The following is a 63,982-nucleotide window of genomic DNA, read 5'->3' as shown; positions in this document are numbered from 1 at the left end:
CTGGAGGATGGCATGGCAACCCACTCCAGTAGTCTTGCCTGGAGAATCCCCATAGACAGAGGAGCCTCCGGGCTACAGTCCATGGGGTTGCAAAGACTTGGATACGACTGAAAAAGACTAAGCAGAGCAGAGCAGAAGAAAGGAATTAAACGGATGGTACAGCAAGGTCTGATCCCTAGGAAGATAGAACTTCTTACTGTGTCTTCTTTATATAGGGTGTTGCTTTATTAGTAAATTCCATTTGGTATATTTTCTTTTCCAATACAAGGGATGTGCTTGGGACATAGAGTGGCTTTGTAACTTGCTGCTGCTGCTGCTAAGTGGCTTCAGTCGTGTCCGACCCTGTGCGATCCCATAGACAGCAGCCCACCAGGCTGCCCCGTCCTGGGGATACTCCAGGCAAGAACACTGGAGGGGGTTGCCATTTCTTTCTCCAATGCACGAAAGTGAAAAGTGAAAGTGAAGTCGCTCAGTTGTGTCCAACTCTTCACAACCCCATGGACTGTAGCCTACCAGGCTCCTCTGTCCATGGGATTTTCCAGGCAAGAACACTGGAGTGGGTTGCCACTTCCTGCTCCTGTAACTTGCTTAGTTGCATAATTTTTTACAGGTTTCTTTACCTTTCTGAGATAAAGTACCCTCATTTTTTTGTTGTTGTTGTTTTTGTTTTTTTTTTATTTTTTCCCCCTCATTTTTAAAATGAAAAAATACTGAATTCACTTTTATTTTTGAGGATTGAATTAGGGAATAATAAGCCTTTTCATTATGAAATTTTGTTTTTTCATTACAAAAATACTTGTTATAGAAAATATACAGAACACTGAAAGCTGTAGAGAAAAAAGAAGTGAATCATGTATAAGCAACATTTATGGACATCCACTGTTAATCTTGGCAAAATTCCTCTTAACATAGAACAGAGTGAGGGAGGGAGGATGATAAGAACAAAAAGAAGAAAAATAAAAATTCTCATTTCTTTTTTCAAAAGTGTTTTTCCATTTTATCCAAAGTTCTTTATAAGCATTTCAGTGGGCTACATAACATCATACAAATGGATCACGACTTTTTTAACATTCCCTTGCAACATTCATTCTGTTTCCAAATGTCCCTGATAACAGATAATGAAGACACAAAAATCTTTGTCAACATTTTTTCCTTTTTTTTTTTTTTTTGAGACAGAGACCTGGAAATGGGATTACAGCCAAGGTTTAGAACATTTCAAGGCTTCTGAGAGCAAGATTTATATTGAGGAGCTTTACATGGGAATGTTACACAACTTCGCTTTCATCAAGTGTTAGGAATTAAAAAGTTAGACTATCCTGGTGGTCCAGTGGTTAAGAGTTTGCCTGCCAATGCAGGGGATTCAGGTTCAATTCCTAGTCTGGGAGGATCCCACATGCCACGCTCAGAGCAACTAAGCCCATGCCTCACAATTACTGAGCTTGTGCCCTAAAGCCTGTGCTTCACAACAGAAGCCACTGCAGCTGGAGAACAGCCCCCTCTTGCTGCAACTAGAGAAAGCACATGAGCAGCAAGGAAGACCCAGTGCAGTCAAAAATAGAAATAGTTATGTAACAATCAATTACAATTGTAAATCATTGCAGTGTTGTTAGGGAAATTAAAATGGAGGAAGTTTTGTTCAGGCTTCAGAAGAGCAGGCCTCTGACCTGCTTCTGATCTGCCTGGACACTGCCCAGATTCTGTGCCTGCCTGCAAGCACAGTATGTGAGGCAGCACTTTAGATAAAAAAAGGAGTGGGTCTTGGAATTCTTGAGCCCCCGGAGGTCTGGCCAACCCCTCAGGGTCTAACAAAATCCTATGGCTCACAAGGTGAAACATTGTAAAAAGGTGAAAGTAAAAACAGAGCTGCATTTCTGCATGCAAACTATTAATGATACCAGTCTGCAGTCTAGGATTATAAGCAAGAGCCCCTGAAACTGCAATATGAAGTCTCACCCTTGGGGTGGGTGTACAGCCCAGGACCCTTTCCCAGTAGGGACTCCAGATTGCTGTTAACAAGGGACTTCCAGCCTGTTCAAGTCTAGATGTAGGTTGGCCCAATTTGGTGGTGTATGTGTTGTTAATTCTCTCTATTGTTTCTATTTCTCTTCTTTTAATTATTGTATGTTGAAACTGTCAATCTTCCATAAAAATGTGAAATTGTTTATGTATGTAATACCATGTGGTTTCTTGTGTTAATGAGTCCTTCCAACCTGAAAGGAAAGTAAAACTTTCAGCAAAAAAGTGCGTTAAATTTTAAAACAATTAGCAACATTATTCTACAATAGCAGTCTATCTTAAATATTTTATAGTGATGGATAAAAGATATATAATCCAAGAATGTAAAGTAGAAAATGAAAGTCACCTCACAATTTCAACTCTAGAGTTACCATTATTAAACATGCCTCCACACATGCACAGCCTCCCGACCAGTGATTTATTACAATTAATGAGTCTACCCTGACAGACAGGATACAGACTCAAAAGTATGAAATATGTTGCTAAATCTACTCATTCAACCTTCCCCTCAAGAAACAGTTTGCACCAATTTCCTGGGGACTCCGATGGTAAAGAATCTGCCTGCAGTGCAGGAGACTCAAATTGGATCCCTGGGTGGGGAAGATCCCCTGGAGAAGTGAATCCCTACCCACTCCACTATTCTCGCCTGGAGAATTCTATGGAGAGAGGAGTCTGGCACACTACAGCCCATGGGGGTCACAAAGCGTCCCGCACGACTGAGGTACTAACACAAGCTCTAACAGTAAAGGGGAAATAAGGATAGCAATAATAAATGTTCTTTGTAGAAAATCTAAAAATAGAGAAAAGGAGTAGGAGGAAATTTAGTTTGTCAACCCCAGTACCTAGAGTCAACACTATTTGCACGTGGTGAATTGAATTTCAGACTGTAATTTCTACTATTTTAAAGAGCCTACAGATAGAAATTTCCTGTATTGGCAAAGCACAAAATACAGTGGCTTTGCCGGTAAACAATTCCCTCATGGTCCTTTTCCTCAGGAATTGAAGTGAGTAATCTTTCACCTGTTTGGATTTTTGAAAGAGCCAGTTAGCATTCTCATCTCCATGGCAACTCTTTACGTAGTGATTGATAGCGACTGCATCCACTAGAGTCTTTTCATTTGACACTTCCAACCAATCGGGTGGAAGCTTGGGACTAGGGGCGTTTCCACCAGTGCGCGAGGCAGCCGCATCTGCCTTACGTCAGCCGTGCGTCATCAAGTCTGCGCCAAGGACACGGTTGGCCCGCTCCGTTCAAAGAGTAGTAGTGCTGCTTCCGCGGCAATGAGTTGTGTGCGGGCGGCGGCGGCTAGCTGCCTGTGGCGCCTGCGCACAGGCGCCCTGCAGCCCCTCTCAGGTAAAGGGGAGGCCTGAACGCGATCGCGCGTGGGACTGAGGAGCCCGGGAATTTTCTCCTTAGGCTTAGGTCGGAGAGGTCACGGGGCGGGTAGACGTTCACACGTCACAGGGCTGCGACGGAGGGCGACTGCGCGGCTGGAAAAGCGGCGCGAGGCGTGTAATCGGCCGCGGGCCCCGCCGGACCGAAAGGGGGTGGGTTTTCCGCTGTGACGTTCTGGCGAGCCCATTGGGCGTCCGCGCATTGCGGGCAATGACGTAATTTCACGCCTGTTCTGTGACGTCACGGCAGGTGTGGTAGGGGTTCCGGACTGAGGAGAGTTGGCAGTCTTGAAAGTTTAGTGTACTGGTGAGGGAGTGGGTGGTCCTTGTAGCTTTCGCTTATGGCCTTGTAGGTGGCCCTACGACCGGCAGCGTGGGCTTCCTCCCATACGCCCGCCCCACTCCGGAGCTTGTTAGAAACGCAGATTCTCAGATCGCTCTCCTAACCTACCGGATCTTAACAAGCCCTTGGAATGACTCGTGTGCATTTGCAAGTTAGAGAAGCACCGGAATGTTGGAAGGAGCATCGAATTGGAGTAGGGAGGATTGGGCTTAGATTCTGACTCGTCTTTTCCTCATTTATCCGAGCTGCCTCAGAAAATTGTGAGGTCATTTTCTCAAAGTTAAACCATTCGTGTACCACCGTCAGGATTTTTGCTTTATAACAATACCACTGATATTACTAGAGTTTTTTTTTTTTTTTAATATCCCTAAACCGTATTCCTTTTTTAAGTTAGAACATTGGAATCTAGATCCCTAGGTAAAAGGAAAACCAGTATCTCTTGTCCCAAAAAGAAAATCATAAAAGTACGCTGAAAACAAGTTATTGTATTAGATACTCTTGGCTACCAAGGTTTGAACTCAAGACCATCTTTTTTCTCGTAAGAAAGGAAAATTAACAAGTGTTAGGAAGATTTTAAGATACGCCAGCTGTAAACTGAGACAGTTTCCTTGATAAAATCAAAAGAGTTGGAAGAGAATCAGTTAAGTTGCTCAGTCCTGTGTGTGACTCTTTGCAACCCCATGGACTGCTGCACACCAGGCTTCCCCTGTCCATCACCAACTCTGGGAGCTTGCTCAGACTCATGTCCGTTGAGTCAGTGATGCCATCCAACCATCTCATCCTCTGTCTTCCCCTTGTCCTCCTGCCTTCAGTCTTTCCTAGCGTCAGGGTCTTTTCCAGTGAGTCAGTTCTTCACATCACATTGCCAAAGAATTGGAGTTTCAGCTTCAGCATCTGTCCTTCCGGTGAATATTCAGGACTGATTTCCTTTAGGATTGACTGGTTGGATCTCCTTGAAATCCAAGAGACTCTCAAGGGTCTTCTCCAACACCACAGTTCAAAAGCATTGATTCTTCCGTGCTCTGCATTCTTTATAGTCCAACTCTCACATGACCACTGGAAAAACCATAGCTTGGACTAGACAGACCTTTGTTGGCAGAATAACTGCTCTGCTTTTTAATATGTTATCTAGGTTGGTCATAGCTTTCCTTCCAAGGAGCAAGTGTCTTTTTATTTCAGGGCTGCAGTCACCATCTGCAGTGATTTTGGAGCCCAAGAAAATAAGATCTCTCTTCTGTTTGCCATGAAGTGACGGGACTGGATGCCATGATCTTAGTTTTCTGAATGTTGAGTTTTAAGCCAGCTTTTTCACTCTTCTCTTTCACTTTCGTCAAGAGGCTCTTTAGTTCTTCGATTTCTGCCATAAGGGTGGTGTCATCTGCATATATGAGTTTATTGATAATTCTCCTGGCAATCTTGATTCCAGCTTGTGCTTCATCCAGCCCGGCATTTCACATGATGTACTCTGCATTTAAGTTAAATGAGCAGGGTGACAATATACAGCTTTGACATACTCCTTTCCCAATTTGGAAGCTGTCTGTTATTCCATGTCCAGTTCTAACTGTTGCTTCTTGACTTGCATACAGGTTTCTTTATGCGTGTATGGAAGAGAATAACTGTTAACTAAAAAACATCATAGCCACTTAAGATCTTTTCATATACGACTTGAAATATCCTAGGTACCATCACTGGTATATGTTTCACATTTTAGGAAATCACGAATATAAAATGATGCACTTGAGAGCTTTTAGCAATGGGCCTCAATTTTATTATTTCTCAGTTTTAAGGTGTGTGACAGTGCAGGCAAAACTCAGGATTGTTGGAGATGAATTTTAATGCTCCTTCATTCTTTTTCATTTATAGTTACTCTGCGTCCTCTGTATCTTTTTATTGTCGTGATAGTAAGAAAGGTTTTATTATTGTGTTTCTCCAAAAAAAGAAATAACCAGATTGTTCCCCCAATTTTGTATGTAATAAATGGCAATTCGGAATTGTTAAAAGTCTGTGTTAGAGACAAGATAGGTATTTTATGATTCTAGTTCTGTGCTCTGTCTATGGTCCATCTCATACTTTTTTTCTTTTCCATTATGGCTTATTACTAGATATTGAATATAGTTTCCTGTGCTATATAGTAGGACCTTGTTTATCTATTCTTTTAAAAATCATTTTTGATGTGGATCTTTTTTATATCTTTATTGAATTTGTTGCAATATTGTTTCTGTCTTATGTTTTGGTTTTTGGCTGTGAGGAAAGTGGGATCCTAGCTCCCTGAGCAGAGTTCAAACCCATGCCACCTGCAGTTGAAAGCACAGTTTTAACCACTGGACTGCCTTATCTATTTTACATATAGTTTGTATCTGTTCATTCCAAACTCTTAATTTATCCCTCCCCCACCTCATTTTCCTTTTAGTAACCAAAAACTTGTTTTCTATGTCTGTGAATCTGTTTCTTAAATAAGTTCTTTTGTAAACTTCTTAGTTCTCATTTTAGATTCCACACATAAGTGGTATCACCTGGTATTTGTGTTTCTCTGCCTTCATTTAGTATGATAATCTCTAGATCCATGCATGTTGCAAATGGCATTATTTCTGTGTGTGTGTGTGTGTGTGTGTGTGTGTGTGTAGATAGACCACATCTTCTTTGTCCATTCATCTGTCAGTGGATATTTAGGTTGCTTCCATCTCTTGGCTGTTGTAGTCTGCTATGAACATTGGGGTGCATATGTCTTTTCCAGTTATAGTTTTGTCCAGGTATATGCCCAGGAGTGGTATTACTGGATCATATGGCAACTCTGTTTTTAGTTTTTTGAGGAACCTGCATACTGTTCTCCATGGTGGCTGCACCAGTTTACATTCCCACCAACAGTGTATGAGGGCTCCATTTTCTCTCCAACACCCTCTCCAGCATTTGTTATTTGTAGACTTTTTATTTTTTTAATTTATTATTTATTTATTTATTTTTATTTGTAGACTTTTTAATGATGGCCATTATGACTGACTGCTGTGAGCTAGTACCTCCTTGTAGTTTTGATTTGTATTTTTCTAATTAGAAATGTTGAGCATCTTTTCATGTGTCTGTCGGCCATTTGTATAGCTTTGGAGAAATGTCTGTTTAGATCTTCTGCCTGTTTTTTTTTTGGTAGATTGGTTGTTGGTTTTTTTTTGAGCTGTATGAGTTGTTGGTATAATTTGTAAATTAAGCCTTTGTTGGCTGCATTGTTTGCAAGTATTTTCTGTCTGCAGGTTGTCTTGGCATTTTCCTTTGCTGTGCAAAAGCTTGTAAGTTTGTTTAGGTAAGTCCTATTTTATTTTTGCTTTTTTTTCTATTGCCTTGGGAGACTGACCTAAGGAAACATTGGTACTGTTTATGTCAGAGAATGTTTTGCCTATTTTCTCTTTTAGGAGTTTTGTGGTGTCATGTCTTATTTATTTATGTCATAACTTACATTTTGAGTTATCTTTGTGCATGCTATGAGAGCATGTTGTAACTTCATTAATTTACATGTGGTTGTCCAGCTTTCCCAGCACCACTTGCTGAAGAGACTGTTTTTTCCTCATTGTATAGTCTTGTCTCCTTTATCAAAGATTAACTGGCTAGGTGTGTGGGTTTATTTCTGGGCTTTATTCTGTTCTATTGATCCATTTGTCTGTTTTTGTGCCAGTGCTGCTGTTTTGATTACTGTAGCTTTGGAGTATTGTCTGAAATCAGGGAGGGTTATTCTTCCAGCTTTGTTCTTTTTTCTCAAGCTTGCTTTGGCAATTCTGAGCTTCATGGTTCCATACAGATTTCAGGATTATTTGTTCTAGTTCTGTGAAAAATGTCATGTGTAATTTGATAGGGGTTACATTAAATCTGTAGATTACTCTGGATAGTATGACCGTTTAAACAATATTTTTGCAATCTACAAAGCATCCATCTGATACTTTTTAAAGCCACCTCGCAGAGATTGTGACAAGATAGAGATGGCGAATATTAGGTTACCTCACCCTCCACACATACCTCAAAAAGTGTTTATAAGGTGCCTGAATCTGGAAAAGTGTTGCAGTGCTAGGGAAAAGTCAAATATGTTTTTAATAGAATTATAACTCTACCCGTCAAAAATCAGCTGTGTGTTTGAACTCAGGCTCATCTTATGCACTCAACCCCTTGCTATTTCTCAGTAAATGATTTCTTAAAAATTAATATTGAGGAATTTCCTGATGATCCAATGGTTAGAACTTGGCACTTTCACTGCTGAGGGCCCAGTTCAATGGTTCAGTCCCTGGTCTGGGAATTAAGATCCCACAAGCCACTCAGCTTGGCCAAAAAAAAGAAAGGAGTATTGAGTTATTTTAATAGTTCTTTCTTATTAACACATTTTGTCGTGGGAGTAACAAAATGAAAGAACAAGCAAACAAGATTATTTTAAGAAATAGAGTCATCTCGTTACTTATTTATTTATGGCTGCCCTGGGTTTCTTGCTTTGCACTGGCTTCCTCTAACTGCAGCGAGGCGGGGCTGCTCTCCGTTGCGGTTTGAAGGCTTCTCATTGCAGTGGCTTCTCTTGTTATAGAACATAAACTGTAGGCGGGTGGGCTTCAGTCGTTGTGACTTGGCTCTAGAGCCCAGGCTCAGTAGTTGTGATACACAGGCTTAGTTGCCCTGGGGTGTATGGGATTTTTCGGAACCAAAAATCGAACCCATGTCCCCTGCGTTCGCAGACGGATTCCTAACCACTGGACCAACAGGGAAAGTCCCATCTCATCATTTTTAATTTTAACTTTTGGACCTGATCTTTCTACAAGGAGGCTAGGCCTTGGACTTGGAGGAAAAACTTGGCACAGGTTACCTTGACTTTGTCCAGTGTCTCCAGTTGTTCTCCACATAGAAACATGGTCATGGAGGGACTTCCCTGGCAGTCCTGCAGTTAAGACTGCACTTCCACTGCAGGGGGCGCAGGTTCAATGCCTAGTAGGGGAACTAAGATCCTGCACGCAGCATGGCCAAAACAAAACAAAAGGCCATGGACCACAGTGACCTGCTGTCTGATGACAGATCTGAGTGGTACCTTACACCTGGCAGAATGTAGAATCCAGCCAGTTAAGTCAGGCATGCTCAGTGAGATGAAGCAGGTTCTGTGGAAGAATGGATCAAAGTTGGGACACCATGCTTCAGACCCCCATATCCACTGTTCCTTTGTCTAGAGTGAGGCATTTAAAATTCTCAGCCTGAAAAGTTCAAACACAGAACTATCTCAGATTTTATCAGGCCTACCCCATCACTTTGTGTCCAAAGCACTCAAGCCTTTTTTAATGGGGGAAAAAAAAAAGGCTATAGATGTATCAGAGTGAAACTTTTCTACACATTTAGTGGGTGTTCCTTAGCCTAAATGGAAGGTATCTACTAAACAGGTGGTAGTCATACATAAGAGCCTTGAAGCATATCTCAAGATGATATCAATACAGCCAGAGTTCACATTACCAACTAAAAGGTCTAAGTCTTTACTTCCATATCTGCAAAATAAGTTAACACCTTATACATCTAAACATGTTATAAAACTGTTCTCTTAGGGGAGAGGACTTTGGGAATGCTCTAATACAAGCCTCAGAGATTATAGTCAAGGTGTTAACTATTTGGAGATATTTTTAAAAGACAAAATCTAATCTATCCTGAAGAATTTACGTTTTGAAAGCAAGAAGAGTTCAGTTGAATCAAGTACCAGAATGAGATGAAACGTAAGCGCTAGGCCAAATTCTTAAAGTCAGATGCTCACTGGCACAGATACTTTTATAAGGGAAATTAAATCTACAGTTCTTAACCTTGGCTGCAGAGAACATTTGTGCACAGAACTTTTTAAAAGCATCATCTCCCAGGGATCAACTGGGGAGGAGCATCCATGATTCTGAGAGTCCCCTAGGGATTGTGTGCAGCCAGAGTTGGAAAAGAAGCAGGTGTGTGAACTGGGGAACCATGCCCATCCATAGACAGCGGCCGTGTTAGCTGCCTGGTGAGAAGATGCCATCAGTGTTTCTAGATCGTCATACACTTCAAGTGAAGTCAGGCTCCAGATCTTCAGTTAAATCTTCTCTCCTTTAAATACTGGTAATTAAGTTACTTTACAAAACAAAACTGCACACTGCTGTATTTAAAATGGATAACCAACAAGGACCTACTGGATAGCACATGGAACTCTGCTCAATGTTATGTGGCAGCCTGGATGGGAGGGCCGTTTGGGGGAGAATGGATACGTGTATATGTATGGCTGAGTCCCTTCCCTGTTCGCCTGAAACTATCGCATTTTTTGATAATCGGCTGTACCCCAATACAAAATAAGAAATTTAAAAAACAAAGCCACAAATCGCTACAGGTTAAATAGAGTACATTTGTAGGCATCCCCAACCTATGGGGAGCTTATTTGTGACCTCTGCTGTAAGATGCCTCTTTCTTCTATGAAAGGAAACGTCTCAATTTTACCCAAGAGTAATGGAGAATAAACACTTGCATTGCAGCTTACGGAAGAAGAATCAGTGTCAGATTTTGCAGTTCGAAAATGACCTTAGACAACATCGATAGGGAAGCTGTGGATCGAATAATCCGGGTGGATCATGCAGGTGAATATGGAGCGAACCGCATCTATGCAGGGCAGATGGCCATCCTGGGTCGGACGAGCGTCGGGCCGGTCATTCAGGTGGGCACCTCTTGATCTTTCAGTAATGAATCACACTGGGTCATGCATTGTCAAGGGAGGTACTGTTGTCCCCAAGAGAGGGAAAATTGGTTATGGGGGGGGGGGGTGGAGGAGTAAAAAGCATATTATTCTTTTTTATAAAGTGCAGACAGACATAAACAGATTTATAGTACATAAACAAATATATTGTCTACCTGTAGTATTAAAATTTCATTGGGGGGGCAATAAAAAAGATTAAGAGTCATTACATTCACTCAAAGCACCAGTTGTAAGACCCTGTGGTCCCACCCCTGGTAGACCCCAGTGGAGATATTTTATATTATAGGCTGAGAGGCAGATTGGACAGGCCTGGGCTTCATAGTCACACAGACCGAAGTTCACATTCCAGCTCTCTCCCACCTCCTACCTGTGTGAGCTTGAGGAAGTCACATGACGTGCTCTGTGTGTGCAAAATGAGCTGACACAACGTCATTTTGGTGAAGAATAAATGAGCTGGTGTAGAGCAGCTACTACCATGCCTGGCATGTGTTAGACACTTAGGACAAGTTAAATTGCCTGCTCTGAGTACTTGGGCAAGTTACTTAACCTCTCTGTGCCTCACTTCCTGCATCTGTATAGTGAGGATAATAATAGTTTGTCTTTCACAAAGCAGTTGTGCAGATGAAGTCAAGTATGTATGTAAGCTATTTGACAGTACCTGGCTATGGGACATACTCTTTTAAGTGTTAGCTCTTATGATCATTCTTCCTTTTTCCTTTGATGTAAATGATATATTTCTGGCTGTCTGAAAGGACATCATATAAAAGGTAATATTTTGCCTTCCTAAGTTTGAAATGGGCTATACATCTCACGTCTTTGGGGGTGCGCTGTGGATCTGAGCAACTTCGGCCGGCTCTGCGGTTTGAAGTCTGCTTGTCTGGAATGGAGATGACAGACACTTCCCTTGGTTTGCTGTCTCTCTTCCCCGTAATCTGATGTTTAGGGCTTTTCCTTCGATGATTCCAGGGGGCTGGGGGAGGTAGCAGTTCTCATCATTCTCCCCATTGTGCTTCCTTTACCCACATGAACAGGGCATGTGGCTTCCTTATTATGTAGCAGGTGGTCTCTCTGAAATGTCTTTGTTTTTATGCTTCTTACAGAAAATGTGGGATCAAGAAAAAGACCACTTGAAAAAGTTCAATGAGTTGATGGTTGCATTCAGGGTGCGGCCGACCATTCTGATGCCCTTTTGGAATGTGGTGGGGTTTGCACTGGGTACGTGTCTATCTGGGAGAGCCTGTGTGAGCCTAGGGATCTGGGAGGATTAAATCAGTAAATAACCCCTCTACAGTTCTTGTTATGTCCTCTTACAACCTTATAATTCATATTCTAAAGTTAAATTGATTTTTTTTTTTGCTTAAATTAAGATAAAATCTTAAAATCAGTACTTTTATAAATAGAAGATACATTGAAAATAACTACAACAGAGAGGAAAAAGGCTAGAGTAATTTGACTGTGGCCAGATGAAGTTCCCTAATGAAGGTTCTAAACTTGGGATCTGCTCACTCTTAAAAGAGTCAGGGAATTCCCTGGCAGTTTAGTGGTTAGGACTCAGCGCTTTCATTGCTGAGGGCCCAGGTTCCAGCCTAGTTGGGGAACGAAGATCCCACAAGCCCTGAGGTACAACCAAAAGAAAAAGGGAGAGTCAGTGATACAGAAGAACCAAGAAACCCCAGTGAAGACTTGCTCCTGCCATAATCAGAAGGTTAGAAAAAGCACTGAGAGAAGAACATTCTTACTGTGTGATTCAGTTTGAATCACCACACTGTCATCTGGTACCATGGTTTTCAAGGATGGCAGGTTGCTCCTGAGGACACTTGGCAACATCTAAAGACAGTTTTGGTTGTAGCAACTGGGGATGCCACGGGCACCTAGTGGGTAAAGGTCAGGGATCCAGCTGAACATCCTACCACGTTCAGGACACTCCCCCACAAGGAATTACCAGCCCCAGGGTGCCAGGTGACAAACCCTGACCTGGTCTCCATCCCCAGTGGTGTCAACCCCACCCTTTACCTTCTGGATCTGACCATTCCAGGCGCTGGAACTGCCCTGCTTGGGAAGGAAGGCGCCATGGCCTGCACGGTGGCCGTGGAAGAGTCCATCGCACACCACTACAACAACCAGATCAGGACGCTGATGGAGAAGGAGCCTGAAAAATACGAGGAGCTTCTGCAGGTATCTGACCATGCTCTGGAAGGGTCTGCTGGGGGCAGGGGGAAGGGCAGATATGCAGTTTGATAAGAGGGCCAAAGTGGGGTGTTGGGGACTAGCACTACCTTGGAAACCTAGGGCAGCACCTCGTTTGAAAGGCGTGCAAACTGAGGCAGCTGTGGACCATGTCACGTCTCGGGCGGAGCTGGGACTGAAACCCGCGTTCCCTGAGCCCACACCTCTATCCTCTCTGCCTCTGGATCATTGCTAGATCCTGAGCAGAGACCATGAGCACAGATCCTTCATGTTAAGTAAATGAGTATCCTCAGAATAATAAATAAATATCCTCAGAAATTTTGTACAGAAAATAGGGGAACTGTTTAATTTTTTTTTTTAAGTCAGTGGCCAGCCACCTGTCTCTGTAAATAAGTTTTTCTGGAACACAGCTGCACTCATTTGTCTGCATGTCCATGGCTGTTGTCCCCTCTAGGGTGGCAGAGTTGAGTCATCGTGACAGGGACCTTATAGCCCGAGAAACCTGAAGTGCTGCCTCTGGGCCTTTGCAGGAAAAGTCTGCCTACCTGTGTCTTAGTTGGTAATATGAGGCTTTGGCCACCAAAGTAAGTCAGAACAGTGGGGAGTTGGAAAGCTGACTTGTTTCAATTTCTTTTTATTTAACCAGGTGATCAGGAAATTTCGAGATGAAGAGCTTGAGCACCATGACATAGGCCTCGAACATGACGCAGAACTGGTGGGGACCCATCTTTACTCTTTGCTTGTGGTGGTACTTTATTTGAAAGGTTGAGGGACAGGAACATTTCTGTTTCCAGAAAGTTATAAAACGACCGTCAGAGAAACAGGACCCATATCCATCAGTTCAGTTCAGTCACTCAGTTGTGTCCAATTCTTTGCATCCCCATGGACTACAGCACACCAGGCTTCCCTGTGCAACACCAACTCCCAGAGATTGCTCAACTCAAGTCTGTTGAGTCGGTGATGCCATCCAGCCATCTCATCCTCTGTCTTCCCTTTCTCGACTCCTGCCTTCAATCTTTCCCAGCATCAGGGTCTTTTCCAAGGAGCCGTTCTTCACACCACCTGGCCAAAGCATTGGGAGTTTCAGCTTCAGCGTCAGTCCTTCCAGTGAATGTTTAGGACTGATTTCTTTAGCATTGACTGGTTGGATCTCTTTACAGTCCAAGGGACTCTCGAGAGTCTTCTCCAACACCACAGTTGAAAAGCATCAATTCTTTGGTGCTCAGCTTTCTTTATAGTCCAACTCTCACATCCATACATGACTACTGGAAAAACCAGTCCATCTTTGACTAGACGGACCTTTGTTGGCAAAGTAATGTCTCTGCTTTTTAATATGCTCTGTAGGTTGGTCATAGCTTTTCTTCCAAGGAGCAAGCATCTTTTAATATCATGGCTGCACTTGCCATCTGCAGTGATTTTGGAGCCCCCCAAAAATAAAGTCTGTTATTGTTTCCCCATCTATTTGCCATGAAGTGATGGAACCAGATGCTGTGATCTTAGTTTTCTGAATGTTGAGTTTTAAGCCAGCTTTTTCACTTTCCTCTTTCACTTTCATCAAGAGGCTCTTTAGTTCTTCTTCACTTTCTGCCATAGGGTGGTGTCATCTTTGTATCTGAGGTTTTTGATGTTTCTCCCAGCAATCTTGATTTCAGCTTGTTCTTCATCCAGTCCCGCATTTCACATGATGTACTCTGCATTTAAGTTAAATAATCAGGGTGACAATATACAGCCTTGACGTACTCCTTTCCCATATTGGAACCAGTCCGTGTTCCATGTCTGGTTCTAACTGTTTCTTCCTGACCTGCATACAGATTTCTTAGGAGGCAGGTAAAGTGGTCTGGTATTCCTAACTCTTGAAAAATCTTCCACATTTTGTTGTGATCCACATAGCCAAAGGCTTTGGCGTAAGTCAGTAAAGCAGGCATATATGTTTTTCTGGAACTCTCTTGCTTTTTCTATGAACCAAAGGATGTTGGCAATTTGATCTCTGGTTCCTCTGCCATTTCTTAATCCAGCTTGAACATCTGGAAGTTCTTGGTTCATGTACTGTTGAAGCCTGGTTTGGTGAATTTTGAGCATTACTTTGCTAGTGTGTGAGATAAGTGCAATTGTGTGGTAGTTTGAACATTCTTTGGCATTGTGTTCCTTTGAGATTGGAATGAAAACTGAGCTTTTCCAGTTCTGTGGCCACTGCTGAGTTTTTCAAATTTGCTGGCATATTGAGTAGAGCACTTTAGTCGCATCATCTTTTAGGATTTGAAATAGCTCAACTGGAATTCCATCATCTCCACTAGCTTTGTTCCTAGTGATGCTTCCTAAGGCCCACTTGACTTCACGTTCCAGGATGTCTGGCTCTAGGTGGGTGATCACACCATCGTGATTATCTGGGTTGTGAAGATCTTTTTTGTACAGTTCTTATGTGTATTCTTACCACCTCTTCTTAACCTCTTCTGCTTCTGTTAGGTCCATATCATCTCTGTCCTTTATTGTGTCCATCTTTGCATGAAATGTTCCCTTAGTATCTCTAATTTTCTTGAAGAGATCTCTAGACTTTCCCATTCTATTGTTTTCTTCTATTTCTTTGCACTGATTTAGGTCATACCTGAATGGTCTAGTGGTTTTCCGTACTTTCTTCAGTTTAAGTCTGAAATCTGCAATAAGGAGTTCATAATCTGAGCCACAGTCAGCTCCTAGTCTTGTTTTTGCTGACTGTGTAGAGCTTCTCCATCCTCAACTGCAAAAAATATAATCAGTCTGATTTTGGTATTGAGCATCTGGTGATGTCCATGTGTAGAGTCTTCTCTTGTGTTGGAAGAGAGTGTTTGCTATGACCAGTGCGTTCTCTTGGAAAAACTCTGTTAGCCTTTGCCCTATTTCATTTTGTACTCCCAGGCCAAATTTGCCTGTTACCCTAGGTATCTCTTGACTTCCTGCTTTTGCATTCCAGTCTCCTGTGATGAAAAGGACATCTTTTTTGGTTTAGTTCTACAAGGTCTTGTAGGTCTTCATAGAACCATTAAACTTCAGCTTTTTCAGCATTAGTGATTGGGCATAGCCTTGGATTACTGTGATACTGAATGGTTTACCTTGGAAATGAAGAGAGATCATTCTGTTGTTTTTGAGATTGCACCCAAGTACTACATTTCAGACTATTTTATTGACTATGAGGGCTACTCCATTTCTTCTAAGGGATTCTTGCCCACAGTAGTAGATATAATGGTCATCTGAGTTAAATTCACCCATTCCAGTCCATTTTAGTTCACTGATTCCTAAAATGTCAATATTCACTCTTGCTATCTCCTGTTTAACCACTTCTAATTTACCTTGATTCATGGACCTAACATTCCAGGTTCCTATGAAATATTGTTCTTTACAGCATTGGACATTAGTTCCATCACCAGTCACATTCACAATTGGGCGTTAACAGAACTGCTTGACAGAAAGCAAGTAAATGCCTTGCTCCAACTGGGAATCATTTCTTGCTTGCTTATCCTATTCCCAGCACATTCCCTCTTTCTGGTGAGAAGCTGGTTGGGTCATATGTTTTGGCTGTAGCAAAGGTATTCCAGTCTTTTGAAAAGGATTTTTCCCCCCCTGTTAAAATAATTTCTTAGATCTTATTACTTATCCAGAGAAGTCCCAACCCTGCCATGCTAGACTTGTACCTTACAATGGAAGGTGAACATAGAATGGATTTCTTTGGTTTGCTTACTGTTGTTTTTTTTTAACAGGCTCCAGCATATGCTGTTCTGAAGAGCGTTATCCAGGCTGGATGCAGAGTGGCGATATATTTATCAGAAAGACTTTAAGTATGTCCACTTTTCCTTGTGTATAAGAATAATAGTAATTTAACAGGTGACAGTGGCAGAAAAGGAAATGTACAGCTATTGTTCTGTGAATTTGTTAATAAATTATGACAGGTTTTTTCATTAATAAAACTCTCCAGTTTTGGTTGTTCTCTGTGCTGCTTCATGGCCATAAGGCTGACAGTTTACCAGATGTGTTCAGATTACAGCAAATGAAGCTGGTTCTCATTTGGTCTATAAATTTTGTTCTAAAGCAACAAGTATGAATCATTAAGAAAATAACATATCTTCGAGAGAAAAAAAAATGAGTTTACTGGTAACATAAAGTAATTTAAAACAGTGATGTTTAAAATTAACAAAGCATGACTGTCTAGCCCATCAGGTAAGCAGAAGACTGACGTTTTTATTGTGAAATGTGGGTTGAGCGCAGGTTACTCCCAGCAGAGAATATACAAAATTGTGGGTTATTTGTGAAGTTGAATTACAATCATTTCCCTAAAAAATGGAATAAAATGAACTATAATTTTCATACTTTGTTGAAATCCTTTATGATTTACAAATTTTAAATAATTTGTGGGAAAAAACCTAAATCAGTGGTTCTCTTCTCTGGCTGCACATTAGGGTTCCTGAAGAGCATTTTAGAATTTTTCACAAAATTTTTCACAAATTTTCACAAAAATTCTGACTTCATTAGTGGGGAGCCCAGGATCACAATGGTTTCGAAAGTGCCCAGGTGATTCTAGGCTGAGTCAGAGCTGGGAACCCCTGGACTAGATTGTCAGCTTCTTGTGGTGAAGAATCATGTCTTTGGGTCTCCGCCTCCTGCCTAGCACCCTGTGTTTAATCACTGCCTTGCTTCAGGGCGTCCTGTTTTGAAGGACAGCAACACTGGGATCAGTTTGGACTAGTCCTCTATAACCTCTCTGTTTTCCTAAACCAAACATGCATTTAATCTTATGTGAGCAAGTGAATCAGTCTTCTGGTACTAATTGCAATAAATTAAACATGGGAGAGAAGGGTTGAGGACAACTGAATTCTAAATTCTTGCCCTAGGTTACAAACAGATGTCTGGTGAAAGGCCAAGTTTCTACTCAGTTGTTGCCTATCTCCATTATTTTATTTTATTTTATTTATTTTTTTCATTTATTTTTATTAGTTGGAGGCTAATTACTTTACAATATTGTAGTGGTTTTTGCCATACATTGACATGAATCAGTCATGGATTTACTTGTATTCTCCATCCTGAACCCTCCTCCCACCTCCCTCCCCATCCCATCCCTCTGGGTCATCCCAGTGCACCAGCCCTGTTATTTTATAAATATGCATTTTATGTCTTTCCTATAAACACAATGAGTTTATTGAGGGCTAAACATCTTTTCTAGTTCCTAGTACACAGTACGTGCCCTTTAAAAAGGAGGGGAGGAAAGGAGAAAAGGGAGGGACAAAATGTACTGAAGTGAAAGTCACTCAGTCGTGTCCAACTCTTTGCGACCCCATGGGCTACACAGCCCATGGAATTCTCCAGGCCAGAACACTGGAGTGGGTAGCCTTTCCCTTCTCCAGGGGATCTTCCCAACCCAGGTATCGAACCCAGGTCTCCCGCATCAAGTAGCTACCAAACTGCTGGGAAAACGGCCAGGCCCTTCTCTGTGTTTCTTGCTGATGAGTTAAAAAAATACAGACGAGTTTTGCATCTGAATCCATGTGCAAAAGAATGAATTTAGATCTGTACTTAACAGCACATGAAAAAATTAACTCAAAACACACTGCTAAATTTCTAAAGCTCTTAGAAGAAAACATAAGAGTAAATCTGTGTGACTTGGATTAGGCAATAGTTGTCTAGATATGACACCAAAAGCACAAGCAATGAAAGAAAAAAATAGATAAACTGAACTTCATCAAAATAAAAACTTTCTGTTCTTGGAAGAACACTATCATGAAAGTGAGAAGACAACCAACAGAACAGGAGAAAATCTTTGCAAATCGTGTATCTGATAAGGGATTTGTATCTAGAATATGAAGAACTCTAACAACAGTAAGACAAATTAATTAAAAATAGGCAAACATACCTCCAAAGAAGATATACAAATGGCCAATAAGCATTTGGGAAAAAGAAATGCCCCACATCATTCGTCATTACAGAAAACCACAACAAGATACCCCTTCACACCCACTAGAATGGCTACAGTCAAAAGATGGAGAATAAGAAGTGTTGGTGAAGGTGTGGAGAAATCGTAACCCTCTTACACTGCTGGTGGGACTGTAAAATGGTGCAGCCCCTTTGGAAAACAGTCTGACATTTCCTCAGATAGTTATACATAGAATTACTGTGCTACAGTAACTCCTCTCCTGTATAAACCTAAAAGAAGTGAAAATGTATTCAAATAAGTAATTGGATATGAATATTCATAGTATTAATAACCTTGTATTCATAGTAGTAATAACATTGTTTGTGATAGCCAGAAATTAGAAATGACCCAAATGTCCATCAGCCAGTGAATGGATAAACTAAATGTGGTATCTATACAATGGAATGTTACTCACCTGTAAAAAGGAAGGAAGTACTGATGCATGTTGTAGCATTGAGGAACCTTAAAAACACGATGTTTGGTTACAGAGTTTCAGTATGGGAAGATGAAAATAGGTCTGGAGAGCGATGGTAGCAATAGTTGCACAACAATATGAAAGTGCTTAATATCGCTGAACTCTGCTCATGGAAATGGTTAAGATGGTAAATGGTTACATATATTTTACAGCAATAATTTTTGAGCCCACTTATATGAAATGTGCAGAACAGGCAAATCCAGAGACAAAGAATAGACTGCTAGTTGCCTAGGACTGCAAGAGACAGAGGGAATGGGGAGTTAATGCTAATGGATTTAGGGTTTCTTTTTGGGGTGATGAATGTTTTAGAATTAGATGGTGGTGATGGTTGCATAACCTATGAACATACTAAAAACCACTGAAATGTAGGCTTTAAAAAGGTGAATTTTATGGTATGAATCATAGCAATTAAAAAAAAACACAGGATTTGTAGTTTTATTCTATAAGTGTATGTTAGTTGCTCAGTCGTGTCCTATTTGTGACCCCATGGACTGTAGCCCACCAGGCTCCTCTGTCCATGGAATTCTCCAGGCAAACATACTGGAGTGGGTAGCCATTCCCTTCTCCAGGGGATCTTCCTGACCCAGGGATCGAACCCAAATCTTCTGTTTTGCAGGCAGATTCTTTACATCTGAGTCACATAGCAATTTTATGCTATATTTGAAAGCAAATTTCAGTCCAGGCAATTGAATGGGAAATTATTTATTTAAAGTATAAGCCTTCAAGCCAGCAGAGCATGTGGAAGTCTTGATCTTCTGAGATGCTGATGCTGTTTCTTGCCTTCCTGTATCAAAGTGAATTTTGTAAGTATTGCAGTCAGTAGTCTCAGTCCTATGAAGGCATTTTGTACAATCCTTATTGGAAGCCCAGATGTGCTACTGTTTGTTTAGCATCCCCTTCAGAATTGATGGCTGAGGTTTTGTGCTTTCTGAGAGCTGCTTGGATATAAGGCTAGAAAGCTTTTCTGAATCCCCCTTTGATTGTTTTAATTCCATTACAGCTTGTCCTCTGTATTAATAAGGTAATCTTGTCTTTCTCTTACTTTACTGCTCTGACCTTTCAGGGGAAATGTGATTTTAGATTTGGACACCATCCAAAGATGATGCCAGGATGACGAAGGATATTATTCTTGCAAGCAGTCCAGGTCCAAAGATGTGATCTGAGCTATAGTTATTTGCATGTTTTTGATTCCTTCTCTACTCAGAAGTGGTCCACAGACCAGTAGCAGTGGTATCACCTGGGAACATGTTAGAAATGCAGAATTTGGGGAATCCTCCCAGGACCTACCTAATCACAATCTGCATTTTAACAAGGTTTGGTGGTTTTAAAGTATGTCTGCAGATTCCTTGAAATTTCTCTGTTTTGTTGTTGGCAGTTGTTTTAGTCGCTAAGTTGTATCCAACTCTTTGCAACCCCTCGAACTGTAGCCCACCAGGCTCCTGTCCATGGGATTTTCCAGGCAAGAACCCTGGAGTGGGTTGCCATTTCCCTCTCCAGGGGATCTTCCTGACCCTGAGGATTAAACCCTCAGCTCCTCCATTGGCAGGCGGATTCTTTACCACTGAGCCGCCTGGCAAGTCCAAGTGTTCATTTGAAAAGTGAAAGTGAAAGTCACTCAGTCCTGTCCGACTCTTTGCAACCCCATGGACTATATACAGTCCGTGGAATTCTCCAGGCAAGACTGCTGGAGTGGGTAGCTGTTCCTTTCTCCAGGAGACCTTCCCAAACCAGAGATTAAACCCAGGTCTCCTGCATTGCAGGTGGGTTCTTTACCAGCTGAGCCATCAGGGAAGCCCAAGAATACTGGAGTGGGTATCTGTAGGATAAGGGAGTTAGAGAAGGCGAGGTTCAGAAAAAGAAGACCAGCACTTTACAGGAACAGATCACCTTTAATGAGGCGAGAAGGGGCAGCAGTCATTTTAGCAAGCTGCTGCATTAACCTAAGGAAAGAGTAAGTATGTATAGGTGTGTATGTGGAAGGTTACTGTCCTAAGGGGGCCTGCTCTTCTCCAAGGTTGTTCAGAGATAGGTAACTATCTCTTAAGCAGCTGGGCAAGGAATTTTGGAGATTGGCCAGAGGCTGGACCAGCTGGGAGCTGGGCATAATCAACCTAATGTCCATTTTTTCTTTGGGTGAGAGTTCTTTGTTTTGCATAGAATGGTGGGGAGGACCTGGAGGGGAGTTTTAACTCCAGGCTATCTGGAGCCTTGCAACTTTCCTTCCGTATCCCTTCACCAGCGGATCGTCCCAACCTAGGAATCAAACCAGGGTCTCCTGCATTGCAGGAGGATTCTTTACCAGCTGAACCACCAGGGAAGCCCCTTTCTCTGGTGGAGCCTAATTCTCCTTGTCTTGAGCATGGGCTGTCCTTAGTGACTTGTTTACAACAACAGTGTGGCAGAAATGGTGGAGTGTGACCTGCAAGGCTGCTAAGTCATAAAAGACCTTGCAGGCTCCACATTTCTCTCTAGGATCTCTCTCCCCCTCTCCAGGAAGCCAGTTGCCTTGTGGTGAGAACAGTTAACCTGTGGAGTGGGTCACGTGGCCAAGAACTGAGGACCCCTGCCAACAGTCATGTTGTGAAACATCTCTAAAGGGAATCCTCAGCCTCAGTCAAGCCAACATCCTGACTGCAACCTCATGAGAGGCTGAGAGCCAGAACCACGAGGCTGAGTCACTCCTGACTCTCAGCAACTATTAAGGATAATAACGTGCTCAGTCATGTCCAAATCTCTGCAACCCCATGGCCTATATAGCCTACCAGTCTCATCTGTCCATGGAGTTCTTCAGGCAAGAATCCTGGAGTGGGAAGCACCTCCTTCTCCAGGAAGGTGATGGTCCTGAGGCAGGGATCGAACCCACGTGTCCTGTGTTGCAGGCAGATTCTTTACCGTCTGAACCACCAAGAAAGCACCCCATTATCTAAAAGTAACCACTGTTAGTAGTTCATTGCCTTTATTTCCAGACTCAAAAAATCTTCTATCCATATTTGTACAGCTTGGGGTTTGTGTTGTTCCTCAAACGGAATGATAAACTGTGCTTCCTGATCTGATGTGTACATTTTTTACTTCGTGAGGGATGTCGGCCACTTCCAATCTGTGGATCCAGCCTGTGGGTCCACCGCATCCCTCCAGCTGGCTGCTAGTTCCGAGCAGAGCCACCGCCACCACGAGCCCCGCATCCCGGCTCAGCAGAGCAGGAAACGCAGGGGAGGCTGGAACTTAACCACTTGGCTCTCTTGTCTTCCTTCCCCAGGCCTCTTAGGTCCTCTCTTCCGCCAGCGGGGGGCATCTGGGTTATTAATTAACATGGGGGACTTGCTTCAGGGACCACCCTTGAACACAGTCTCTATAGAATTTCCAGAGGAGGGACCCCCTTGGGGTCCTTAACCCTTCTGGAGACCCCAGCCTTCTTTGCCAATATGATAAAAGCTCTGGACCTTCACCCCCGGGCCTCCTTTAGGCCTGTCAATCTGGGTGATTTGAGAAGAAAACGTGACCTTTCCCCACCGCGAGGAACAAAAGAAACCTTCCCTCAAAAATGGTTCTTTCCGGCTCTGCGGGAACACAAAGCCCTTTTCTACTGAATATGTCTCCAAAGGTTTAAAAGGCTCCTTTTGCCTTCGAGGACGTGCTCCCTCCCACTCCGGTTCCCGAAATGGCAGCCCTGCAGGCCTGTACCTGAGCCGCGGGGCCTTTGATCCGGATCGCGGAGGACGATCCGCGGGGCGCGCCAAGGGCGAGCAAGGGCGCGCGCCGCCCGCCGCCGCCAGAGGGCGCGCCCGCCCCGGCGATCCGAGGCCGCCGGCCGCAGCCAGCCCGCGGGCCCTGCCTGACGTCTAGGGCACACGCCCGGCGGGCAAGGCCAGGTCGTAGCTGCGGTTCCGTTCAGTCGCTCAGGCGTGTCCGACTCTTTGCGACCCCATGGACTGCAGCACGCCAGGCCTCCCTGTCCATCACTAACTCCCGGAGTTTACTCAAACTCATGTCCATTGAGTCGGTGATGCCATCCAGCCATCTCATCCTCTGTCGTCCCCTTCTCCTGCCCTCAGTCTTTCCCAGGTCATTGCTTATGGGTGGTGATATCCGGGAGTGGCAGGTCTCTTTCACACACTGCGAGGTGTGGGCTGACCCACCTGGCCGCTGCGATCTGCGCGGGCCCACTGACCAGCGTCCTTAGAGGTTGCAATTTCTTTTTCAGAAAAGAGAGAGAGGAAAACACAGCAGAGGTCGATTATCCTCTCTCTAAGGGAAACACACAATGAAACCGGCTTCAAGTGTCAAGCAGTATCCGAGGGGGTCTCATGACTTTATTCATTAGTTCGTGCAAGCCTCCCTCCCTGGAAAGCTCATCGCTTTCCCTGATGAAGGCTGTTTGCCCTTCTAAACCCGCATCTCGTGGTGAAGTCATCCCGCAGGGCCTCCCCCATCCCCGTCCCTCAGCTTCTTGCATCCCAGCGTTAATGCTTCCCTACCATCTCTCCAAGCTGGCACGAGCTCCCCAAAGTCAAGGGCTACCCCAACACCTGGAGGTTAGCTTGCCCTCAGTCAATGTTTTTGATAACCTAATCTAAACTTTAGAAAACATATGGAATGGAACAAAAGTAATTACAAGTAATGACAAATGAGCCTCCTGATCCTAGAAACTTGATGAACATATGAAACTGGGAGGGAGGGCCAACCTTGTGAGTGAGTGCCCTTCACTCACTATTCTTGTCCATCTGCATCCCAAAACCTGGCAAACATTTAATGTGTGACCATGTCTCTACTCTTTTGAAATGCTTTTTATTCATTCCTGCTATTTAGCTTTTTTCTTTTTTTGAGAATTTCTTTTCAGGGTACATTTTTCCTTTTTTTTTTTTTTTTTTTGGTTCAACTTGAATATTTCCAAGGTTGTATAGAATTTCCTACTTCTTAATCCTGGATTTTTTAACTGGGCATGTGCATTAGAATAAACTCTTGAGATTAAAAAAAAAAAATCTATAGATGTTCCTGCTCTGCCCAGTACTGCTGAAGCAGAAACTTCTGGGCTGGAGCTAAGTATGTGTGTGCTCAGTCATGTCTGACTTTCTATGACCCCATGGACTAGACCCCACCAGGCTCCTCTGTCCATGGGATTTTCTAGGCAATAATACCAGAGTGGGTTGCCACTTTCTACTCCAAGGGCCTAAGGGATAAATATGACTTAATACGCTCTGATACACAGCCGTGGTTAAGGATCAGTGGTTTGATTCCACAAGGACTTTATTTTAAACCTGCCTCCAAATGGGTGCTTTCCCTCTGTTTTCTATCCTACTTTTCTGGGCTGCTTTAGGATTTCCACTCTGTCCCACTTCTCCTGCACTACCCTCTGCTAAGATGTGACTTGTAATTGCAGTATTCTCCAGCCCATTCAGTGCCGTGACAGTTGGAAACATATTCCAGATCAAGTTGTCTTCATCAGGTGGGAACAATGCTGAAGAGCCGCCCTCCCTCTTCTGCTGGGTGTGTGGCCTTTGTGTGGTATTTTCCATGCCTAACTTCCAGCTGGCTTTTTTGAAACAGTTTGAAAAAATTGCATGGAGATGCCACCTGTTACACGGACTTCCTGATGCTCTCTGTATGTTTGTTTAAATAAGACAACATGGGCATTAAAAAGAATAATTATCTCAGTTATCTGGATGCTTTAAGGTAGCATATTATTCTAAGTGCTGTGGAATAAAGGAAATTTAGGACAGGAAATTCATACTCTTTTCTTATATTGAAGATATGCAAAACATCTCAGGTTTGCTTTAGTAGGAAGTTGTTAGTTCTGCTAAATGAAAAACCCATAGCATATTGTGTTCAGGTATGGTTTGATCCAGGAGCTCAAGCCAAGTACTTGTCTTCTCTCTCCCCTCTCTCTGCTTCCACAGAGCTGACATTAGGCTCTGAGTGGCCCCCGGGGGCCTCTTCAAGTATGAACACATTGTTATTACATAGCACTTTCATACATCACCTCCTAATACTCTTTGATCCAAAAGAAGGATGAGGGTCTCTGCCTCTAGCTTCTGCAGTAGAGGGAGAAATGTTTGTTTTCCCAGAATCCAAAACATAGCCCTCCCCTACCTCTAGCTTCATTTCTCTCCAATCAGATCACATTCCTGGTCCTCAATCTGTCCTGGGGGATTGTGACTAATCTCATTGGCCATGCCTGGTTACACGGTTGCTCCTGAAGTAAGTGGAGTTGAGACAATTCCACCCAAGCCATGTGGGTCAAGAGTGGGTAAGGTGGCCCCCCAAAGGAAGCCAGAGTCCTCTCACCAGAAGGGAGAATAGATATTGGGCAGATAAAAAGGCCTGGTGTCCCCTGAGTCCAGGAAGTTGCAATGGAGACAGGACTTGGGTGGATGCAAGTGGGGCAGAGGGTTCCAGATCCGGTGGAAGGCTGAGACCCAGGGAACATTACTATAGCCTCCCCTTGATGGTGAAGAAGGACCTGGGTCAGGACTCTGGGGTGCCAGGCGGCCGAGAAAGATGATCTACACCACCCGGGTCTGAATTCTGGCTCTGCCACTTACCAGGTGTTACCTAACCTCTCCGGGCCTTGATTTCCCCCTTGTAAAAGATGGCATTGGGGTATCATGGATAAACATGAAAACAATATGCCAGGTGGAAGGAACCAATCGCAAAGGTCATAGAAAATGTGATCCACTTACATGAAATGTCCATAATAGACATATCTAAAGAGACAGAATGTAGATTCGTGATTGATTGGGGCTCGGGGGAGTTGGGGGGTAATGAAAACATTCTAAAATTGATCGTGGTGATGGTTGTACAACTGTGACTATACCAAAAGTCGGTGAATTGTACATCTTTTATCTGTGAATTGTATGCTATGTGAATAAAAGCAACCACGGAGGTTTTTAAAGATAATACGTGTCACATGTTTTGAGCAGTGCGGGTCACACCCGCTCTACCAGCATGATCAGACCCAGAGGTCACGGCAACTCCGACTCTCCCAGGTCCCTGGTGCATCACCATCCTGAATTCCCGTCCTCTGGTCCTCACTTTTCTGAACAGTCCCATCCTTCAGTCCCTTCCATCACTCCACTGATGCCTGTGCCTCCTGGCAGGATACTGATGGCATAGAAAGAAGAAGGGCAGGACTTGTTGGCTATTCAGAAAAGATTCATGATGGTCAATTTTATGTGCCCACTTGACTGGGTCTCGGGGTGCCCAGACATTTGGTCAGACGTGATTCTGGGTGTGTCTATGAGGGGGCTTTTGGCTGAGATTAACACTTGAATGAGTGAAGCAGGTGCTCCCCTCCTGTGTGTGGGCTTCATCCAATCAGCTGAAGGCCTGATTAGAGCAACAGGCTGACCCTGCCGAATGAAGGAGGCAGCTCCTCCTGCCTGGCTGCTGAGCTGGGACTGCAACCTTCTCCTGCCTTCGGACTCAGATGGAAACACTGGCCCTTCTTGGGTCTGGAGTCACCTGACTTGACAGAGAACCACGCCATTGGCTCTCCCCCGTCTCTGACTTGCTCTCTGCAGATCCTGGCCCTTGTCAGCCCCCCCGATCACATGAGGCTCTTCCTCTCTCGCCATGTGTCCTCTTGGTTTTGCTTCTCTGGAGAACCCTGACTAATGCAGAAACGAAAAGAAGATGAGTCAGTGGGTAGTTTCAGGCTGGATGACTAGGAAAACAATCAGAATGTAGGACAAAAATAAGGAAATCAAATCAAGGAAGTGACCGGTTTGTGAAGTTTTCTTTCATTCACAAATCCTAATTCATCGTCTGCCCTGTGCCAGATTAAGTGCCAGTTGTTGGAGATTAAAAGCTCCACCAGTTGCCAAAACCAGAGGCTAAATCTGTCCTTGCCTCTGTCTTCAGTCTCAGCCTCAAGACGGAATGACTCTCAAGATCTATAATTTAACCTCCTCAAATTGCTCTTGGCTCCCTTTCCTTGGCAGGTGGAGAGGCCTCTCTTTGGAATCACCATCCCCTGGTGGTTTTCAATGGTAAAGAACCTGCCTGCCAGTGCGGGAACCGCAGGAGACGCAGGTTTGATCCCTGGGTCAGGGAGGTTCCCTGGAGAAGGTCATGGCACCCTGCTCAAGTATTCTTGCCTGGAGGATTATATGGACAGAGGAGCCTGGCGGGCTACAGTCCGTGGGGTCACAAAGAGTTGGACACGGCTGAGCAACTAACACCTTCAACTTCACTTTCACCCATCTTTTTAAAATCCATGACATTTAATAACAATTTCATTTAAGGTTCAGGAGAACCATGGAGATATTTGAGGTATTTGAAGAGTGACTGTATATGAAATTAAAAAATAGAAAGTTATTGGTATTGATCAAGGTGTACCGACATAAAGTATTTTTGCAGTCCCAAGTGACTCAAGGTGATAAGGATGTTAAATACTAACAATGTTATGTGTTTGTTGGGGAGGATGAAATAGTGTTCAAGGGAAAATTATCTGCATTTTGCAATCTAATGCCATTAAGCAAAGCAGGGCCTAAAGTATAGAAAAGATGGGAAGGGGAGAGAGAGCCTCTTCAGACAGGGAGAAAAAGACACCCATCCTGGGAGCAGCTAAGGCTGAGTCCTACCTCCTAAGAGTCACTCCCTACCTCACGTTTTATTCCCACCTGAGGGAAGGGGATTTTAAGAAAGCCACACGAAGAAGGGACAGCATGGGCCACGGTCGTCTCCTTGCAGTTCCATACAGCATCATGTTTACCCACCCCTAGGAGCCCGGGGGGCATTCAGACTGTTAAATCACGCTGGGTCAGGGGGTGGGAGTCGTCCATTCTCCAATGGCAGGAAGTCTTGTCGTCCTCGTCTCCATTTCCTTCTTTGAGTTCTAATCAGAGATGAGGGAGGGAGTTAATCACTCTAAAAAGGAGACTCTGCCTTTGGTATGGATTCCTCGGTAGACTTGAGCAAAGCTGGAGATTATCTGGAAGTTTCAGCAGGTTTTAAAAATTGCAACACCATTCCATTTTCTCTGCAGTGCCATCACCTCTTCTCAAGGAATGGCCACCATCATCTTACCTGATGTCACCGTCTCTGTGTTGGGCTCAACACAAAGGATGTTGCCTCCCTCTACAGTGCAACTGGATGTGCCCAGGGACTAGGCTGAGGTCAGTGAAACATAAACAGAAGTGCTTAGGTGAGACTTTCAGAAAGCTCCTTAGGAATGGAGCAGACAGCTGGACCTCGTCCGTTTTACCTGCTCCTGACTCCTGCTTCCAGCCTGAAATATGGATACGATGGCTTACTCCAGGAGTTATTGTGAACTATGAGGCATTGCTGAGGATGAAAGCCCTGGCTAAGGATGACAACCCAAAAAGATAGAAGACTTCTAGATCCCCGGTGACCACAATACTGCCACCGCCATTTCTGGACTGCCTACCCTCTGACCTGAAACTCTTATCATGTTTAAGCCATTGTTACTTTTGGTGTCTGCTAATAGCAGCCAAAAGTTATCAACCCTAATTGACACTTTTAGTGAATGACTTCAGGTCTTAGGGTAGACCCCCCTTTTCCAGGAGGCTTTCTCTGATTGCCCGCCCTCCACCTGAATTCCCTTCTGTGGGTTCCTGTCCTGTGTCAAAGCCCTTATCACAACCTTGTCTCCAAGCCCCACCAGGCTTTAGCCTCCCAAGACCAGGGACCCTGTCTCTCCTGTTATCACTGGAGTCCCAGCTCTAGCACAGCACAGGACCCATTGTGGGTACTTGATACATATCTGCGAATGAATGGATGAATCAGGCAGTCACTGTGGACTAAGACAGTCTCTGCCCTCAGGAAGCTCACAGTTTAGATTTCTGCTTTAGATGGAATAGATGTGAAGAAATTAGTTCAAAATCAAGAAGGCAGAATTAATAAAAGTTCACCTGTCCCGGTATAGCAATTTAGTCATTCATTGACTCCTAGAGTTAACCTTTATCTGGAGGCTAATCATGGTGTTCGGTGCTTGCCGGCAGGGGTGATCAGCAAGCTAAGCACAGGAAGAAGGAAGGTTCTATAGTTCTTGGATCACCCGTCTTCACACGGCTTCTTCACAAGAGTCTAGTTTCCTGCAACATGTCTCAGATGCTGGAAGCCCCAATCCCCCTCCTAGAAATCTACTCTGAAGATACAGTTCCCCTGGAGCAAAATGACTTTGTGAAAGGTGATTCGTGTCATCATATTTGTGTTACCAAAAGAATGTAACCTACCTCCAGACTAGAAGATAGAATTTCATCCATTGTTTAGTTGATCAGAAAAGGATCAACTAAACAAATCATGATTTAACTGCCAGGGATTGCTCTGCAGCAATTAAAAAGGATGAGATAGCTGTTCATTGTAACGTGGAAACATCTCCAAAGAAACACAATAGTGGAGAAAAACCAAGACGCAGAAGAGTGTGTATCAATGTTGCTCATCCTTCACCAGCCTGACGAGCTTGAGCTGGAACTCATATCTGTAGGTCAGAGTTCTGCAAACTATGGCCAAAAAGCCAGATCTAGCTTTTTTTTTTAATATATGTATTTTATTGAAGTATAGTTGACTTACAAGATTTCAAGTGCACAGCAAGGTAATTCGGTTATACAAATACACATATATTATTTTTGAAATTCTTTTCCATCATAAATTATTACAAGATATTGAATATAGTTCCCTATGCTATATAGTAAGCCATTGTTGCTTGTTGCATATCTATTTTTAATTAGAAATCTAGCATTCTGTTTATACTGTCAAACAAATAGAATCAAAATGTCATATATTTTTTAGGTAGGCAAAAATTCATGTTTCCTAAAATATATATATATATATATATATATATAAATGTATACAAAAGCTTTTCTACCACACTTGATAAAGCCTTGAGAAAGAACATAAAAAAAAAAAGAGAGAGAAGAGATGGAGAAATTGGAGAACAGAAACTTAATGAAATGGGACCACTGAATATGAAATAGAAAAAGTGAAGCAAACTAGGTTAAAGTAAAAGATCATCATATAGTTTAGTTGTTTTTCAACATGACTGCTCATTAGAAACATATCTGGAGCTCTGGAGAAAAAATAAACAATACCTGGGCATTTGTATTTTTCAAAAGATTCCAAGATAATTATGATATACATCTGGATTTTAAAAAATGATTACAGGTTTTTCTATTAGATCCTAGTTTTGGTGATATAGAATTCTATTATTTTTCTGTTGACCAATCATGATACAATGGTATTGAGTGAGTTATAGCTCTATGATCACCATAGTAAAAGATGTTTATCAGTTTTCACAATCAAAAGTATAAAATATAAATATAAAATAAAAATAAAATATAAATATATAAATATAAACTTTTAAAAAGATAATTACAATTGTAATAATTATAATAATTGCATAATTACAATTATGTTCCCATAATAGGAACATGATTGACTTAACAATATAAAATAATTACATACAATTTGGGGGTTTAGGCAGAGTGATGTGGTAAGTGGAAGTGCATACATGCACAAATTTTCACCCACCCAGGCGGTCTGTGTATTTTGATTGGTGCATTTAATCCATTTACATTTAAAGTAATGGTTGATATGTATGATCCTATTACTGTTTATTTTCATAATTGTTTTGGGTTTATTTTCTGTAGGTCTTTTCCTTCTCTTGTGTTTCCACCTAGAGAAGCCCATTTAGCATTTTCTGTAAAGCTAGTTTGGTGGTGCTGAATTCTCTTAACGTTTGCTTGTCTGGAAAACTTTTGATTTCTCTATCAAATCTGAAGGAGAGTCTTGCTGGGTAGAGCGTTCTTGGTTGCAGGTTCTTCCCTTTCATCACTTTAAATATTTCATGCCATTCCCTTCTGCCTTGTAGAGTTTCTGTTGAGAAATCCTCTGAACAGCCTAACGGGAGTTCCCTTGTGTTATTTGTCCTTCTTCCCTCGATGCTTTTAATATTTTATCTTTGTCTTTAATTTTTGTCATTTGATTACTATGTGTTTTGGTGTATTCCTCCCTGGGTTTATCCTGCCTGGCACCCTCTGTGCTTCCTGGACTTGGTTGACTATTTCCTTTCCCATGTTAGGGAAGTTCTCAGCTATTATCTCTGAATATTTTCTCAGGTTCTTTCTCGCCCTTCTTCTTCTGGGACCCCTATAATGCAAATGTTGGTGCATTTAATGTTGTCTCTTAGATTAGCCAGAGGTCTCTTAGGCTGTCTTCATTTCTTTTCATTCTTTTTTCTATATTCTGTTCTGCAGCAGTGATTCCCACCATTCTGTCCTCCAGGTCGTTTATCTGTTCTTCTGCCTCAGTTATTCTGCTATCGATATCTTCTAGTGTGTTATTCATCTGTCTTTGTTTGTTCTTTAGTTCTTGTAGGTCTTTGATAAACATTTCTTGTGTCTTCTCAATCTTTGCCTCCATTCTTTTCCCGACTTCCTGGATCATCTTCACTAGCATTATTCTGAATTCCTTTTCTGGAAGGTTGCCTATCACCACTTCATTTAGTTGTTTTTCTGGGCTTTTATCTTGTCCCTTCATCTGGGACATAACTTTCTGCCTTTCATCATGATTAACTTTCTATAATATGGTTTTTGTTTTAGCCACTGTGAGACTGTGCTTTTCCTTGCTCCTTCTGTCTGCCCTCTGATGGCTGAGGCTAAGAGGCTTGTGTCAGCTTCTTGATGGGAGTGACTGCATGCGTGCATGCTAAGTCGATTCCGGCGTGTCTGACTCTTCGCCACCGTATGGGCTGTAGCCCACCAGGCTCCTCTGTCCATGGGATTCTCCAGGCAAGAATACTGGAGTGGGTTGCCATTCCCTTCTCCAGGGATCTTCCCAACCCAGAGATCGAACCTGAGTCAACTGCATCTCCTACTTTGCAGGTGGATTCTTTACCGCTAAGCCACTGGGGAAGCCCGATGGGAGTGACCGGGGAAAACTGGGTCTTGCTCTGGTGGGCAGGTCTTGCTCAGTAAAGCTTTAATCCAATTATCTGCTAATGAGTGGGGTTGCTCTCCCTCCCTGGTAGTTAATTGGCCTGAGGCGACCCAGCCCTAGGGTCTACAGGCTCTATGATAGGGTTAATGGTGAACTCCAAGAGGGTTTACGCCAAGTGCCTGCCTCTGTGATGAACCCCTGCCAACCCGTGCCTCGGTAGGAAGCCCTCCAACACTAGCAGGTAGTTTTGATTCAGTCTTTTGTGAGGTCACTGCTCTTCTCCTCTGGGTCTTGGTGTGTGCAAATTGTTTGTGCCTTTCAAGACAAGAGTCTCTGTTTCCCCCAGCCCTCTGGAAGTCCTAGAGTCAAATCCCCCTGGCACTCAAGGCCAGATTCCTTGGAGATTCTCAGTCACTTTGTCAGATCCTCAGGCTGGGAAGCCTGACGTGGGGTTCAGAACCTTCACAACAGTGTGAGAACTTCTTTGGAATTATTGTTCTCCAGTCTGCAGGTCACCCACCTGGCGGGTATAGGACTTGATTTTATCATGACTGTGCCCCTCTACAGTCTTGCTGCAGCTTCCCTTTTGTCTTTGGACATGGGGTATCTTTTTCTGGTGGGTTCTAGCATCCTCCTATCGATGGCTGTTCAATAGGTAGCTGCAATTTTTGTGCTCTTGTAGGAGATGAGCCCACATCCTTCTATGCCACCATCTTGAACCAGAGTAGCTGTTGTTATAAATGGATCACAGTCCAGTCATACCTTTTGCTTCAGTTCAGTTGATCAGTCGTGTCTGACTCTTTGTGGCCCCATGGACTACAGCATGCCAGGCTTCCCTGTCCATCACCAACTCCTGGAGCTTCCTCAAACTCATGTCCATTGAGTCAGTGATGCCATCCAACCATCTCATCCTCTGTTGTCCCCTTCTTCTCTGCCTTCAATCTTTCCCGGCATCAGGGTCTTTTCCAAGGAGTCGTTCTTCATACCACGTGGCCAAAGTATTGGAGTTTCAGTTTCAGCATCAGTCCTTCCAATGAATATTCAGGACTGATTTCCTTTAGGATTGACTGGTTTGATCTCCTTGCAGTCCAAGGGACTCTCAAGAGTCTTCTCCAACACCACAGTTCAAAAGCATCAATTCTTCGGCGCTCAGCTTTCTTTATATTCCAACTCTCCCATCCATATATGACCACTGGAAAAACCATAGCCTTGACTAGATGGACCTTTGTTGGCAAAGTAATGTCTCTGCTTTTTAATATGCTGTCTAGGTTGGTCATAACTTTTCTTCCAAGGAGCAAGTGTCTTTTAATTTCATGGCTGCAGTCACTGTCTGCCGTGATTTTGGAGCACAAAAAAATAGTCTGTCACTGTTTCTACTGTTTCCCCATCTATTTGCCATAGTGATGGGACCAGACACGATGATCTTAGTTGTCTGAATGTTAAGCTTTAAGCCAACTTTTTCACTCTCCTCTTTCACTTTCATTAAGAGGCTCTTTAGTTCTTTTTTGCTTTCTGCCATAAGTGTGGTGTCATCTGCATATCTGAGGTTATTGATATTTCTCCTGGCAATCTTGATTCCAGTTTATGCTTCATCCAACCTAGTGTTTCTCATGATTTATTCTGCATATAAGTTAAACATGACTGCTTTCTTGGTACCATGCAAAATGAATAGTTGGACCCTCGAAACCCCAAATGTTTAATTCTCTGGCTGGCCCTTTACAGAAAACATTTGCTGACCCCTGATGTAGACCTTACTCCCCTTATCTTTAAAATGGGTCAACAAAACCATGACTTGCTTCATAGAGATTGTAAGGATTATGATACACAATGAACATGAAAATGAGTTAGCATTTATAGAAAACATTCAATAAATATAATGATTATTATGATCTTCTCACTGATCTTACCCTCCTTCTCCTCTAGCAGAAACAAAGCTTCATGCAAATCTAAGTAAACTACTTTAGATATTCAAGAGTAACTTATTAGATTTATAAATGTGTGTAGGTGTGTTGTGGGTGTGTTTGGGGGGTGGATGGCACTGAGTTGAGTTATGGGAAACCAGTCGTTGCTAAACCCCAGCCCATGTGCCAAGTACCCTCCATGTGTCTCTTGACTTAATCCTACTACCCAGAGAATCTGAAGACCAGAAAACAAGAGACACAGAGTTGATGAGACCCCGTGAGACAGTCGCTGAGCGGGGCCTGAAGCCCAGCACAGCTTACCTCCAGAATGCCTGTTCTTCCCGCTGAGGAGCACCCGACCTGTGTCCACTACAGGCAGGCTCTTCTAACACCGCACATCCCCCTGTGATTTGCTGGGACGCCCTGGTCAGCGCCTGTTGCCCTGCCTACGTATCTGTGGCCACATTTCCCCTGAAGAGTGGCTGAGTCAGTACATTCCAGGATCTTCTCTACAGTGTCAGCCCGTGGATGGCTGAGATCTGTCCACTGAGATTTTGTCCACTGAGTGCATCTCAGGCACTTACACGGCACATAGTAGGTGGTCAATAAGTCTGTTCAGAGTCAATGGATGTGAAATGAATCATCGTAATCCACCTGCAAGTGAAGAAAAGCCACACAGCAGCGCGAGGACTGTGCTGTAAAATGACTCTGGACACACACGGATGCCGGGCTCTTGGGCCTTCTCTGTTCCGTGACAAGCTGGGCCCAGTTTGGGTTTGGGACTTTATTCATGGGACTGAAACACCCCCTTCACACCTGGCATGGTCCGGAGGGCTCGCCCCAGAGGAAGGGGGTGAGTGTTGTTCAAGGCCTCCTACGGGCCGGGGGTGTTGGTGGGCTGTGTCACGCAGGAGCAGAAATGAAACACATCGAATCCAGCCCTGGGTGGCTTTGCCGAAGAAAAGCGAGGTAGGGTATGTGCTCAGCACAGCCCTGACATGAAGGCCGGGCTGGTAATCCATCCCTTTGATGCCGCAGTGTGTCATGGGCCACTTTCAGCCGCAGAAGAAAGCCTGACCTTTGGAGAGGCTGTAAAAAGACGGCCCAATTCGCTGCTGCTTTCCTCTCCAGGCGCCTTTAACAAAGGAGGAAAGTGAAGGGCCTCTGTTTCTATGAAAGGAGCACAAAAGCAGCTCGGCATTTTGTGCAGCTGAGGGCCAGAGCGGCCTGCCACAGACAAGCTGCTGCCCAGGCTCAGGGCACCCGGTGTGGTCAGGGAGGGCCTGACAGCGGGGGCGAGGGGGGCATCCTTTCATGCCCACCCCCGGCACCGGCAGACTGAGCCGAGGAGGCGTTTGGGAAGGCTGCTGCCAGCTTTCAAAGACTCAGAAATCACGTGCACACCTATGCTGGGTTCACAGGGTCAGACGAAGACCGCCAGACCCTCCAACGAGAGCATCCCAGGCTGCAGTTGACTGAAACGTCTCAGAGGATGAGAGTTGCTGCAGGTTTCAGAGAAAGTGGGCTGTGTGTTCATTCTCCCCATCCTTTCCCGTGTGGGGATGCGACGGGGCAGGTTCCAGCGTCAGTAGGGACGATGAAACCCACGTACTGGCATAGATACCCTTGGACTAGCTTCTTAAATTCCTGGAATATACAGCACTGTATTGTCTCCATGTTCTGAGTCAGTAAGTTGTGTCCAACTCTTTGCAAACCCATGGACTGTAGCCTGACAGGCTCCTCTGTCCGTGGGATTTCCCAGGCAAGAATACTGAAGTCGGCTGCCATTTCCTCCTCCAGGGGATCTTCCCACCCAGGGACCGAACCTGCGTCTCCTGCGTGGCCTGCATTGCAGGCAGATTTTTTACCACTGAGCCACCTGGGAAGCCTGTACAGTCTCTCTGTACACATAGCTTATTTTTTCCAAGGCTGGATCTCACCACTGTGTTCTCTGGCTGAGCACTCTAAGGAGTTGTTTCTTGGGACCATGTTGAAGGGGACAGCAGATTTCCGGCTTCCATCTCATACTCACCAAGACAGGGGCGTGTGCTCCAGACTCAAGCGTAGATGGGCAGGTTACCTGCAAAATTCACATAAATTAAAGGTGCTCCAACTATATTCCAGACCTGAACAATTTCCACCCACTTCCATATATCCTAACTTCATTTCCAAGTACATTCTCCTGAACCATCTTAGAGATACAAATGGCCAAATTCTAAGCCTTGTGGGGTTCAGTTTAGGGATGGGTTTTTCCTGTTCAATTCTTATGAGAAAACTAAATGGTAGAGATTTGGATGCCCATGGAGGGGTTAAGATACCACCAAAAAGTGACCAATATTGAAAACGAGGCATCTTTTCTAGGTCAGAAGGTCCCACCAGACCGGCTCATCTTTAAGTTAGTAGTTACAACACCCTTGGTGTCTTTTCTGAAAGTCCCTGCAGCCTTGGCAGTTCTGGGCTCCTCTCTGCTTTGTTTCTTTTTGGTGTCTCTTTTTTCCTCATCCAACAGAGATGCAAATCCACAGTGATCCTCCCTTGGGGATCAAAACACACAGGTCCTCTTGGCTTTCGAGGTGCATCCCAGAGTCATGCTTTCCCTCCTTGTGGGAAAATGTCCCAAGTGAAGTTTACAGAGCGGGGCTGACCCTGGGGCATCCTGGCCAGGTTGCCATCTGCTCCCGTCGGTTGGAATGCCTTGACGACTGTGTCCTGAGCAGATGATCCCAGGACATCTGTTCGGGGCCAGGTACCAAGCAGTCCATGGGCTCAGTAAGGACTTCTTGCATCTTGCTGCAGGCTTTTATTCTCCCCAGCCCTTCAGATTTCACAGGCCTGTAAAATGAATTCAACAAATATTTATTCTGTAGGTGATTCTTGTGCCAGGCACTGGGGAGATAACGGGGCATGAAGCAGATAAAAGCCCTGCCCACATTTGAGAGGCCTGGGATCGCCGAGTAGTTTTCATTTTGCTGTTAGCACTTCAAGAAAGAAACCCCTTCCTGTGAATATCATTGCTATCCATTTCTTCTCAGAAGAAAATGGCTACTTAAACCTGCAACAAAGTGGAAGGGCATACTCTTAAAGGACAAACTTTTTAAATGACTATATTAGAACCATATCATATGCAAATTTAAGTTGTTGGGATTCAGCTATAACAAAAAAAATCAGTCAGTTGCTGTAATAAAGAAATGGAAAGTTTTGTTTGAGCCAAACTGAGGGTTATAACCTGGGAACAGCCTCTCAGAAACCTCCAAGAATTGTTCTCTTGGTTAGAGGTCAAGCATGGTTATAAAAGTTTTTGAGACAGAGGGACCTTCAATGTACCTTCAATGATAACAACGGTTTCACAATTTAGCAGTGCAGTAGTGGGTCTTGGGTCATCATGGCGCCTTACAGGATCAAGAAGGGAATTTATCTCCTCAGGAGTTGTCCTGTTGATGCTTGGAGAATACAGCTCTTTAGAACTGGGTAGGTGTTTCTGCCAATGGGGAGGTTTGGTTGATGAATAACGCAGATATACAATGCACAGTGCGGGCAGAGAGAGGACAAAGGGCAGAGAAAACTTTTTTTATGTTTAAATTTTTCTTGTCTTGCAGTACAATATGAATTTTAGTTCACAGCTACATAAAAATGCTTCAGGGTGTGGCAGAAAGTTCTTTAAATAGCATGGACTATTCTGTTCATCACTTTACTTCAAGCTGAGTGCCCAAAGATTCATATGATTGCCACAACTTGGCCCATAAACTTAAACCAACTCCTTCATCAGGTGCTCAACCACTAAAATTTGGTTTTAACACTGGAGAAAACTCTGAGCGTGATGGCCAATGGGGACAAAGTATCTGTTTCTGCAATAGCAACCTCCTAACAGATTTTCAAATATTCCTTTTCTCTCTCAACATTATATTAAAAACACCTTCAAATACACAGAGAAATTGAAAGAACTGTACAAAGATCACTGATATACCCACTTCTTATGTTCTACCTTTACTGTTTAGCTTGACGGCTTTCTCACATTTGTTTATTCATCCATCCCTCTCTCCATCTATCTTATTTATAAGTTCATGTTATTTTTTTTGGCATTTTGAAAAAAATCTTTTTGGCTGTACCACACAGCATGTGGGACCTTAGTCCCCCAATCAAGAATCAAAGCTGTGCCCCCTGCATTGGAGGCTCAGAGTCTCAACCCCTGGACTGCCAGGGAGGTCCCCATCTTGTTTTTGTTACATTTCAAAGGCAATTGCTGAGGCAGCACACTTCAGCATGTGAATCACTTACTAGAATCCGACCTGTATGTATAATTTCTTTAAGACAAAATTTAGTACAGCAAAATGCCCAAACTTGAAGAGGATCACTTAATGAATTTTGATGCAAGTGTGATCCGAGCCCCTATGTCGATCTACTTTGAACTAAATTTGACTTTCTTTTGCCATGTGCTGATTTTCAAATGTCCCTACCCCGTGAGTCGAGACTCCACTGTGAATTGAGCTTTATGAAAAATTCCCTTCATATGTCTTATTTTGCCCTGTTGCCCCAGGCCCAGGAAGACATGCCCCTTTGAAAACAACAAGAGGCAGTTTGCATATGGGGGGTGGGAGGGTGGGCAAAAATACCAGCACAGGAAGCGTGGGTTTGAATCCCATCTCTACCACTTTCTAGCTCTATGACCTTGGGCAAAGTATGTATCCTACAGCTAGGCCTCAGTTTCCCCAGGGTCTGCGGGTAAAAGTAGACCGTCTCTCGTCAGGTTGTTCTGTGTGGTGGGGGCTGAATGGGGTTAAATCATGCAAAGTCCTAATGAGAACATCCCCTGCCGAAGGGTGAACTCTCAGGACAGGCTGACCCTGAGAGCAGGCGGCAGGGATGGGAGGCCTGCAGCCAACTCATTACCTTTGTAGACAATTGACATTGTGCCTTCTGAACCCAGTCATTTTATGTTCCACTCAGCTCCGAGTTTCCTTGGCCTCGTTGGCCCTCCAGCCAGAAATGTAATGACCGTCAAAATTCTCTCTATGACGTCACCAGGCAATGTCCGTGGGAAGTCTGTGTCGGTAAAATGACTCAAACTAGAGGAACGGGGCAGGAGGGGATCGGTTGCTTACTCTCTAATTGGGTTGGATTTATAGTGTAAATCCCACGGCCTTGAATTTAATATTGCACCGTTTTATTGGCACCAAATTGTATTACAGACTAAGTAGCTCTCTCTCCTGGCCCTTCCTCTCTGCAAGACGGAAGCTTCCCTTTGATGGATGTTGGTTTCATTATTCATGACTCTTATATCAACAGAGGCTTTGAAAATGGAGATCAGGAAAGAACATTTTCTAGTGAAAAGCTCTTTATCAGTATGGAATTACTCTGCTGCACTTCTGAAATAGATGGACTTTTTTTCAGTGTCAGTACTGAGCAGTGCAGTGGATAGATATACTACCTGCTTACAAAAAAACCTCAGGATATATTTAGAAATATAAACATTTAATGAGTAATCACACAAATAATGAATCACAATTAGGATGGAGCCCACTGATCAGATACTGTTGCTTGCCTACTATGGCAAAATCTGATGACCATCCCAGAGCATTTATTCTCTTTCTTCTCCATAGTAATGAAACGTTTATTTTTAGGAAGATGCTTCCTATCTATGACAACGATGACATTTCCCAGCCACCTCTGCTGCTACATGTGGCTATGTACAATTCTGGGACTAATTTATTTTTTTAAAAAATATTTATTTATTTGACTGCACCAGGTCTTAGTTACGGCATGCGGGATCTAGTTCCCTGGCCAGGGATCGAACCTGGGTCCCCTGCATTGGGAGCTCAGAGTCTTAGCCACTGAACCACCAGCAAATTTCCTGGGACCAATTTCAATGTGTGGAGGGTTTCCCCCCACACACACATACACACACTTGCAAGAAATTTTCAGACACCAGTTGGATGTCCTACAATTCAACTCAGTTCTGACATCTGCCTGGAGAGAGTGTTGGATCCCACAGGTTAAGGACTCAGTTTCCCCCTGCCTCTCCTCCATTCAGATACCAGTTGCAAGTCCAGGGTATCACCTGTGCTTCTGACTGACTGGCTATAGATCGGATATTCCAACAACTCCCACCCCCATTTTTTTGGGTTTGGTCAGCTTCCTAGAGCAACTCACAGAACTCAGAGAAAGCTTTTACTCTCTAGAAGCGCCTTATTTAAAAGGCTGTAACTCTGGGACAGCCAGATGGAAGGGATGCACAGGGCAGGGTGTGTGGGCCGGAGCTCCCATGCCCTCTCCCAGAACAGCACGCTTTCTGCACCTCCTGTGTTCCTCAGCTGGAAACGCTACACCCCATCCTTTGGAGTTTTTATGGAGACCTGATTACATAGGCCCTGGTGCTGGGAAAGATTGAAGGAAAAGATCGAAGGCGGGAGAAGAAGGGGACGACAGAGGATGAGATGGTTGAATGGCATATCTGACTCAATGGACATGAGTTTGAGTAAACTCCGGGAGTTGGTGATGGACAGGGAGGCCTGGCGTGCTGCAGTCCGTGGGGTCACAAAAAGTCAGACACGACTGAGCGACTGAACTGAACTGAATAATTACATAGGCACAACTGATTGAATCATTGGCCACTAGTGGTTGAGCTCAATCTCTGGCCCCCTCCTCTCCGTGGAGGTCAGGGGGGTGGGGCTGAATGTTCCAAGGCTCTAATCAGGTGGTTGGTTCTAGCAACCAGCCCCCACACTCGGGTGCTTCTAAAAGTCATCTCGCTAACAACACAGGACATCTTTGCTTCTTTCATCACTTAGGAAATCCCAAGGGTTTTAGGAGCTCTGTGCCAGGAACAGAGATGAAGCCCAAATATATATTTCTTATTCTAAGTCACAACATCACACATGTGTCTAAGTCCTGGCCAAGGTAATGTGCAGAAGCAGCATGTGCAGTTTTCTGTCATGCTCTTAAAAGGAAGCGCATGCCCTGTCTTTGTCCTTCTGCTCCTTCCCGGGGGCTGAAATGCACACAGCAGTCAGTGTGGCATCTGGGTGTGGTGGGTCAGTGAGATGGAGGCAGTCCGGCTCCCAACCTCATGACTGTTTCAGGAGAGACAGACTGCTATTTTGCTTCAGGCACTGTCATTTCAGGTTTTCTGTAACAACAGCAGAACTTACATCCTAATATATCGATTTATCACCCAGTCCCCTTCTTCCTTATTAAGAGAGCCCCAAATTTATTCAAGTATCAACTCTTAACAGAGGTGACTGTACCCCTAACTCAGAGGTAAATCCTTGTTAATATAAACCAATCAGGGCAATGGGTTTGGACAAGTTGTAATTCTTGGCCTGGACAAGATGCAATTCTAGACCATGAAAATTGCCAAAAGTTCTGCTGGGGGATTTCTGTGAAACTTTTCTTGTTCTAAAATAGAGATCCAAGGGAGACAGCCACCTCTATAAAGTATCAGGCAGGATGTTGGGTCCATCTTTTGATGGATGCTATTGTGTCTGGGTGTGAAGCTTGGATCTGTGGCAGTTATTTTGTAACCAGGAGGAGAGCTAGTCTGTAGATGGAAGGAATCCGATGGCATGATAGAGTCAGTAAATTAAGCAAGCCTAGAGCCATTTCACCTCCAGACTCCCAGTTTGTGAGGTTGTAACTTGTCCTTGTCAACCCGCGGGGACCCTGGCCGCTCTATCAGCTGGTGGGGAAGTGTGGCCTGTTAGTGCACCGTGGACAAACTCTCACAGAAGAGGGGCAGGAGATGGGAAGGAGCCATCCCTTCAACTGTCTGCCCCCTTTTCTCCCTAGCTGTTTATGAATAAATCAACTGAATTGGGGTCTTCTGTTACCAGTAACCAAGGACATTTTAACCAGATAGCCTGGTACACAAGGCTGTGACCAGCTCTCAACATATTTCTCTTCTCAGCCCCAAACTTCAGACTTAGTGGAATCAAAATCCTGCTTTCACTTCTGCAGGATTCCATACATGAAGGGACTTCTGCACCATTGGCTTCCCCCATCCCTTTATCAGGCAATGATCAATTCATCCTCCAGAATCAGCTTAGCAGACGCTTCCCCCAGGGAGACTTCTTACTAGACCCAGTCTGCCCAGATTCATTCAGCCCTGTCTGCACACCTGGGCCTCAGCCTCGCTTCTTGCCCAGAACAGCCCTTGCCACGACTCACTCCATCCTCACTGTTGGAAAGATCTGGTTCCTGTCACTGCCACCGACCAGGGACTTCTTTGCTGGTGCCTGTGCTCAGACTGGGCAAGACCCACAGAGATCCTGGCTCCTCTAACAGCCCCATGACGTGGCGGGGATGTGTGGCTAATGCCCCGCGGGCATCCTCTCACAGATGAGGTGCAGGTGATGGGAAGGAGCCATCCCTTCAACTGTCTGCCTTTTTCCTCCCAAGGAGATCCAACCAGTCCATCCTAAAGGAAATCAGTCCTGAATATTCACTGGAAGGACTGATGATGAAGCTGAAACTCCAATACTTTGACCACCTGATGCGAAGAACTGACTTATTTGAAAAGACCCTGATGCTGGGAAAGATTGAGGGCAGGAGGAGAAGGGGACGGCAGAGGATGAGATGGTTGGATGGCATCACCGACTCAATGGACATGAGTTTGAGTAAACTCTGGGAGTTGGACAGGGAGGCCTGGCATCCTGCCGTCCATGGGGTCACAAAGAGTCGGACACGACTGAGTGACTGAACTGAACTGAACTGAAGACATTGTGATGGGGCTCTGTGCAGCCTCGTTGGTGGCTGAAGGGTCTGTCGTGTTTGCAGCAATGCTGTGACTAGATCTGTATGCATCGTATTGTGTGTTCCCCTTCCTTCCCTGCTTCACTCCCCCTCTTCCTTCGCTCTTGCTTCCTAGGCTTTGCACTCCCAGTAACACATTCATATGTAAGCTATACTCTTAGATTCTGTTTTTCAGGGAACCAGGTTAAAACTCTTCTCCACTCCTGAGTCTGAGTTGCAGGGGAGAGACACATTCATATGATCTCAGAGACCAGCAGGGATGGCAAGTATTTCACAAGTGGGGAGTATTATCAGCCTCATGGGAACTGAGGCAGCTTCTCCTAAAACAGGAAGGGGCCCTGGAATTTTATCTGGGCAGCTCTAATGCCCCAGTATCAACTCTGACACCCACCATCCTCGGGTCAGCTGCTTGCTCTCCTGACTTCTTCTCACCCTCCCCTGAATTGCAGTGGTTTCTGGTTCCTCAAGGCCTCTGCCTGTTCCATCCTGCTGCTTATACATGAAGTGAAGTGAAGTGAATGTCGCTCAGTGGTGTCTGACTTTTTGCTACCCCATGAACTATATGGTCCATGGAATTCTCTGGGCCAGAATACTGGAGTGGGTAGTCTTTCCCTTCTCCAGGGGATCTTCCCAACCTAGGAATTGAACCCAGGTCTCCCATATTGCAGGCAGATTCTTTATCAGCTGAACCACAAGGGAAACTCACTTATACATGGCTTCATCTTAATTCTGAACTCTGCTTTCTCATGGCTTCTGTGTCCCATTCAGACTACCCAAGAGAGAAGATAGGTTTGGGTCCCTGGGTCACCATCAAGTACTGGGTGGCACTGTTGGCAAAGCTGGGTGTCAGGCACCCATGTTCCAGGCTGCTGTGGCCCAGTCACTTGAGAGTAAGTGTTCAGATGCGTTTGCATCAACTTGACTTTGCTGTGATGTTCACCAAAGTGATTGATGGGTATGTCCCTCTGAAGAGATGACAGACTCCCGTGGGTATTCTGAGCTGCGTGCCATGAGCTGTGTAGTAGTACACGGGAGAACCCACAGGAGAGCTTTTGAAAAACAGCAACAGATCATTTATCACAGATACTCTGAGAATCACTGGAAAAGTTGCAGGAAAGTGCTCTGAGCTGAACTTCCAGAAAAGGTTTCTAAGCCACATAGCAGAACCTGGTCACCAAGGGAGCTGCAGCCGCTGACCCCGCTGCTGCCTGAGGAAGGCTTGTTGGAAGAAGGCTAGAATGGCCAGACAAGGAATGTTCAAGCATCCATTCACAAACTCCAGACTTCGTGACAACATCTGGCGTCATGTTCCCCCGGCTGTCACACACTCCTTGAGCATTTGTGCATTTTGTTTCCACTACCTGGAATGACCTCCCTGAATTCTTGCTGCTCAAAATCCCCTTCCTTCCTTCCTTCTTCTCTCCCTCCCTTCCCTCCTTATTTCTTTCCTCACATCCTTTCTTCCTTCCTTCCTTCCTCCTATAAAGCTCTAGAAAGCAGCAGGCATGATGTCGGGTGATGGGATACCAGACGAATATGGCAAAGTCCCTGCCCCCAAGAATCTCATCACTTGGCAACTGAAGACAAACATAAATTAACCTGCCTTCCCAGAATGTGCCCTTTCTGTGCCAACAGACACACCCGAGAGATATTGCAGGTTCAGTTCCAGCCCACTGCAATAAAGCAAATATCACAATCAAGTGAGTCACAAAACTATTTTTGCTTTCCCAGTGCACATAAAAGTTATGTTCACACTATACTGTAGCCTATTAAGTATGTGAGGATATTATGTCTAAATAAACAATGTATACACCGTAACTTAAAACTACTTTATTGCTAAGAAATGCTGATCATCATCCTAGCCTTCAGTGAGTCAAAGGAGTAACATCAAAGTTAACAGATCACAGATCACCATAACAAACATAATAGTAATAATACAGCTTGAGATATTATGATAATTACCAACATGTGACAGAGATACCAAGTGAGAAAATGCTGTTGAAGAAAAATGGCGCTGATAAACTTGCTCACAGGGTGACCACAAACACTCAATTTGTTAAAAACAAAACAAAACAAAAAAAACCACACAATATCAATGAGGCAGAGTAAAGCGAAGTGCCATAAAGCGTGTGCCTATAAAACCTTTTACGATGTGAAAGGGAGTGAAGCAGAGGGGTTCAGAGTCCAGCTCCAGAGTCAGCCTTGCCAGCGGTGTGACTTTCTCATCCTGTCGCTGCCTCACTCTGCCCATATGTGAAATGGCATTGATAGCTGGGCTGGTTCTGAGCTTCTCTGCAGAAACCACAGGGCAAGAGTCAAGTCCAGGAGGCACGTGGTATTTATCAAAGGGCTCTGGGCACTCATACCTCAAGCAACTTTGCATAGACATCCTTTCCACAAGCATTTTCACTGCAAAATTAATTGGTCATGAGGCTATTTTGCTGTAAAAGATAAAATAACGGGTTGACAGTTGGGTTTGACAGTTGGCTTTCAACTGGTTGACAGTTTGGTTTCATATCTCCATTGACATAGGGCTCTCATTCTTCCATCCCATCTATCTCAGCCCTCATGATGACCTGTACAGTGATGAGCAGGCATGGCGGTCTTAAAATAGAGGATGATGACAACTATGTATATGGACTTGATAGAATATATGGTGATAAAATTTACTGTAAGTGTGAAGTAAGAGAGTAAGTCAGAGCACATACTATATGGCTCAGTTGGTGAGCCATATGTAGGAGACCCAGGTTCGATCCCTGGGTTGGGAAGATCCCTGGAGAAAGAAATGGCAACCCACTCTAGTAATCTTGTCTGGGAAATCCCAGGGACAGAGAAGCCTGGCGGGCTACAGTCCCTGGGGTCTCAAGAGTCAGACACGAATTAGCAACTAAACTACCATACTATACTAGAACATGATAACATGTCAGTCTGCAAATCCTTTGGTGATTTGAAGGCACAGAGTTGAATCCACACCTTCCACAGAACTTTGGAACATCTATCAGGGAACATGTGACAACCTGCCAAGAACAAACAACTTTCCCAACATAATACAAATCTCAGGTACAAATATGCATCCTAGTATTTGGAAGCTGATGCCTCTCTTAAAGACAGAAGAAATTTTAGAGAAAAAGCAAAGCTGAACAGGCAGATGAGACAAAAGCAAAAGAAACCTTTAATATACTAAAAACAAAAGACTTGGAGGACAAGTGCTTCAGCTCAGTTCAGTCACTCAGTCGTGTCCGACTCTTTGTGACCCCATGGACTGCAGCACGCCAGGCGTCCCTGCCCATCACCAACTCCCGGAGTTTACTAAAACTCATGTCCATTGAGTCAGAGATGCCATCCAACCATCTCATCCTCTGTCATCGCTTTCTCCTCCCGCCTTCAATCTTTCCCAGCATCAGGTCTTTTCAAATGAGTCAGTTTTTCACATCAGGTGGCCAGAGTATTGGAGCTTCAGCTTCAGCATCAGTCCTTCCAATGAATATTCGAATTGATTCCCTTTAGGATTGACTGGTTTGATCTCCTTGCTGTCCAGGGAACTCTCAAGAGTCTTCTCCAACACCACAGTTCAAAAGCGTCAATTTTTCAGTGCTCAGCTTTCTTTATAGTCCAACTCTCACATCCATACATGACTACTGGAAAAACAATAGCTTTGACTAGATGGACCTTTGTTGGCAAAGTAATGTCTCTGCTTTTTAATATGCTGTCTATATTGGTCATAACTTTTCTTCCAAGGAGCAAGTGTCTTTTAATTTCATGACTGCAGTCAACATCTGCAGTGATTTTGGGTACAATCTACAAAATAGAATCAATTATCTGTGAAGTATTGCCATAAATTGACAGACATTTTAAATGCATTCAAATACATTTGCATTTTGCAATAAAGTCTTTTTCATTTTGTTATTTATTTCTCATGTTTCATTATTTCCTTTTGAATGCCCCTTTTTTATTTTTTACCATTTTATCTTTTACAGCAACATTGCCTGAAGGTCAATTAGTTCTGCAATGAAAATGTCTGCAGCAGAAACACCAGACACACCATCAAACCTGCTGTCCTTTCCCTCCACCAGAGCCTGATCGGGTGTCACCCTCCTCCCCTCCTCCAGGTGCCTTCCCTGGACCCTCCCTGGGAAGTGAGTCACTGACATTCTTTCTTCACAGGACACACCTCTGGGGAATCAGAAATGTTGGGAGGGCTGTGTATATATATTCGCTGAGCATTAAAAAAAATATCCAAGAGCAGCCTTTGTCAAATATTAAACATTAAAGATTTTTAATGAAATAATGGTCAAAAGTCGATGAAACAGTGGCAGTTTTCTGAATCCACCCACACTATGTGGCATTTTAGTCTGTAAGTAGAGAGCCCCTACTCTTTTACTGCACATCCTCCTCTGCCTGGCACATTGTATGTTGGGTAATAAATTAAGGAAAAAATGAATTTGTACTTGATCTAAAACATACGGTAGATTTTTCCAAGGGCAAAGTTCCAAAGTCTGTACCTTGAACTCTCTGGAGGAAATGAGCTATGGAAACTGATTATAGGCAGAAAAGATGATAGTAATGGTAATATCCTACAACGGAGGGGATGAGGGAGACACGGGTTCCATCTCTGTATGTGGGAAGATCCCCTGGAGGAAGAAATGGCAACCCACTCCAGTTATTCTTGCCAGTTAAATCCCACGGACTGAGGAGCCTGGCAGGCTACAGTCTATAGGGTCACAAGGAGTCAGACACAACCAAGTGACTTACACACACACACAAAACGGCAATAGAGTACATCATTTACTGAGGGTGGACCCCCAAAAGACTTGTCCACATCCTAACCCTGAAATCCGTGAATATGAACTTAATTCAGGGAAAAGGGGGCTTCAGCATGTGAATTCTGAGGACACACATTTCAGTCTATGGCAGCACCCCAGTCCAAGTTAATCACTGCCTTCTCTTCTGTGTATCTGCACACTCGCTCAGTGGTGTCTGACCCTAGCAACCTCATGGACTGTAGCCCGCCAGGCTCCTCTGTCCGTGGAAGTTTCCAGGCAAGAATACAGGAGTGGGTTGCCATTCCCTCCTCCAGGGGATCTTCCCGTCCATGAGGTCAAACCTGCATCTCTGGCATCTCCTTGGCAGGCAGATTCTTTACCACTGCATTCTCTTACTTGGTCACTTCTAGCATAGGACTCAGGGGTATCCCTAGGCATGACATTTACTGCAACTTTCAAGCAACTAAAACCTTTTCCTTTGCATTGAGGAAAAGGTCAGGTTAGAGCAGCCAGGGGCCTCTCGAGGCCAATTGGCACAGAGTGCAGCCCACTTAGAAGAAAGCAGAGCTAAGAAGTGGTTTGAGCAAACCTAGATCCAGCCATACTGAAGTATTCTAGGATCTTAAAGGATGTCTCAATTAACCTGACAATAAAGGGACAATAAATGCTTTTGAAGCTGCATGTCTGTCACTTGCCACTCAAAGACTCCTGACTTAATAGACTTTGGTTAATGTTAATAGGAGGTGGAGACAGGTATCTGAGTACAGTTCTGCTTAGCTCTGAGAGGCTTTCCTGGGAGTAATCTTGGGAGGCTTAAGTCAGGAACCGTCGTCCCCTGAGTCCTGATTCCCGATGACTTTTGAGTTCTGACATTTTTAGTATCTTTACCCTTGCTCTCCTTTACGGGTGGTGGGAACAAGGAAGGTGCAATGAGTGTAAATAAGTTAATTGTTTAAAAATGACAAATTCAGATAATTAAATAAACGCTGATAACACCAGGGAGTGCTCCCTGTTATGAAAGAAAACAAGGATTCCTGGACTGGGGGCCCAGCGTAGGCCCTGACAAAGGACCCTGCTTCCCCGGAGCCAGATGTTCAAAGCCCAGCTCTGCTGAAAGCTGCGTGAACCTGGGCAAGGGCTGAGCCTTGTCTGTGCCCCAGTTTCCTCATCTGAAAAGTGCAGCAAATAATAGGGCCCCTTTCCCAGGAGGACGTGAGGAGCCAGTGTGTGTGACCTGTGTAAAGGCTGTGATTGTCCCTCCAATCACAGGAGGGACTCCTTCTTAATTCCGGGTCTCGGGGACCCACCGTCACCCCCACGGAGAGCCTCCAGCTTCCGCCGGGCAGCCCCCACCTTGTCACTTCCTCACACAGTTTTATTCCTTTTCAGAGCATTTTTCTGCTGTGGGACTCTTTTTTTTTTTTTTTTTTTGCTTTCCTCTTTTTTAAAGGCCGTTAAGCTTTAGGAAGGGCATCATTAGCCTGGTCGATTTCGCCAACTGCTGTTTGACCAGCCCCTGGTCTGCCGGGCACCCAGTAGGTGCTCCGTAGGGATCGGTTTGAATAGAGGACGGCGGCACCCGGGCAGGCGCCGCTTCCGCTCCAGGACCTGCCACGCCGCCAACACCCCGCCGCCGCGGCTTGCTGGGGTGAGGGGGGCGGTTTCGGGGGGAGGGCGGGCGGTGGACGGGCTCCTCTGGCCCTCTAGCCCTCCTTCCTTTCAACGTCTGAGTGCAACTCTGTGGACACAGCTCCAGAAAGCTCCCTGGAAGGCCACCGCCCCGCAATCAGAGCCTTCCTGTCTGCCTTCGGGGAGGGAGGCCCGGGGAGGCCAGTTGCCAGCGCGTCCTGAAGTCCCTCCCGCCGCCCCGCGTCGCTTGAAGGCGGAGGCCCGGGAGGGGGCCGACCCCGCCCGCCGGCTCGGCGCGCGGCTTCCAGACTCCGGCATTTCCTCCCCGCTAGCTGGCGCGGTCTCGCCTCCCCTCGGAAGAGGAAACTCCTGGGGCCGAGTAACGGGAACAGGCGCGGAGGGGAGCGGCGAGGGACCTCCGGGGGGGCGCCCCGCAGCTCCGGGAGGGCAGCCCCGGGTAGGCGGCGAGCGCGGCGGGACCAGAAGCTGGCCGCGGGCGGCGCGCCGGGGCGCGGGGCGGGGAGGGCCGGCGGGCCGGACGCCGCGCGCAGTCGGCACAGGGCGCGGCCCGGAGCCGGGGCGGGCGGGGCCGGCCGCTGCTGGAAGGAGCGCTTGAGCTGGGAGAGGAGGCCGAGCTGGAGGGCGGCTTTCCCCGGCCCGGCGACGGGGGAGCCGCCGCGGAGGCGAAGGAGACCGGGACAGTGGGGCTGCCCGGGCGCTGCGCGCATGCTGGGCCGGGGGCGCCGGCGGGGCTCGCGCCCTGGGCTGCTCCGCCGCCGCTACCCCCGGCGCCTGGCATGTCGGTGCACTACACTCTCAATCTGCGCGTCTTCTGGCCCCTGGTGACCGGCCTGTGCACCGCCCTCGTGTGCCTCTACCATGTCCTGCGGGGAAACGGGGGCGCCCGAAACGAGCCCCCCGACGGCGCGGACGGCGGCTTCCCGCTGCTCAAGGTGGCGGTCCTCCTCCTCCTTGGCTACATCCTCCTGCGCTGTCGCCACGCTGTCCGGCAGCGCTTTCTGCCCGGGCCTCCCCGCCTGGGGGGCCACTCCGCCTTCTCGTCTAAACACTTCCCCGAGCCCAGCCTAGACATCTTGCTGGAGAGTTACTACGAGCACGAGGTGCGCCTGTCGCCGCACGTGCTGGGCCACAGCAAGGCCCACGTGAGCCGCATCGTGGGCGAGCTGGTGCGGGCTGGCCGTGCCCGAGGGTCCCCCGGCCCCATCCCCGGGGGAGCGCTGGCCTTGGCCTTCCGCGGAGACTTCATCCAGGTAGGGAGCGCCTACGAGCAGCATAAAATCCGCCGGCCCGACGGCTTCGACGTTCTCGTGCCGCTGCGCCTCCCTCCCCTGGTGGCGCTGGAGCCGCGGAGCCTGGGCGCGGAGCCCGAGCTGGCCCCTGCCTTCCACGGATGCTTCGTGTGTGCGCTCAAGGCGCCGCCAGGGACTTCCGGCGGCCACTGGCTCCGGGACTGCAAACCCTTCTCCGACGGCTTCTGCGTGGATGTCCGCGGGCGGCGCCTCCTCTCGGCCACGCTGGTACTGCGTTGGTTCCAGGCGCACCTGCAGCGCTCCCTGGCCACCGTGCGCTACAGCCTGGAGGGGCGTTGTCGGGTCAGCCTGACCCCGGGCGGTCTGGAGCAGCCGCCCACCCTACACATCTTGCCGTGCCGCACAGATTACGGCTGCTGCCGCCTTTCCATGGCCGTGCGACTCATCCCTGCCGTCCATTTGGGCGACAGCGTCTTCCTGGTAGCGCCACCGCCGCCGCCCTCGCCTGCCGGGCCCCTGTCGGAGCTCCCGGGAGGCCTGCGTGGCGATGCCCTGTGGGGGGTGAACACAGCGCGCCAGGAGCAGAAGCTGCTGAGCTGGCTGCAGGAAAGGGCCCCTCCGGGTGCCTGCTACCTCAAGTGCCTGCAGTTGCTTAAAGCTCTGCGAGACCTGGGCGCCCGCGGGCTGGACCCGACGGCCGCCGCGCAGTGGGGACGCATCCTCTCCTCGTACGTGCTCAAGTCGGCGCTGCTGGCGGTGCTGCAGCGCGAGGGGGCTCCGGCACCAGGCTGGGACGAGGCGCACCTGGGCGAGCGCCTGGAGGAGCTAGTGCTGTTCCTCCGGGACTGCCTGCTGCGACGCCGGACGCTCTTCCACTGCGTCCTGGGCCCTGGAGGGGCGGCCACCGAGGTGGGCCCGCTACCCAAGGTACTGCGTGAAGCTGCCCCAGTTGACCTCCTGGCGGCGTTCGACCGGCAGGTTCGGGAACTCGCGGCGGCGCGGTTGCTGTCCACGTGGCGAAGGCTGCCCCAGCTTCTCCGCGCCTATGGCGGTCCCCGCTACCTTGTCAGATGTCCGCCACCCCGGAGTCAGCGCACCCAAGGGTTCCCTGAAGATGAACCATAAACCCTGTTAGAGACCCCACCTGGTCCAGTGCTCCAGCAGCCCCACTCCACAGGTGGGGCGGGGATGGCAAGGAAGATGAGCTGCAGAAGGGGTGGGAATATTTAGAGCGTGGCATCTGGCGGCTTCGGCATCACCCCGGCTCCACCATCCAGATAATCATGGCATCTTCACACCCACCAGAATGTCCTGGACAAGCTAAGGAAAGACAGCCACCATCGGCAACTGAGAGTTGGTCCAGATGTTGGTTTGTGTGGAATGATTCTGTAGAAGGATTTAGCTTTTAGGGAGGTTCAGTAAAGCAAGAATTAGCTGCAGAAAAAGTTCCCTCTGCCAGTTGTTTAGAAGATCTCTTTTGCCCCCCCCCCCCCCATTTAAAGAAGCTAATGTTTTTTGACATAACTACGTGGTAGGTCCTGGTTTCCTGATTTTTTTTTTTAAATCTGAACCTTTCTCTACAACTGGAACTTTAATTCTATTGCAGGGGCTCATGTTCTGAAGTACAGAGTTTCCACTGTTCAGATAAATATTAATGTATTTTTAAAGGGTCCCATCAATGGTGTTTGACAGGATTGTGAAGAATTAAGTCACAGGTGCTGAGCGGCAGTCAAGAGTTGGTTAGTGAAACTTTCAGAGCAAACAGCACTTTATTGATCAGTTCTTTCATTTTGTGGTAATTGCTAGTACCACGTGTGGCATCTGAAAGGGAGGCCAGTTACATTTGCTATGAAGAGAGGCGCAGTCTTGAAGAGCAGGCTTGCTCAATACCCCTCCAGGCAGGCTCCGGGATGATCACTCATCAACACCTGCTGTGAGCCATGCTCACTGCAGAGTGACAGTGCTTCAGACAACACTGGTGAGGGCAGAAAACATGTTGAGTCTCGAAAAAGATGAAGCTCACTCTTTGCCTAGCAAGGTGTCTCGCCAGGGCTTGCTGCTGGCTAGAGAGAGAAACCTTTTTTGTTTGTTCATTTTGTTTTAAAGTCTTTTTAGCAAACTCCTTTTCCTTATGAGTTGAATGAGATAGTAAAGAGGCAATGCCTGCTCTCGGCCAATCTCAGTGATCCTTTGTGGTTGGGACGTTTTTGCTCTGATTGCCCAAGCAGCCTTTTAGCAGCCCAAAGGCCGCCTTTGAGAAGCAGTTGGTTCAGCACAGGTCTTGCAGTGCATTTCGCTTGGAGTTCAGCATCTCTGGGCTCTGTGCTTAAAGATTAGTTATTTCCCAGTCCGTCGACAGAGGAGAAAGACAGCGAAGGAGGGCAAGTTACGGGGAGATGGAGGGAGACAGCCCTTGTCAGCTGTTTGCGCTTTCTTTTCTTTGGGCATAAACATCACCAGGCTGAGTGTATTTTGCAGCTCGTCCATTCTGAAATCCCTCTGTTCTCCCAATTTTCTAATAGCTCTCAATTGCATCAGTCAACATAAAACTCACTTGAAGTTTAGAATGGGCCATCATCTGCTGAATAGAAAATACAGTCAGTCCCAGTGATATACTTTAGGGTTTTGGGGGGTTTTTTTTAACTTTTTTTTTTTTTTTTTTAATAACAGAGACTTTTAAAGGTAAAACTTGGAAGACAGAAGTAGTCACATGAATTAGGCCATTGTTTAATTTCTGAGCTATTTGGAGGGAACTTTTAAAACTTTTTAGGGGCCCTACTTGGTCACTGTAGGGAAATTGTTGTGAATAGATGATTTATAGGGAATCCTTCTCATCAGAACTGCCGAGATTTCTTAGTCCTTTGCAGTCTTGGACTGCAAGAGAATCAGTTGCAAATGTTGTGCTGTCTCTTTGGGGTTGCACTGGGGACATTTCCCCTCGATACCACAAAGTCCTCCCTAGTTTTTGAGGTCAGTGTTAGGTCGGAAGGTACTGCATTTAGCAAAGGAATCAGTCTACCAACTTCCTGCAAAGATATAAACTGCACAGTGTTTTTTTTAAAATATACTTTTTAAATAAATTCCAAGAGTAAGTAGATCTTTATATAAATATATATTTATAATGTTTCCATACTCAGCTACAATTTCCCCTATAGTTGGGATAGGGGAAAGCGAGGCTATTGGGGGGGATTATAAAGTTTTAAAAGCTGAATTTTCCAAATATTTTTAGTTAAGTTGATAGGTTCCTTTTTTATCTGAATAGCATTTTGATGTTTGAATCTAGTAACATACTTATTGTTCTTGTAGTTTCTTTATTTTTTTCTTTTTCAGGTTAATTACCCAAAGCCTCATCCATCCTCAAGATTTTTAAATTTTATTTTTTTTAATTAATGGGGCATTGTGTTTGTGTATTTTTAAGCTATTAATGTTTTATTTAAATGCCATGCTGAGCAATTGTTCTCTGTACATGGTAACCAAAAACTTGGGAGATTTCGATCAATTTTGATCAATGTTTAGTAATCCAAAACATGTACTGTGTACAAACGAAATAATATGGCATATTAGCCAGGTGTGATGGTTGCCCATGGCACTTAAATTAAACTCAATTCCGTATTTTATTTGGGCTCCATCATGTCCTTGATCTGAAATATATACATTTTTGGTGTATACTTGGTACTGGAGATTCATATATGCAAATATTCTTATTCTAGAAGGCTCAAAATTGTTCATGCTCTGAAAAAAAAGATTAACTGTCCAGCCAGTGTCTGAAGAAAATGTTTTGGGGAGATGACTCAGCCTTTTTGCCGTAAGACACACTTCAGTAACTCCCACTGACCAGTCTTGGGAGCCATGTCGAAATGCTTGTGGGCTGAGAGACAGAGATTTTTTTTTTGCAAAATGAAACTGAAGCTGAAAGAAGAGAAAACGTGAGTGAACGAAGAGAAATCTGAAGATTTCAGGAAGGAGGACTTAAGATGGATGTGAAAGGAAGAGCTGGGCAGAAGATTTCACTCCATGGGGTGAAATCACATGAGGGTGTGAGAGAGGTTTGGGTTAGGAAACACGTTGTTTAGATATGTGCTATTTCAAACCAGGGGTCGCAAACTCAGCAGCCTGCAGAAGCAAGACAGGGAGGTAAATAGGGGAGGGGTGGGTGGTGGTGGGGGCACTCTGCCCATCTTCAGGGGGCACATTGCTCAGTTCTATGCAGGGAAGAGGGTAGGGTGGGGCTGGAAATAAAAAGTCAGGATTGTTTTTTAAAAAGGAAGCTTTCTGATTTTTAAACAACATAATTAAAAAATATCCAAAACACATGTGGGCCAAAACTACATTTGGATGAGCCTGGGGGCTACCAGTTTGCGACCCCTGCCTTACACAGTTAACCCCTCAAGTATGACTAAGGTTATATTTATTGTTATGGGTATGATGTTGTAATACGTGGTTGGGGGTATGATATTTCAAGTCTATTTTCTCTCTCAGAACTAAGCTTTATTGTAGAAACAAACCCCCCAAATTAACATGGCCACAAGTAACACTTAACTTACAATTCCCAGGAGGATTCTCCATCCTAGAGCCGAAAGAGACAGACTGGACATCAGGCCCCTGGGGGCCAGCTCTTAGCATTTTCCTTCATGGTGATTTGAGCCTGAATTCCTTGGCTCTATCAGAGTCTGTAGATGAATAATCAGGAAGGATTGTAGAATAACTTGTTTCTTCTCTATTTGTGTGTTATTCTTATTTTTAAATTAAGTATTGTTTTTTAGTAGTTTCCTAGCCTTTGGGATGATAGTTGGTGGCTGTGAACACTAGAAAAACATGCCGGGGCCTCCCTGCCAAGCTTCTTAGGCTTGTACCAGCCCCACTATTAAGAGCACTGTTCTGATCAGATGTTTCTCTTTCTGACTCAATGGCTCCCACCAAAACTGACATCCTAGCTGGATGAATTAAACTAATAGCCTTCCAAAGTGTTTCCTTTAACCTCAAGAAGTAAGTCACTTTTTCTATAAAATGTGGTTTTTGACCTTGATGATGATTTAATTTATCATATACACAGGGAAGAAGATCATTATTATCCCTCCCCAGTGGTGGGAAAATAAACTTCATGGACATTTCCAATATCCTTTGGGAGGGAAAAAAGTTCAGTGTTATCATTGTGGCGTTTGTTAATTTTTTTGAAAAAATTGCTTGTCTCTTTCTTAGACACTACTGTTTATTTTTTTTATACTTTCATAGCACACGATTTGGTGGGAATAAAGCAAGTATAAGTTGGGAGAGGATGAAGATATATGTGATCATCTGTACAGAGAGAATGGACTAAAACATGCAGCTAAATTACATGTAATCTCGTTTTTTAAAGTATCAGATATTCAGGAATATTGTGAGCACCGTTTACTTTTTTTTTAAGTGCCTTAATTCAGTCACTTGACTTTAAGACATTCCTCTTATTTTACTGTTATTTTTAGTGTGGATTTTGACCCTAAACTGTGTATTATGATGCTGTCTATCGGCTGCAGTCATAGCATATGTTTTGTTCCAATAACAGAGACCAAAGAGGTGATCAAATATGGTTCAGCTGCTACAGTTGTGTGATTAAAAGGTGCTTTAATCACACCAAATTTCCATGGCCCAAACAGCCAAGGCCAGCCATTTGTTTTCTATTTCAGGTTGAAGTAAATTTGCACTTTTAATCATATGGGTCACTGGGGACCTTGTTCTTTCATACTTAGCTTTATTAATAAAGGAACTTACAGAAACCTCTGGACTGAACATCAGATTGAGAGAGAGTTCTCATATTCCAGGAGGGCAGCGTGTGGCTATACTGGCTTGTGATTCCTTTCGCAGGCCACGAGCTTTCAGCAAGTGGGTGTATGGGACGCTTTTCCACACAGCAAAGCTGGGATCATGGTACAGAATTGACAGTGCACGGGTGGGGAAGGATGCCAGTTCATGGCTCTGTGGGCAGCCTGGGGTCTTGCCTTCAAGTCATTTTTTTAGCAAGAAGCTTCTGCCCCTGCCCCTCCTCTCTGCCTATCACCTCCACCCGCCTCTACCCTCAGTTCGTCTCACACACCAAATACAACTCAAGTCTTGGCCTGTGGCTAATTTGTAGGTTAAGAATTTTGCCCAGAAATTTCTTAGCCCTTGCCCCCAGGCCCTCTCCAAATGGTAAACATTAGCTAATAAGAAAAACCACGAGGCTTTGAGACAGATGGAATCTCAGAGGCCACATGGGACTCTTCAAAGTCTTTAGAGCCAGGTGGAAGTTGGCTAGTTAAACAGGGGTTGTGTAGAACACTTGCCTAAGGGAATGGGGTGTGTTTTGATTAGTTTTCAGCAGTTAGTCCTTGGGTGGCTCCTATCCCCATGGGGTGAGGACACACAGAGGTAACAGATATGGTCTCTCTCATGAATTCACAAGACGCTGTGAGAGGCAGTCAGTTAAAGAAGTCATTTCCATGCAATGTGGTGGGTGCTAGGTGGGAGGAGGACCCGGACGCACAGAAGTAGTTTCAGGGAGGGCTGCTTGAAAGAAGCGATTTGCTGTTGAGATCCAAAGATAGACAGGACTTCCCTGATTAAAGGGAGTTGGGATGGAGAGGAAAGCTTCAGACACAGGTGACCAAAGCAGTCAGTTTGGCTGGAAAGTGAGGGTGGGTGGGAGCAAAGGCGCTCCAGAGGCAAAGGATGAGGTGGGAGAGGTAGGATGGTACCAGGGCACTGGGGTTCTGGAAGCCTGAGCTTCTCAAACTGCAGTGTGCAAACCACCTGGGCATCTTGTTTGAATGTAAGCTCTTAATTCTACAGGTCTGGGTGCGACCTGAAAGCCCACCTTCCTAACAGATGATGGCTATGCTGCTGATGCAGGGACTGTACTTTGATTGCAAGGTTGGAAACCACACTGAAAGTCTGGACTGACCCCCAAGATACTGGCAATCCATCTTAGGAAGAAATGGCAGGGTCACATTTGAGTTTGACCCACTCTGAATTGCAAGGCGGAGAATGAAGGGGGTGACAATTCATCTATTTTTATAAATAAAGTTTTATGGGAACATGACCATATACATTCATGTACATACTGTTTCTGGCTGCTTCCATTCTCCATCAGCAGGGTTGAGTAATTGCAACATAGCACTGAAAAGAATTACTCTCTGGCCTTTTACAAAAAATGGTGGCTGGAAGTCATCCAATGCTGCAGTGGTCCAGACCAGGCAGAGGGGTGGGGACAGAGACACAAGTTACTCTGAAGACAGACTAGTGTCATGTTAGGGCCAGTGCTTTATCTTCAAGAGGCCTGTCTTCAAGTCTTGCATCCTGTTCTGATCTGTGTGTCTATACATTACCCAATCCTGTCTGAACCTCAATTCCCTCATCTATAAAATGGGATTAATAATAGAACCTCCCTCATAGGAGTGGAGAAAGAAATGGCAACCCACTCTGGTGTTCTTGCCTGGAGAATCCCAGGGATGGAGGAGCCTGGTGGACTGCCGTCTATGGAGTCGCACAGAGTCGGACATGACTGAAGCGACTTAGCAGCAGCAGCATAGGAGTGAATGAGATTAACTTGATTGTGTCTGTAAAGGACTTGCCACATATTCAGCATCCAGTGTGTGTCAGTGTGGAACTAATCATTGAATGGAATTTCCCTTTAGTCTGTCTCCAACCTCTTCGTCTGCTCCCTTTGGACTCATTCTTCCTCCTCAGCAGGGTCCACCTGACCATATTTCTGCTACCCAGATTTTGTTCCTCCTGTTCCTTGATGCCCATGGTGTTCCCCTCTAGGGAAAGCTCTTACTCTGCGTACCATGGTTGCTGCTACTGATGCTAAGTCGCTTCAGTCGTGTCCGACTGTGCGACCCCATAGACGGCAACCCACCAGGCTCCCCCGTCCCTGGGATTCTCCAGGCAAGAACACTGGAGTGGGCTGCCATTTCCTTCTCCAATGCATGAAAGTGAAAAGTGAAAGTGAAGTCGCTCAGTCGTGTCCGACTCTTCACAATCCCATGTACTGCAGTCTACCAGGCTCCCCCGTCCATGGGATTTTCCAGGCAAGAGTACTGGAGTGGGGTGCCATTGCCTTCTCCGAAGTTGTGTCTGACTCTATTGCAATCCCGTGGACTGTAGCCGGCCAAGCTCCTCTGTCCATAGAACTTCCCAGGCAAGAATACTGGAGTGAGTAGTCACTTCCTATTCCAGCAGTAAAAATACATACTTAATGAGAAGTAGATAAACCACTGATCAGAAAAACTGAGGAGTGCCACTCCCGTTACCATCCAATATTGAAGTACTGCCTAAAGATATTTTATAAAGTAAAAAGTGTTTGAAGTTTAATTTTACAAAAATCGACACCATTAAAACCAACATGATTATTTAGTAGCCTGGTTATAAAAGTCACCCCTGTTCTCCAAATCTCCCTATCCCTCTGCCCCTGATGAAATGGCTTTGCATTCTCTGCCATCAAGAAGGAAGCCTTTTCACCCACCCCTTGAAACTGGAACAGCTTTGTGACTTTAATCAGTAGAATGTGGTAGAAGGGGCATTTCACTAATTCCCAGCCTAGGCCTGTCAGATTCCAATTGGAACATGTGAACGACTGACCTGCTGGGGAATGAGGGACTATGTGGCCCTGTCACCAGAGGGACCGCCACCTTCAAGATGTGCCAGAGGCCATTCCAGATGATCTTTTCCCTTCCCACCCACAGCCAAGCAGACAACAGAATGACTGAAGCACTTGACCAGCCGAGCCCAGCCGAGCCCAGCCCATATCAGCAAGACCGCCCAGCTGGCCTATAGCCACCAAGCAAAACTGAACACATTGTTTTAAGCTACTAAGTTAGTGGTAGTTTGTAGTTTAGCAATAGCTGAATGATTTGGAAGCTCAAATAAAAAAAAGGGAAAGAGGGGCTGCCAGTGGCGTAAACAGGCAGCCTTGACATCTACGCATTTGACCTTAAGGCAGCCAGACTTTGATAGAAACCACCTTCCCACAGTGAATCCAGGTTTCCCTCATCTGCTGAAGCCCAGCGAGGGTGGGCTGAGTTGTGGCAGTGTCACCATCTTTTGGGGGGCATGTTTACACAGTTGTTTGTGTTCCCGCATTTGCCCTCAACTCGTAAAAGCAAATGGAAGCTGGAAAATGAAAATGCTGATTCAGGTGACAACATGCCATAGGTCTCAAAAGTAATGAAACTGACACTCGTTCAGTGTCCCCTCATGATTAAGCTTCAGCTTCAGTCAGGTGCTGGCTGGTGTTGAACTTTTGGGTGGTATGTTCAATTGTAAAGGAAAAAACAACAGTGATAAAGAGCATTTGGGAAGCTATCACTTAGGAAGACATTTGGCCACAATCTATAAAAACTTAACCTATAGTGACTTAAATTATTTTTTCTCATCATCTAGAAGCCTGGAGGTAGGCAGCCAGGAGTTCAGGGAATCAGGGACCCAGGCGTCTCTTTGCTCTGCCATTCTGGATAGTTTCACTTTTATCCCCACTCCTATTCTGTCAGGCTGCCACAATGGCTACTTCTGCCACGGAGAGAAGAGCCTGGATTAAGGAATGCAGTAGACTTCCCTGACATCTCATTGGCCAGAATGGTGTCACATGACCACTCCTAGCTGCAAGGGAAGCTGGAAACAGAGCCTGGCATTTAGCAGCCCTGAGCAAAATATGAAAGAAGGATGGGTATTAGTGAATAAATAAGATTCTGACACAGAAATGCTAGAAACAAATAGCAGAAGATTGTGTCAATGAAATGAGAAGTAGTTGGGGAACTTATAATTCCATAATTATATAATCTATGCCCATCTGGAGGCCTAGCATATAATAAATGTCATAAATATTAGAACTGAGTGAGTGCATGAGAGTTGCTCAGTCGTGTCTGACTCTTTGCGACCCTATGGACTGTAGCCTGCCAGGCTCCTTTGTCCATGGAATTCTCCAGGCAAGAATACTGGAGTGGGTTGCCATTTCCTTCTCCAATTAGGATAGAAGTCCCAACTCTACCATCCCCTGACTATAATCTTTTAGGCAAGTCCATCAACGTGTCTGTACATCAATTTCCTCATTTGCAAAATGAGGTTGATAATCCCTCCTTTTATTGGCTTTTTGGAAGAATCAAAGAGTAATGCACGTGGGATTGAGAAGCACTACCAATTGTTAGCTACTGTATCGTAGGAGTGGTACCCCAACATCTTTGGAACAACAGGAAGGTGAATCCATATCTTAAGGGAGGGGGCCACCCTAAGGCATTCTGCCCAGAGCCTCCCCAATTCCAAACTTCTGCATTGGTGGTTCGGTGGTAGAATTCTTGCCTCCCCATCATCAAGCTTCATTTCACACAGGACTATGAGTGAGTGCACTTGTGAATATTTGTTGTACATGTTCCCAGAAAGGGAGACACCCAGTGAGAAAACCAACCATACCTATATCTCTTTCTTCTGAATTGTGTCATCTTCTAAGCCTTCTCCCCACTTCATTCCTTAAATGAGATTTGAGTCCTGGTGGAAAGCTCTGGCTAGTAGTTCTCAGGCCTGGCCCTGGCTACACAAGGGGCTTTGTAAAATTATCCACGCTCAGGACTCCATCCTGGCCCAGTGATGTCAGAAACTCCCCAGGTGCAGCCCAGGCATGGATACAGCTCTGCGGAGGATTCCAGAATGCAGCCAGGGTTGTGAACCCCTGACTTAGGTCAGATGGCTCCTCCGAAACCTTTCAGTAGAGAAACTGGGATCTCCCCACCAGCTACTGCGGAGCCACTAGCTGGCATCTGTGAGGTTTGCTTTGTGACAGAGATAGGCAGCTGAAAGGGTGGAAGTGGTGGTGTGGGAATAAAACCCAAGGACAGAACTCTATGACTGGAATGTGCAAGGCAGAATATCACTAAACGGGAACAGGATTTAATGCCACTAGCAGTTCCCTTTACCTACAACCCCAGGGACATGAAAACATTTTCTCAAAAGGCATCAGAGTCACCCTGAAACTTCTCGCGAAGAAAAGCCTCTTTAATATAAGGGATAGTTCCCTCCTCTTTGTCTTCTAGCCTGGAGAGAACATACATCACACACAGCCTGCGTTCACAAAATGCTGGCTCTTTTCCTGAATATTCAGAGGTTTTGCCTGCACTTTGTCTGTCTCCCCTCCCCCACTGCCATCTTGGAGGCAGTGACTTTGAGCCAGCACTTGAGAAAAATTGCAGTCCATCAAATCATCTTCCAATGAAGTCAGGGGGAAAAAATATATATTAGGAGTCCCACTGTGTGCCAGACTCAAACTAAAAGCTTTTAAGGGCCTTATCAAAAGATGTGTATCTTTATGGTTTATTTAATTATTGGGCTCCTCGAATTCCTAGCTAAACCTCTGATGGGTGGCTGTTGATCCTTATCAAAGTGAAACCATTAAAAGGTATCTCAGTATAGCACAGGGAACTGTACTCAGTGCTCTGTGGTGACCTAAATGGGAAGGGAATCCAAAAGATGGGGGATATATGTATACGTATAGAGGATTCACTTTGCTGTACGGTGGGGGGGGACTAACAGCAATGTAAAACAACTGCACTCCAATAAAAATGTTTTTAAAAATTATTTCAAATTTTTAAATGGCACTGGAGAATGCCAAATGGAGAAAAATGGTTGTGACATTTGAAGATGGGGACCCTCAGGGTCTTGAATGGCAGGAAATTGCACTGAAAACATGGCTCCATATTTTAAGCAAAGGATTTGTGATGATTGGTTACTTTTTTCCTCTGATAAATACCTGATTTTCAAAAGCAGTCTAGTCAGTAGGAATCTCCACTTTCCAAGCCTTCAAAATGCATTCAGACATCTTCACACAAAACCCAGACCTGTGAGACCGGACAGGGAGTCTGAGCCTTTCCTATTTGTGGCAGAGACTCTTCTGCTGCTGGCTGAGCATCCCCAAGGAACCCAGAGTCTCCCAGTGCCCCGGCAGGCTGACTGGGCTGAGCGGCTGGTCCTGACCATTGGGCAGGGAGCAGAAGGGACTGGTCGTGATCCTGCAGAGGCAGTGAAGGCCACACTTGAAGATGCCAGCAGCACAAGCACAAGACGGAACTGAGAACAACTGCTCTTGCCAGACACCTGATTCATGCTTTGAGTGAGAAAACCACCTTTGTGACGTTGAGCCTCTGAAAGGAAACATCAGGGTTCATTGTTTTAGCAGCATAGCCCAGCCTGACCTAACTAATACAAGGGGCTGTCCTGTCCTAACCCAGTTTTAGAAGACCCCATTGAAAGCCTCTCAAATTCATGGGTTGGTTTAAAATGAGGAGCTGTTCTTCCCTAGGGCCCCAGATAATTCCAAATCGTGACATTTTCCATCTCCATTCACTCATTCAATAACTAATTATCAAGTCCCAGCTGTGTGCCAGGCCCCATACTGGCCCTCGGGACAGTGGCTAGCGAAGAGGAGACCATCTCATTTGGCTGCAGCTTTCAGTCTGCTGGAGGAGACAGACGCTTATCAAATAAGCCTGCCAGTGAGTGCTGCGTAACTAACAGAGGTAGGAATTTTGAAAGAAAGAAACAGGTTTCTATGACTCTGTAAATCAGGAGTTTAAGGCAGCCCTGGTGGGGATTAGGGAAGACAAACTGGAAATCTTGGAGCCCAGCACTGAAACCCATGGGGTCTGTCTCAGAGTGTCACCTTACAGAGCATTTACTGTGTGGGAAGCTCCTTGTCAAAGGCTAGCTGCACAGTATCCTCATCTGATCATTGCAACAGTCCTAGGAGGTGGTGCTAATAGCATCCCTATTATACGGGGTAAGGAAGGCTGAATGCCCTGATGCCACTTAGTAAGTAAATGCAGACAGGGATCTGAACCCACATCTACTTGCTCCCAAGCTAACACTTGATGCATTTCTGGCCACCCACAAGCTGAGCCAAGGAGGTTAGTCATGCAGGAAGTAGCCCCTCTGGAGTCCCACAGGGGGGGATCAAAACGAAACCAGCAGGCAGATGTTTACAAGTTGCCTGGAAAAGCCACCCGCTGCAGGAGGGGGATAGCTTTCTCCCCACAACCATCCCCAAGCCCCCCCTTAAAGCTCTAGAGTTCCTTTTTCACTTTTAGGGCACCTCCTCCCCCGCCCCCTACCCCGCCCCGCCCCCAGGGGACTGACTTCATTTTCCTTTCCGCCAACAGGAAGCCGTGGACTCCGCCCTACAGTAGCCCAGCCACGACGGCTTCCCTCCAAACTCAGCCCAGATGCAAATGATGGGACCGGCCAGCTCTCTCTGTTCTCTTGATTTTCTCCCATGCTCCCCTTTCTCCTCGGAATAGAAGCAGGAAGGAGGGGTGGGGAGCAGTCGTTGAAACATCAGCTGTTACAGCTTATTGATGCGCTTTTACAGAAGGACTCAACAGATTCCACACATATTTCCACTCATCCAGATGCATGCTTCACATGAAGCCACATGGGTAGACAGACATACAAAGTATACCTTTCTATCATGCTTCACATGTACACACAGACATGCACACTTGACCTTACACACGTACCCATAGCTGACACTTTTATATCATATACTGTATCTAGGCAGTTTTCTGGGTCTGGGCCAACAATTGCCTGTGGGCCAAATCTAGCTTGTTTGTATAAATAAAGTTTTATCAGAACACAGCCACCCTGGTCATTAATGCACTGCCTTGATTGCTTTTGCACCACAGCAGCAGTGCTGAGTAGTTTTGACAGTGACTATATGGCCCCCAAATC

At 45.3% G+C, this 63,982-nt stretch overlaps 2 protein-coding genes across 2 annotated transcripts; both read left to right on the top strand.

Annotated features, from left to right (window-relative positions):
• The first annotated feature begins 3,234 nt into the window (after positions 1-3,234).
• On the top strand, positions 3,235-16,600 carry COQ7 (coenzyme Q7, hydroxylase). The gene is made up of 6 exons (XM_065920306.1): positions 3,235-3,370; positions 10,243-10,421; positions 11,561-11,675; positions 12,496-12,635; positions 13,294-13,362; positions 16,379-16,600. Exons 1-6 carry the CDS (start codon positions 3,298-3,300, stop codon positions 16,454-16,456), a joined length of 654 nt encoding a protein of 217 aa, XP_065776378.1. The 5' UTR covers positions 3,235-3,297; the 3' UTR covers positions 16,457-16,600.
• A 32,965-nt stretch (positions 16,601-49,565) lies between these two features.
• ITPRIPL2 (ITPRIP like 2) lies at positions 49,566-56,026 on the top strand. The gene has a single exon (XM_065924420.1). It carries the CDS (start codon positions 49,787-49,789, stop codon positions 51,383-51,385), a length of 1,599 nt encoding a protein of 532 aa, XP_065780492.1. The 5' UTR covers positions 49,566-49,786; the 3' UTR covers positions 51,386-56,026.
• The last annotated feature ends 7,956 nt before the right edge of the window (positions 56,027-63,982 follow it).

This window comes from Muntiacus reevesi, chromosome 2 (genome assembly GCF_963930625.1).
Source record: "Muntiacus reevesi chromosome 2, mMunRee1.1, whole genome shotgun sequence".
Lineage (NCBI taxonomy): Eukaryota > Metazoa > Chordata > Mammalia > Artiodactyla > Cervidae > Muntiacus > Muntiacus reevesi.
Note: the sequence above shows the minus strand (reverse complement) of the source record. Positions and strands in the feature narration are given on the sequence as shown.

Bases quoted from the DNA above. Each gene is read 5' to 3' on its own strand.
- COQ7 (XM_065920306.1), top strand. From the start codon at position 3,298: ATGAGTTGTGTGCGGGCGGCGGCGGCTAGCTGCCTGTGGCGCCTGCGC. The intron at 3,371-10,242 runs GTAAAGGGGAGG...CTTGCATTGCAG, and splicing joins CGCCCTGCAGCCCCTCTCAG to CTTACGGAAGAAGAATCAGT. The intron at 10,422-11,560 runs GTGGGCACCTCT...TGCTTCTTACAG, and splicing joins GCGTCGGGCCGGTCATTCAG to AAAATGTGGGATCAAGAAAA.
- ITPRIPL2 (XM_065924420.1), top strand. From the start codon at position 49,787: ATGTCGGTGCACTACACTCTCAATCTGCGCGTCTTCTGGCCCCTGGTG.